The 61620-nt window shown below is 42.7% G+C and overlaps 1 protein-coding gene across 1 annotated transcript; it reads right to left on the bottom strand.

Moving 5' to 3' along the window:
- Positions 1-41968: 41968 nt before the first annotated feature.
- Positions 41969-51984, bottom strand: LOC139381766 (cdc42 effector protein 3-like). Its single transcript, XM_071125516.1, has 2 exons — positions 51369-51984; positions 41969-43822 (listed from the first exon to the last, which is right to left on the bottom strand). Exon 2 carries the CDS (start codon positions 43546-43548, stop codon positions 42535-42537), a length of 1014 nt encoding a protein of 337 aa, XP_070981617.1. The 5' UTR covers positions 43549-43822; positions 51369-51984; the 3' UTR covers positions 41969-42534.
- Between the last annotated feature and the right edge of the window lie 9636 nt (positions 51985-61620).

Raw genomic sequence — 61620 nt, 5'->3', positions numbered from 1 at the left:
ATAGTGAGGAAGTTACTTTTAAAGAATGGCCAGGCATCCTCAATTGACGGGATGAGGTCAATGTCCTTCCAGGATACCCGGGCCAGGTCGATTAGAAAGGCCTGCTCACAGAAGTGTTTTAGGGAGCGTTTGACAGTGATGAGGGGTGGTCGTTTGACTGCGGCTCCGTAGCGGATACAGTCAATGAGGCAATGATCGCTGAGATCCTGGTTGAAGACAGCGGAGGGGTATTTGGAGGGCCAGTTGGTCAGGATGACGTCTATGAGGGTGCCCTTGTTTACAGATATAGGGTTGTACCTGGTGGGTTCCTTGATGATTTGTGTGAGATTGAGGGCATCTAGCTTAGATTGTAGGACTGCCGGGGTGTTAAGCATATCCCAGTTTAGGTCACCTAACAGAACAAACTCCGAAGCTAGGGGGGGCGATCAATTCACAAATGGTGTCCAGGGCACAGCTGGGAGCTGAGGGGGGTCGGTAGCAGGCGGCAACAGTGAGAGACTTATTTCTGGAGAGAATAATTTTTAAAATTAGTAGTTCGAACTGTTTGGGTATGGACCTGGAAAGTATGACATTACTTTGCAGGCTATCTCTGCAGTAGATTGCAACTCCTCCCACTTTGGCAGTTCTATCTTGACAGAAAATGTTATAGTTTGGTATGGAAATCTCAGAATTTTTGGTGGCCTTCCTGAGCCAGGATTCAGACACGGCAAGGACATCAGGGTTAGCAGAGTGTGCTAAAGCAGTGAGTAAAACAAACTTAGGGAGGAGGCTTCTGATGTTGACATGCATGAAACCAAGGCTTTTTCGATCACAGAAGTCAACAAATGAGGGTGCCTGGGGACATGCAGGGCCTGGGTTTACCTCCACATCACCCGCGGAACAGAGGAGGAGTAGTATGAGGGTGCGGCTAAAGGCTATCAAAACTGGTCGCCTAGAGCGATGGGGACATAGAATAAAAGGAGCAGATTTCTGGGCATGGTAGAATATATTCAGGGCATAATGCGCAGACGGGTATGGTGGGGTGCGGGTACAGCGGAGGTAAGCCCAGGCACTGGGTGATGATGAGAGAGGTTGTATCTCTGGACATGCTGGTTGTAATGGGTGAGGTCACCGCATGCGTGGGAGGTGGGACAAAGGAGGTATCAGGGGTATGAAGAGTGGAACTAGGGGCTCCATTGTAAACTAAAACAATGATAACTAACCTGAACAACAGTATACAAGGCATATTGACATTTGAGAGAGACATACAGCGAGGTATACAGTAATCACAGGTGTTGAATTGGGAGAGCTAGCTAAAACAGTAGGTGAGACAACAACAGCTAATCAGCTAGCACAACAACAGCAGGTAAAATGGCGTTGACTAGGCAGGGAGGGTCGGATTAACTACACACAGAGCCTGAGTGCGGCTGGGGTCGACAGATAAAACATAAACAAGCAGAATGGAGTACCGTGATTAATGGACAGTCCAGCATGCATCAGCTATGTAGCCAAGTGATTAGTGTCCAGGGGGCAGCGGTGGATGGGGCAGGGAAGCTAGACTGGCGAGTATTATCCAGGTTAAACAAAACTGGCTGGCTGTGCAGAAGGTAAAAACCGCTAGCAGTGGCTAACAATGACTAAATAGCTTGTAGCTAGTTAGCTGGTTAGCTTCTGGAGGTTCTTGAATGTGTTTTAAAAAATAATAGCGATTCCGTATCACATTGGGTGAGGCAGGTTACCGGAAGGTATAATCAAATTAAAAATCGAAAAGAGATTGAAAGTAAATATGGATAAAAAAATAATAGATCCGTTATGCTCTGGTTAGAGTCGCGTTGTTCGAACTGGCGAGAGCTTTTCCGAGCTAAAGGTTAGCTGATGACCGGTTAGCCGATGACCGCTAGCAATGGTTTGCTGACTGAATAGCTGGTAGTTAGCTGGCTAGCTTCAGTTGAGGGTTTCCGGATCCGAAGTAAATATAAATACTTTAGAAAAAAAGCAGATCCGTGCTACATTGGGTGAGGCGGGTTGCAGGAGAGTATTTAGAAGTAGAGGTTCAGCAAAATGTTTTAAAAGATATGCGAAGAAAAATATGTTAAAAACGATATATACAAGGGACACGACACGACAAGACGTCTGACTGCTACGCCATCTTGGATCAACTTTTTTATAAATATTATGTATGATGTCTGTGACAAAGGTGCCCACTTTGTGTTAGCTGTTGTTCCAACGCATTCACAGATGCTCCCATTCCACCGCTTCTTTTGTAGGCAGACCTTGAACAGGAATGGAGACAAAACAGCTCAGAATTCCATCAAGAGAGGAGCACAATAATGCCTGAGCGCCATTGGTAAACACATTTTAATATATAATAATATGCCATTTAGCAGATGCTTTTATCAAAAGCGACTTATAGTCAGTCATGCGTGTGTACGTTTTACGTGAAGGTGGTCTCGGGAATCAAAGCTGCTATCATGGCGTTGCAAGCGGCCATGCTATACCAACAGAGCTACTGAGGACCAGCCAACATTTTGTTAACCCTTTACATTCCTCTTATAAAGTTATTAGGTACATTTATTTACTTTGTGGAATCTGAAGGCCATTGATGTAAGAAACCTTGTGTTACTCGTGTTTGCAATGGAGTATACTTTACCCTTAGATGTTGTTCCATAGAAACAACATGCGTCCGTCCCTATGGCACTCTCTTGACAGACTTGCTGATTGTACAGCTTTTGTGAAGTTGTGTATCAGGTTCCAGGATGTTGTGTATCAGGCTGTGGATTATTTCATGCACAAATGAACCACACATGTCTGAAATCTGGAGGATAACATGTAAAATTCTCTGAATGCGGGCACCTTGGTAGGGGTCCTCGCTCAAAGGTGCAGGAACCCTATTATTTTTGTTAGTGTTCTTTTTTTTTTTACTTCCCCTTCCTTTTGATCAATATGCCAACAAGTGATCCGTAAAAAGTTGTACAATTTGACAGGATGGTAGAAACCTTCAAGAGTAACTATGGTGCCAAACATGGCACTTATTGGTCCCTAGGTGGGGCCACAGTTAATGAAAAACCATGCACACATAAAAAAAAACATTATCCCAAGCGTCTCGTGGTACTTGGGTGCCTCTCCCCATAAGGAACAAATGTGACAAATCTTATCAGCACAGAATGTACTGGCCATAACTCATTACCTCATTACTCATTACCTTTTTGAGGTAGAATCTTGAGAAACATGAAACACATTTCATTGCAATGGTGTCCAACAGGTGACTAAGTAGGACTGCTTGCTAGGACCCTGTCAATGTTGCTTGCAGCTATATTTATCATCCTTACTGCAATACTGTATAGCTTACAGTACACTCAACTATTTCATAAGCTGTGAACTCTGACCGATATCTCCCACTGATGCATGTGAAGGGACAAGGGCCTGGCCAAATAGCGTCCCCCTCTACGTCACAATGGGATTAGATAAACACTTAGCGTCCGTTTGCTATATCAACGGTGTGATGACCTAATAATTAGAATTTTAGAGATCCTTACAGCCTAAATTACGTTCTTTTCATCATCGCTATGCCAACAAGGCTGATTTCCGCGACAATTTTACTGTTTAAACAAGTTTTGTTTAGCTAATAAAATGAAAACGTTAATTCAAATAACTTTTTGGTACTTTGTTAACATTACAACATGAAATCCATGTCTTAAATGTTGCTATGTTTCGGAAATGGCGAAAAAAAACGTGTAATCTGCTTGACACATTAAAGTTACTTACCTTGCAGATCAGGAAGTCAGCTAACTTCCACTCCATTCATATGCAAATCCGTTTGATTCATACACTGGGTTGTCTGGCTGCCATGTCTTTATTTTAACCTGCCTTTCCCTTGTCTACACTGAAATTTCAGTAGTCCTCTTTGATTAACTTTTTTCTATCTCGCATAGCCCATTGGTACACCTTTGCGGTTTAATATATATGTATCTATTGTAGGATACAACAAGGATCCTAGGATACAACAAGAACAAATGTGGAACAAAATTATACCATCAAAGGATACCTTACAACTTACAATAATAACACCTTATGAAACGGCTGTGAAAACCAACCTGGCAATATTTAAGATTTTAATACATTAAACGTTTTTTTTTGGTACAGTTGTGTCATTCATTTATTTTCACAGATACTTTTTTGTACACTCACATGGCAATCAGACTGAAATACTTAATTCTGGTGTGTGGAATAAAGAGGTGGGTGCTGTGTGATTGGGAGGTTCTGCCTGTCACTTGTTCTTAACAGGCAGTCTTGGAAGGGGGACTTGAAGAGGGAGACTGTGAAGTCCAGGCACTGCTGCTTCTTTGTTTGCAGTGCTAGTGGTTTTTAGTTCATCTGCGTATCTCACATATTATATGCCCAGTATGATACGGCTAGCAAACTGTATTAGCAGATAATGACAACATAACAATAACAGTAGCTTTAGATTATGTAATGAGATGGAGGAGGGGATGGATGCAGAATTTCATCTGGAGAGAGAGGAGAGAAAGAGTTAAAGGATGAGGAGAGAGAAAAGAGGCTGAATCAAGAGATGCTTGATCAGGTGCTGCCGGACAGTTGCCGGTCCTAAAGTAATTTGGAGAGGTAAATTGAAGAAGTACATTTTTATGAGCTCAGCATTACTACCATTTCTTGCTTTCTCAAATGTCGACCAAAGCTTAACATACTTTGTCTCATGGGCTTCACCGAGGTGTAAGGAGTCAGGGCTTTCAGTGGATTGACCGTCCAACTGCTCCAACTGGAGAAGAATGTTGGCTTCCAACGAGGTAACCCTTATGAAGACATAGAGGAAAATGTCAGTGTTAGGCAAACTAAAACTAGCTTCAGGTTATTTTCAGTGCAAATTCAAATATTTATTATCTGTCCCACTGGTATCTCTCTGGTACCAGTGGGACGGTAGTGTCCCACCTCGACAACAGCCAGTGAAATTGCAGGGTGCCAAATTCAAATCAACAGAAATCCCATAATTAAAATTCCTCAAACATAGAAGTATTATACACCATTTTAAAGATAAACTTCTTGTAAATCCAACCGATTTAAAAAATGCTTTACTGCGAAAGCACACCATGCGATTATGTTAGGTCAGCGCCTAGCCACAGAAAACCATACAGCCATTTTCCTACCAAGGAGAGGTGTTACAAAAGTCAGAAATAGTGTTAAGATTAATCACTTACCTTTGATGATCTTCATCTGATGGCACTCCCAGGTCTCCATGTTAGACAACAAATGTTTGTTTTGTTCGATAAAGTCCATAATTTATGTCCATATACCTCCTTTTTGTTCACGCGTTTAGTCCTGTAATCAAAATGCACAAGGCGCGAGCACAAAGTCTAGATGAAAAGTCCAAAAAGTTATATTACAGTTTGTAGAAACATGTCAAACGATGTATAGAATCAATCTTTAGGATGTTTTTATCATAAATCTTCAATAATATTCCAACCGGACAATTCCTTTGTCTTTAGAAATGAAAAGGAACAGAGCTTGTGCTCACGGCCGCGTGCGTGACTAAACTAATGGCATTCTGCCAGACACCTTGTTCAAAAAGCTCTTCCCCCTTCTTCCCCCTTCATAGTAGAAGCCTGAAACAAAGTTCTAAAGACTGTTGCCATCTAGTGGAAGCCGTAGGAAGTGCAATCTGACCCCATTTACACTGTATATTGGATAGGTAAAGACTTGAAAACCTACAAATCTCAGATTTCCAACTTCCTGGTTGGATTTTTCTCAGGTTTTCGCCTGCCATATGAGTTCTGTTATACTCACAGACATCATTCAAACAGAGTATTTTCTATCCAAATCTACTAATAATATGCATATCCTAGCTTATGGGCCTGAGTAGCAGGCAGTTTAATTTGGGCACGCTTTTCATCCGGAGGTGAAAATAGTGCCCCCTACCCTAGAGAAGTTAACGGATGATGACCCCAGCTAGGAGCAAAAGAGCAGTGAGGTTTCTCAGGTCTCGCCTTCCTTTTTGTCCTTCTTCCAAACCAAGTAATTCGCCTCTGGAGCTCTCCTTTTGTTTCTCCTGCACCTTGTTGATGTTCTTTCTCACCTTGATTGATAACAGAAATAAATTCAAATATATTTCATATTATTACATCTCTTAGATATCTATTGGAGGGCCAGAAAATAAATTAACAGCAGACAATAATTTTTACCTGGTCAAAAACCTCCACGTCCTTCTCAGTCAGTGCCTGAGCGTGGTCCTCGAAGGCATTCTGATCTGGTTCGATAACTTCCACCACATCAGGTGGAGTTTCAGTGGTCAGAAAGTATGTTATTCAAAAATAGCAATAGACAAACAATAACACAATAAGTCAATCACAAATTTAATATAATTGTATACACAATTGCATTATTCACCTCAGTCAACAGCTGCGGCTCCCGTCCGTACAGCAGGTTGTAAGGCGAGTACTTGGTGGAGGCCTGGACACTGCTGTTGTGTGCAAAGAGAATTACCTTCAGGTGGTCCTGGTCATCCAAACCTGGAGGAGGGGGAAGGAAAGGGATATATATTGATGATATAAGATATTGAAATCTGTCTGATTATGTACCATGGAAAACGATAAAAACTAATAGTAAAAAAACAAAACAAATCGTTGGTCTGTGGATGATATGCAGAGGAGACCCGGTGCTTCACCCCCCAGTCCTCGAACAAGGCTTTGTTGGTCTAAAGAAAATCGCACATCAGTAAATAAACTTTGTTGTTTTTATAGTTGGTGACAGAATATAGCCTATAATGTTATTACCTTGTTCCAGAGTTCACAACCTCGATCACTCAAGGTTACCTCAGGAGCACAATGAGTGTTAAAGATGTCCATCATCGCTTTGGAGGTTGTCCTTGATGGGTATCAACATGAAAATCGTTTTACTGACCTTAACCTTTACTGACCTTAAAAGGTATTGCCTCCACCCACATCAGACACTGTGTGCACTCTGAAATGACATTCATCAAAATCATAATGATTTCTGATATAATAGCGATTGATAAACAAAAGGTTATTTCAATTGCCCAGCTGTCCACATCCTTGACAATCCCATGCCAGAAGAAGCGTAGGATGATTTTGGCAATCATTCGCTTCACTCCGAAATGTCCAGCATGCATCTCTGTCAGCACGGTCTCCTTTTCCTCCTTAGTGAAAATCACCCTCCTGTTTGTCTGGCCATCCTTCCCCCGCAGGCACATGTGATTGCCTAACAAGTTGGAAGAGTTGTTGAAATACTAAAGTCTAAGTCAATTTGCACGGATGTCTTTCTCTTTCTGTTTCACTCACTCTTCATCTCTATCTCTGTCTTTCACTCTTTTCCCACCTGTCACTTTATTTCTCACTTTCTTCCACTCTCTTTCTGTATGGGTCTCTGTGTCTAACGAAGACACCTAGTTAAGGGCAGTTGGAGTTACCATAATTGTTTACACCTATTCCTTTGATTGATCAGGGTTAACTTACACAGTAGCTAGATACCTCAATGTGACAGACATATAACTAAATGTATAGCTAGTAACATGTAGATGACCAATTTACGTTAGCTAGATTAATTTTTTGTTGTTAAATGGTTGTACATGAATCCTTCCAGTTATCAAACAGTGACAGTAATAGAAATTACCCGCTTAACGTTACCCTGAATTGTGAATTTCTCTGCACCCCTATCAAAGTTGCACCCCTTGTCGAGATCAGTGGTGCTTTCATAAGTAGCGAGCAATGTCACCATAAAATACAGCTTAAAGGTAACCAAGCAACCAGCATTGCAACGGAGGCTTTGGTTCATTACGTAATCCGGTCAGAATGTTGCAAGTTCTAGCAACAGCCCTAGCAACAGAAGCTAGAATTCATCGAATCCCATTGTGATGTAGAAGGGGACACTATTTGGCCGGGGGACACTATTTGGCATGGCAGGCCCTTTGGTCCTAATATCAAAGACACTTAGGCTGATGCTGATTCACAGGTCTGCTGGCTGCAGCTACTGTACTCATCAAGTGTGTGATGAACTGTGTGTTTGTGCTGTGCCTGTGTTGGCAGACAAGATTACGTTAAGCCTGCTTTAGAATAATCCATTTCCTGGGGAGACAATCACAGGGACAGGTGAAACAGATCTGGGCTTGACAGACATAACGTCTAATCATTTCATGGAAAGGCCTGGAGTTTTTCCTGAAACATGGTCAGGTAAAACTCTGCGTCCTATTCGTAGTCTATAACAAAATATTATTATTATTATTATTATTATTATAGATAGCTTCCCTTTTCATCTGTACTATAACTATAGGCCTGGGGGTTTTCTTGTCGGGTCATGTGAATTGGAAATACTACTGCTTAAGGTGAATCAAACCCTTTCAAACTAGCACAAACCTTGTGATTATTCATTCTGAATATGATATGTTTTATGTGTAATTCATAAAACCACTAACCATGTGTTGTTGTCCTGGGCTCCATCTGGCCTACCAGAGGTTGGTTCCCTGGCGCTCTCTGTAGGAACTGATTGCAAGTCAAATAAATAAATTCAATAAATAAATAAACTACTTTTAAAATTGTAATTGAAAATAATATCCCCCTTTTCATGAAGTAGATTTGATTGACTGTCACTCATTCTATTGCACTCTATTCCCTTGAGAAAGGCACAGTGATGCCGAAACGTTGGTAAATACCCATTAAATTGCTGGGAGTATATACATGGAGTGTGCTACTTTCTTTATTTTGATAGTTTATACTTTATTCGCCATTAGTCAGCAACTCCACACAAACTATTTTTCCCGGGTGTGCGCCAGCTCATGTTTTTTGAACTATATTCTAACCAAACATACATGACCAATTCATACAGTAGAAGTAGGTGTCACTTTGCAGTAGCGTGTCGAAAAAAAAAACTGATGCCATGATGGCTGCCTGTCTATGTATTTCTGTAAGCTATGGTGGTGCCAGAATCCATCACTGCTCTTTTTCTGCATTAGCCATTCATCTGTTATGGTTGGACAAATGTGTTCAAATTGTCTATGACCTGCTCTGACAGTGACATTTGTGCCACAAACATTTGTGAATAATCAGCAGTGGAAATAGAAATAACATACCAACATTACTGGACTAACAAACTGGAAGACTAACATTTTCAGGATCTTCAATGACCCTTGGCCTTGGCAGCAGCAGATCATTTCATCCTCTTTGTCCTGTGCCAATCACATTTATTCAGTGTGTCTAAATTATTATCATTACTGTAGCTGCTGGCTACATGGTTGCTTTAACCTAGCTAGCATGTTAGCTAGCTAGCTAGCTAGGCTACTAAAGCTATCATTAGTAGTTTTGTTAGGTATTGATTGGATCATTCTAACTATCTAGTTTTAGAGTAAACCTTAATTGCTTTTATTAACTGCTTTTATTAACACATACTTTGTTTTCCACAAAAATGTGTGTTCGCTATGAGCATGGCTCAGTACGGGATTCAATGTAAGGTGCCTTACAGGGCAGCGCTGCTCTAGAACACACATTGGATTACATGCCGGATTTAGTGAGTAGTTTCTCTGTTATTCAACGAGAGGTGGCTGCTGAATGTTCAACCTGTCTTAGCCAAGCTATCCCCAACCAACTACTCTCGTTTGCTTCCAAACAAACAGCAAATTGACCCAAGGTCCTCAGACTACACTCTAAGAACCTTAAAGAGTTATTTGGCTGTCCCCATAGGATACACCTTTGAAGAATCCTTTTTGATGGCAGGTAAAAACCCTTTTGGGTTCCATGTAGAATCCTTTCTACAGAGGGTTCTACATGGAGCCCAAAATGGGTTCTACCTGCTGGAACCAAAAAAGGGTCCTCCTATGGGTCCAGCCAAATCACCTTTTTTTCTAAGAGTGTACTCAATTCAAAACACTTAATAACAAGCATCTAAATCCCCCTTATATTGAATCATTGATACCTCCCAGATCCACTGAGATGAGCCCTAGAGGTTTTATTGAGTAAAACTGTATGAGGGAATCAGTCATGTTAACTCATTGCAGGAGTCGGCAGTCAGAGCTGTCAGTGGAGTCCAATTACCATTTCAAACCTTTACTCACATTGTTTCTAAAATCCTGTATTTTTTTATTTATTTATTTTATCCTGTGAGTACCTCCCATCTGTCTGATCTGAGTCTAAACCAAAGGTTGTGCAGTACACAGGGAGACAGTTGTTTGATTAAAAGCTTCAGTTGTTTCAGTTTTCTGTTTCCCGGGAAGGCTTTTAGTGGAAAAGATTTGTGCCTGACTTTCCCATCCTTGCTTCGTCTATGTGAAACTCTTATCCACATTCATGTCACATTCTGTTTGTCCACATTTATATCTGGTCTGGATCCTTGTAGCATTGCCTTCTGAAAATCTGGTCTGCCTTGCTCGCTCTCTGTGTCCAGACCAGTGGCGGTCGGTGCCTTTTAAGATGAGGGAATATGATTTTTTTCCCTTCTCATGAGCATGGCCTTATTTCTATTACAGCATATTGGATGACTGTCATTCATATTCCATTCACCCAGTTTAATGTAACAGCAGTAGGTTTAGGCTACTTCATGATACTCACATTTTCCCTATACCCATCATGAGGTTGCTACAACCTAGCCGATGAATGAATGAAAGTTTACACAACGTAGGTGCATAACAGGTCGAGAGAAAAATTTGACCTGACAGCCAGTGACACATTTAATTCCGCCGTTCACATTCTTGCCTGCATCTAGCTGATCTAGGGTGTAATGTTTAGTCCAACTGTTGCAAATGAGAGTTTCTATTGGACAAATGCAGGTACATTGGCAAGAAAAAGTATGTGAACCCTTATTGATTGGACTCCAGGTTAGCTGACTCCTGACTCCAATAAGCTTTTGGGGAAGTCATTAGCCTAGGGGTTCACATACTTTTTCCAACCTACACTGTGAATGTTTGAATGATGTATTCAATATAGACAAAATACAATCATTTGTGCGTTATTAGTTTAAGCACACTATGTTTATCTATTGTTGTGACTTAGATGAAGATCAGATCAAATTTGATGACCAATTTATGCAAAACTCCAGGTCATTCCAGAGATGAGATTCGAGATGTTGGTTAGAGCTGCCTTGCCCTATTAAAAACACAAAATTTGAGTTTGCTATTTACAAGAACCATTTCCTGATGTGAACCATGCCTCGAACAAAAGAGATCTCAGAAGACCTAAGATTAAGAATTGTTGACTTGCATAAAGCTGAAAATGGTTACAAAAGTATCTCTAAAAGCCTTGATGTTCATCAGTCCACGGTAAGACAAATTGTCTATAAATGGAGAAAATTCAGCACTGTTGCTACTCTCCCTAGGAGTGGCCATCCTGCAAAGATGACTGCAAGAGCACAGCGCAGAATGCTCAATGAGGTTAAGAGGAATCCTAGAGTGTCAGCTTAAGACATACAGAAATCTCTGGAACATGCTAACATCTCTGTTGACGAGTCTACGATACGTAAAACACTAAACAAGAATGGTGTTCATGGGAGGACACCACGGAAGAAGCCACTGCTGTCTGAAGTTTGAAAAAGCGCACCTAGATGTTCCACAGCACCACTGGGTTGTGTGGAGAGAAAAAAGGCACAGCACACCAACATCAAAATGTAATCCCAACTGTAAAGTATGTTGGAGGGACATCATGGCTTGGGGTTGCTTTGCTGCCTCAGGGCCTGGATAGGCTTCAGGGCCTGGATAGGCCTCAGGGCCTGGACAGCTTGAATTCCCAAGTTATATTCAATCCCCTTACTTTTTTTCCCACATTTTGTTGTGTTACAGCCGGAATAAAAAATTGATTAAATTTAGTTTTTTTCTCACCCATCGACACACAATACCATAATGACAAAGTGAAAACATGTTTTTAGAAATTGTTGCAAATGCGTTGAAAATGAAATACAGATCTGCCCCATTTACATATGTATTGACTCAAGTATTCACACGCCTGAGTCAAACATGTTTCAGGTCTTGCCATAGATTTTCAAGCAGATTTAAGTAAAAACTGTAACTCGTCCACTCAGGAACATTCACTGTCTTCTTGGTAAGCAACTCCAGTGTAGATTTGGCCTTGTGTTTAATAAGGTTATTTGAAAGGTGAATTCATACCCCAGTGTCTGGTGGTAAGTAGACTGAACCAGGTGTTCCGCTAGGATTTTGCCTCTGCTTAGCTACATTCCACTTAGTTTGAAGTGTACAGTATAAGTACAGTAGTATCAACATGTTTTTTCCCCTCACGTACCATGACCAGTGCCAGTCTGGAAGTTTTAATGTAGTTTTTGGTGTTGGTAGCTTTTACTGTTTTGCCGCTACAAGTGGCGGAGTAAAACAAATAATAAAAAGGCTTTTAGCGAGCACACTAATAAGTAGAAGTAGGTAGGTAAAACATTTTCCATAGATCATACAAATCCTCATTTTTATGAAATGACATTTTTTTCCTGAACATCTCTAAAACTTGTATTTGGTACAGATCATTCCTTAAGTTTTAGACCTCAGCTGAATCTGGTAATGAATGGTGTTGCTGTTGAATAAATTGTGGAGACTATGTTACTTGGCGTTACTTTAGATTGTAAATGTCATGGTCAAAACATATAGATTCAATGGTTGTAAAGATGGGGAGAGGTCTGGCCGTAATAAAGAGATGCTCTGTTTTTTTGACACCACACTCCACCACACTTTAGTACTTGCTTCCTTGGTTCCTAGTTAGTATGTTCAAGACTAAATGGTTACTACGAATTTCGTTTTAGTTACTATGTCTTTACCTAGTAATTACATACTAATTAACGGGCTGTAAAATGAATGGTTACCCAATTTTTATACCATGTGTAGACGCATTTCTGAAAATGTGGGCGCAATCAGAATGTGGACAAGATCAAGAAAAGGACGCATGTTAGCACCAGGTATAAACTAAACTTATGAATTTAGTTACATTTCTCCAGGCCAATTTCTCAGCAAAAATTAAATAAAACATTTAACAGTGGCAGTGTGATCGCTTTGTTGTTGTTTCAACTGCAGATGAAATGGCTGCATGGCCTGTATAAGGCCCGTTTTTAATTTGAATCATCATTACAGTCATCTGAGACGACTGACATCTTCTTGGAACATCTATAAAGGGGAAATCCGCAGTTGAAACAATAACAAAGTTCAGTCGCCACCAGTGTTTCAGAAAAAAAGCTAAGGGATGGGCGGGAGAAATGCAAATAGTCCGGGTAGCCATTTGATTACCTGTTCAGGAGTTTTACGGCTTGGGGGTAGAAGCTGTTGAGAAGCCTTCTGGCCCTAGACTTGGATCTCCGGTACCGCTTGCCATGCGGTAGCAGAGAGAACAGTCTATGACTGGGGTGGTTGGGGTCTTTGACAATTTTGGGGGCCTTTTTTTAACCTTTATTTAACTAGGAAAGTCAGTTAAGAAAAAATATTACTAGTCCAATGCATATATGAGGAGACATATGTTTACCATACAAAAGCCTTGTGTCTCCTTTGAGTCTGCAATTTAATTGGGTATGAATAACTTGTACAGAATACAGTAGATCTTGTACAATATGAATTAGCTCGCTTTTGGCTTTTAAACAAAAAAGAATCAGTTAGATAACATCAAAACGTTTGAACTTTGGATCAAGTAAGAGGAACTTCTTCCGTTAACAAGCGTTTCATGTTGAAATGAGGGTCTGTCTGCCAAAGATTCGAGTCAACTTTTTTTTGTGCAGTGAAAACGTTTCATAACTCATCCAAACGGCACCTCATTATCTCTCCACATTTGCCCCTCTCTCTGTCTGTGCTGAACAGAAGATGAAAAGAAGCTGCGTGCCAAGCCTTGGTGCTCTGCACACATGGCCCCTTTTTTGATGACTATCTCCTGGGAGAGGGCAGGAATTGTAGATGTGTCTGAGAATTAGTGCTGCGGAGAGATGGTGTTGAGCTGTCACTAACAAAGGCACCGCCCACGTTGTCACACGGTCTAGTCTTCTGATTGTTGTGTGGGGTCGTGGGGTGCTGGAACACAGCTTGGTGGGCCCAGTTTGCATGGTAAATAGAAACAATGCCAGTTAAACTTACTCAAAGCTGCATCAAGACAACACATTCTTCAAGTGACAAAAACCAGAGGGAACTACAGCATCATAAATGTATTAAAGGCCCAGTAGAGCCATATCAAATCATTTCTGGGAAACAATTCAGTCATTTATGTTAATAGTTTTCAGTTCAAATGGTAAAAAAAAGTGTTTTTGCAAAACACAATTCCAGGCACAAAAAGCAAGCATTTTGCCAGGTCTGTGTAGCTGTCCACAATGGTCAGAGAATTATACATGGAATAGAAAAGAATGTGACCTTTTAACCTGGTCTGCAGCAATAACTCTTCAGTGCTCATGTTGCTGAGGACAAATAAATTATGTTATGGGAGGTTCATTGTGACCTTTCCTGATTCATCATGACTACCTTTTAAAAACCATTATAGGTATTTAGCCAATTAATGAATGACATTCTCCCACCCCACAGCGAAATGGCATCCATTATTACCAATCATGTTCTCTGAAGGTGCTGACAGGGTCTTAGAACCATAGCCCATGGATGACATGCAACACGTCACCTCGAAAAAGACTGCCGCTGGCCCATCACTAATATTAATAGATACTAACACCTCCAGTCCAGTAATGCTTCGTGTTCAGACTTCAGTGTTGTTATTACTGGGTAATTAATCTTGTATGTACAGTGTAACAAATATTGTGATTACTCATTGTTACACTATGCTACTTACCAAACACTGTAACCGTTGTTTATTTAGCTTGCCTAATATTAGTATATTCACACATATTATTGTCTTCTGCTTAGCAACACAATTACCTTAATAGAAAACCTCATGCAGATGTTTCATTTTGTGTTTCTTTGCCCAATTAGGAAGCAATTCTGAGAACATAATTATATTGTTGCAACAAAGCAGGGATGAGAGGGTAACCCACATCCCACAATCACTTAAACATACAGTATGTTTACTGCACAAACATACTGCAATGAATACACACACCTGTACATGCTATTAGAGCTTTCGCTTGTGTCACGCCCTGATCTGTTTCACCTGTCTTTGTGATTGTCTCCACCCACCTTCAGGTGTCACCCGTTTTCCCCATTAGTCCCTGGGTATTTATTCCAGTGTTCTCTGTTTGTCTGTTGCCAGTTCGTCTTGTCTTGTCAAGTCAACCAGCGTGTTTTTCCGTGCTTCTTGCTTTTTCTTATCTCTCTTTTGATAGCCCTCCCGGTTTTGACCCTTGCCTGACTTGACTCTGAACCCGCCTGCCTGACCATACTGCCTGCCCTGACCTCGAGCCTGCCTGCCACACTGTACCTCCTGGACTCTGACCTTGTTTATGATCTTATGCCTGTTCACGACCATTCTCTTGCCTGCTTTTTGGATTATAATAAATATCAGAGACTCAAACCATCTGCATCTGGGTCTCGCCCTGTGCCCGTATAGCTTGTTACAGTGGCACAGACCTCGAGAAATACTTATCTGGGGAGAATATAAAATATTTTAATGCATTGTCATAGTTTGCTGAACTAAAGGAATTTCTGTACGGCTTATATCTGATCAATGTCCGAGCATCAAACACAGCACTTTGTGGAACTTTTCTCCTGTTCAATCTTCACACTCTCATAATTGATCTGGAAGGGAATTTGTATGCAAGCCAACGGTAGAGGTTCAGACACCAAACTCATGAGTATAGTACCAATCAGTGGGGTGAAGTTGTAAGCTGTTGTTATCATGGACAGTCATCAAGGACAATGGGAACATTTGTTTACACATGCTGACAAAACCAATGAGCTACTGCCCTGAACAACATGCACGTTCACCCTCCCTTGGAGCAAGAGGCCATGTTGTTGAGAGAAAAGGTCTAGTCTGTTACTGTATGTCATGTTTGTAGTTGTATAAGGGATCATGTATGGTGAAGTCTGGGATACAACAGTGTAAGGAACTTTATCAAGGACCGCATAACATGTTTATGAGTACTACATAAACATAGTAATGTTAGCCAATGTCAAAAACATCCAGGTTGACATAAAGGATGCAGGGATATACTCCTCCATACGCACTTTTTCTTAAGGGTGTAAAGTTACTCGGAAACTTTAAATAAAATGTTATCTGTCATATGCGCCGAATACAACAGGTGTATACTTTACAATGAAATGCTTATTTATGAGCCCTTCCCAAAGATACAGAGTTAAAATGAATAATAATGATAACACATGCACTACAGCTGCAGGCAAGGGCATTGATGGCTGCATCCTTTACAGGGGCAGCAGAGAAAGTCTTAGGTGCTGGATGGTAACCACAATGACCATAGCGCGGAATTCTCCCTCTGCATGCTTCCACCAACTTGACCGATTCCATCCACTTAGACATCTGGGAAATGTCTGTGCCAGCTGAGCTTTTTTTATTTATTTTTAATTTTACCCCTTTTTCTCCCCAATTTCGTGGTATCCAATTGTTGTAGTAGCTAGTATCTTGTCTCATCGCTACAACTCCCGTACGGGCTCGGGAGAGGCGAAGGTTGAAAGTCATGCGTCCTCCGATACACAACCCAACCAAGCCGCACTGCTTCTTAACACAGCGCGCATCCAACCCGGAAGCCAGCCGCACCAAGGCCAAATATTCTACGACAAAAGTTTTGGGTAATGTAAAACACACGGTACTACTTTACTTGAAGAGGAATTTTTCCTCTTTTATTTTGAAAAAAAATGTTATGAAGGATTTTGAATGAATGTGTTACTAAGGTTGTTATGAATGATATTGCAACACTCAATATTGGGTGTTATAACTTGTTTCATTAAGGTCTTCTACATGTCTAATGTATGCCCACTTTAAGTAAAGTGTTACGCCAGCTTCTGTACATCTTTGATAGTGCTATTCAACATAGGAAGGCATTGAAGTCAACACATCAACAGCATTGAGCAAGAGATGTGTCAATCATCATATGTACTGTAGGGAGTGGATATACAATTGAAGTCGGAAGTTTAAGTACACCTTAGCCAAATACGTTTTTAACTCAGTTTTTCACAATTCCTGACATTTAATCCTAGTAAAAATTCCCTGTCTTAGGTCAGTTAGGATCACCACTGTATTGTGATATTGTGAAATGTCAGAATAATAGTAGAGAGAATTATTTCTTTCAGCATTTCTTTCTTTCATCACATTCCCAGTGGGTTAGATGTTTACATACACTCATATAGTAGTTGAGTGTATTGGAGTAGGTGGAGAGCTTCAAGTTTCTTGGTGTCCATATTGACAACACACTAGAATGGTCCAAACACACCAAGACAGTCGTGAAGAGGGCACAGCAAAGCCTATTCCCCCTCAGGAAACTAAAAAGATTTGGCATGGGTCCTGAGATCCTCAAAAGGTTCTACAGCTACAACATCGAGAGCATCCTGGTTGCATCACTGGTTGCATCACTGCCTGGTACGGCAATTGCTCGGCCTCTGACCGCAAGGCACTACAGAGGGTAGTGCGTACGGCCCAGTACATCACTGGGGCTAAGCTGCCTGCCATCCAGGACCTCTACACCAGGCGGTGTCTGAGGAAGGCCCCAAAAATTGTCAAAGACCCCAGCCACCCCAGTCATAGACTGTTCTCTCTACTACCGCACGGCAAGCTGTACCGGAGTGCCATGTCCAGGACAAAAAGGCTTCTCAACAGTTTTTCCCGCCAAGCCATAAGACTCCTGAACAGGTAATCAAATGGCTACCCCCCCCCACCCCTCTTTTACACTACTTCTACTCTCTGTTCATCATATATGCATAGTCACTTTAACCATATCTACATGTACATACTACCTCAATCAGCCTGACTGGTGGCTGTATGTAGCCTCGCTACTTTTATAGCCTCGCTACTGTATATAGCCTGTCTTTTTACTGTTGTTTTATTTCTTTACTTTCATATTGTTCACCTAATACCTTTTTTGCACTATTGGTTAGAGCCTGTAAGTAAGCATTTCACTGGAAAGTCGGCGCAGGTGACAAATAAACTTTGATTTGAGCTGACAAATTCTTTTGCAATGATCACAAGTTCATTACTGCTTCGATTATACAGTTGCGTCAAAATAAATTTGTATTTTTCTTCCATAATTCCCTATTACTAAGTTGAAATTCAACATTGCAGAACCAATTTTATTTTTGTGAACTTAAGTTTACAATTTTGCCAATTTGGGCCCACTATTCAGCAGCAAACTACCCTCCACCAACTGATGCTTTCTGCTCTCGCCATAGGGTATGGATGGATTCAGATTTAGACGTTTCACTGGCCACTCCAGTGTTTATTCTTGAACCATTACAGGGTGTTTTTTTTTATGTGCGTTAGGGGTTGTTGTCCTACTGGAAGACCCACAACCTTCAACAGAGACAGTATTTGGAAACTGGTTTGAACATTGCACTCCAAAACACCTTGATTATCTGCTGATTTCATTATGTCTTGCATACATTCAAAACCTCCAATACCAGAGGCAACAAAGCAACCCAACAGCAATATTAAACCTCCCCCATAATTGATTGTAGGGAGGGTGTTCTATTCTTTGAATGCTTCATTTGGTCGTTGGTAAACATAGGAAGACCCCACTGCTGAAGGAGACACACGAAAGCCTTATTGAAACTCTCAAAAACCAAATCTTGGGGGAAATGTTCTGTGGGTCAATTAAACAAAATTGGAGCTCTTTAGCAATGTAGATCCGACCAAATAAGGCATTCAATGAAAAGAACACCCTCCCTACAGTCAAAGATGGGTCTTTCAGCAGGACAACGACCCAAACACACAATAAAAAGCACCCAGGAAGGGTTAAGAGATGCTTGGACTGTTCTGGAGTGGCCAGCAAAGACTCTAGATCTGAATCACATCCAAACCTATGGTGGGATCTGAAAACAGCAATTGGTAGAGGGCAGCCCTCAAATATGGAAGAATTATAGCAGATTGCTGCTGAAAGGTGGGCCAAATTGTCAGTAGAAAGCTGCAGCGAGAAGCTTTCTGCAGTTATCTTAGCCAAGGGCTGTGTAAACAAGTAATAGCTCGTAGTGCCAATAATGTTGTCCATGCCATTTGTCTTTATTTTCTCAATTAAAACAGCAAACTCAAATTGACAAAATGTAATTGGTTTCTGCAATGTTGAAAATTCAAACCTTTTTATTCAATTTCATCTTATTTAATTAAGAAGGAATAGGGAATTACTTAAGAAAAGTGCCAATATTTTTGGCCGCAACTGTATATCTTCACGTTTATGTTTTCGTTAACATTTCATTTGTGGGGATTTCAAATCAAATCAAATCTAATGTATTTATAAAGCCCTTCGTACATCAGCTGATATCTCAAAGTGTTGTACAGAAACCCAGCCTAAAACCGCAAACAGCAAGCAATGCAGGTGTAGAAGCACGATGGCTAGGAAAAACTCCCTAGAAAGGCCAAAACCTAGGAAGAAACCTAGAGAGGAACCAGGCTATGTGGGGTGGCCAGTCCTCTTCTGGCTGTGCCGGGTGGAGATTATAACAGAACATGGCCAAGATGTTCAAATGTTCATAAATGACCAGCATGGCCCAATAATAATAAGGCAGAACAGTTGAAACTGGATCAGCAGCACGGCCAGGTGGACTGGGGACAGCAAGGATTCATCATGTCAGGTAGTCCTGAGGCATGGTCCTAAGAAAGAGAGAAAGAGAGAATTAGAGAAAGAGAGAAATAGAGAATTAGAGAGAGCACACTTAAATTCACACAGGACACCGAATAGAACAGGAGAAATACTCCAGATATAACAAACTGACCCTAGCCCCCGACACATAAACTACTGCAGCATAAATACTGGAGGCTGAGACAGGAGGGGTCATTTTTTGCTGATTTGCTGATACAGACCTGAAATGAAATGACAGAATCATGTAAGTGTCTTTTACTGCATCGGGTTCATGAGTTGTGAAGCAAGGCTTCGCCTTAGTGGATTCCTGGAGTAGCTGCTCCTTCACCTGAACACTTGGAGAACTTAGCCAGACCAGTCAATTTACACTTTGTTAGCTACTGTACATCTAGTCAATAAATCATACAAACATAGCTGATTCAATATTTATTTCAAAACGCACACACTAATTATACATTTATTCAATGTAATGCTTAGAGTATTAATTATTATGTATATCCTATTGAAGGCAATAGGATATACATAATAATTAATACTCTAAGCATTATGTTGAATAAATGTATAATTAGTGTGTGCGTTTTGAAATAAATATTGAATCAGTAGCCTACGAATTAGCAATAAAAGAAGCGCCACTGGTAGTCTTTGTAAATTAAACTAAATGAATTGTCATAGTCTGTGGAACACAAGCCTACAAAATACAATACCACATAGCTCCTGAGTGGCGCAGTGGTCTAAGGCACTGCATTGCAGTGCTAGAGGCGTCACTACAGACCCTGGTTTGATTCCAGGGTCTGTAGTGAGATTTATTTTGGGTTATAATCATTTACACAGTATGCTGAATAATGTTCACACCATTGTCACCAAACAACTGTATTACACTCAAAATCATTTGAATTCAGATGCTAATCTGGGTGATGACACTAGCTTGCTAAATTAGCTAACCAAACCCATTATGATGGTTAGCTAGCATGGTAGCAATCTCTACTGCTACATCTGTTGAGTGGTGTGGGGGCTGTGCTTTGGCAAAGTGGGTGGGTTTATATCCTGCCTGGTTGGCCCTGTCTGGGGGTATCATCAGACGGGGCCACAGTGTCCCCCCAACCAAATCAAATATATTTTATATTTGAGATTCTTCAAAGTAGCCACCCTTTACCTTGATGACAGCTTGGCACACTCTTGGCATTCTCTCAACCAGCTTTATGATGTAGTCACCTGGAATGCATTTCAATTAACAGGTGTGCCTTGTTAAAAGTTAATTTGGGGAATTTATTTCCTTGTAAATGTGCTTGAGCCAATCAGTTGTGTTGTGACAAGATAGGGGTGGAATACAGAAGATAGCCCTATTTGGTAAAAGACCAAGTCCATATTATGGCAAGAAAAGCTCCAGTAAGAAAAAAGAGACGACAGTCCATCATTACTTCATAACACATGAAGGTCAGTCAATGTGGAAAATGTCAAGAACTTTGAAAGTTTATTCAAGTGCAGTCGCAAAAACCATCAAGCGCTATGATGAAACTGGCTGTCATGACGACCGCCAGAGGAAAGGAAGTCCCAGAGTTACCTCTACTGCATAGGATACATTTATTAGAGTTATGCAGTTCAAATAAATGCTTCACATAGTTTAAGTAACAGACACATCTCAACATCAACTGTTCAGAGGAGACTGCGTGAATCAAGCCTTCATTGTCAAAATGCTGCAAAGAAACCACTAATAAAGGACACTAATAAGAAGAAGACTTGCTTGGGCCAAGAAACACGAGCAATGGACATTAGAATGGTGGAAATCTGTCCTTTGCTCTGATGAGTCCAAATTTGAGATTTTTGGTTCCAACCACCGTGTCTTTGTGAGACGCAGAGTAGGTGAACAGATGATCTCCGCATGTGTGGTTCCCACAGTGAAGCATGGAGGAGGAGGTGTGTGTTGTGGGGGTGCTTTGCTGGTGTCAGTGTTTTATTTAGAATTGAAGGCACACTTAACCAGCATGGCTACCACAGCATTCTGCAGTGATACGCAATCCCATCTGCTTTGCGCTTAGTGGGACTATTATTTGTTTTTCGACAGGACAATGACCCAACACACCTCCAGGCTGTGTAAGGGATATTTGACCAAGAAGGAGAGCGATGGAGTGCTGCAACAGATGACCTGGCCTCCACAATCCCCCGACCTCAATCCAATTGAGTTGGTTTGGGATGAGTTGAACTGCAGAGTGAAGGAAAATCAGCCAACAAGTGCTCAGCATATGTGGGAACTCCTTCGAGAGTGTTGGAAAAGTATTCCAGGTGAAGCTGGTTGAAAGAATGCCAAGAGTGTGCAAACCTGTCATCAAGGCAAATGGTGGCTACTTTGAAGAATCTAAAATATGTTTTGATTTGCTTAACACTTTTTGGCTACTACATGATTCCATATGTGTTATTTAATAGTTAGGATGTCTTCGCTATTATTCTACAATATAGAAAGTAGTAAAAAATAAAGAAAAACCCTTGAGTATATTCTAAGTATATTAAATAAAGAGCAAAACAAATATGCTTTGAATACACCTTACGTACATTTTATGTATATTTGTCAAACTTTACAAGTATACTAATATGGTATTTGAATTAGAACTCCTGCATTTTCTTTACAAATAAAGTCTATTTATAATGTGTTTCAAGTATACTTTTACAAACAGACTTCTACTCATTAACCACATTAGCTATTGTAATTAGCCATGTAAAGGTTACCTTGATTGACCACAGCAACTTCTCAGCCAATGTTACAACACACTATTTACAAAGCAGTTGTGGCTAGATCAGCAATTTACAAGTAACATGTTTGATAACTGTGCACCAGTGGCATTTCGCTACACTTGCAATAACATCTGCTAACCATGTGTGTGATCAATAAAATGTGATTTGATTTTAAATGTTTTTGCACATGCTTTTTTGATAGTATACTTAAATATATTTTGTGGACATGTAAGTTGAATATACCTCTTTGAGAGTATACCTAAGTACATTTCTTGAGATATGAAAAGGTATTCTCCCAGGAAGCATGCTACTCTGCACTCTTCTGAACAGGAATTCAGAAGGTACTTCAAAACACATTATTGGCATTGAAACTATACTTATAGTGTACTTGATTACTCCCAAGCAAAAACAATCAATGCTTCAAACATCTTCAACTGTGTTTTGAATGAATATACTAAAGTACACTTTTAAAACTATGTGTTTAAAGTACAGTTTTAATAAGTGTGTTGAAGTGTAATGATAGTACATTTACAGTACACTTAAGATATACTCAAAGTAGATCTCAATATTTTAAGTGTATTATTTGAATTTGCAGTATATTTAAGTATACTTTTGCATACTTGTAATATATTTAAAAAAAATAAAAAAATCACTGATCTATTAACATAAACAGATCTGCAAATCTGTGTACTTGACCAATAAGCCTTGATTTGATCTGCTGGTATATCCTTGTGGGTTTTATTTGCAATCAAGTATAGTTTTAGCACACATGGGGCATGTAATCCCGCGGTAATAGCATTTTAAGAAATCCAGCAGTAATGTGCAAGCATTGGTTGCAATTGGCTCAGATCATGTAGGTAAGCATATCAAGTCAAACAATTGTTTGTATGATAGGTCACTTTACTCATTTGAACACTAGATGGCAGGTGAAGTCAATAATCAACCGGTCACCAAAATGCCCCCTTGTTTACTACGTAGTAAATTCAAACAAAATGCCTTATTAAAAAGTTGTTCATTAAATATTTTACACTCTATCACGCTACTATTATTCTGCAGTCTTTTTGAAAAGGTGGTCCACCCATGATGATGGGCATCTTTAATCGACTTTAATCAATGATTTTCACACGTATTAATGATTAACTCTATTCCTCAGCCGGGCAGATATGCATGAATGAAAGACATAACAAATAAGGATAATTATTTTGGGGGTTTGCCTTGATGCCTTAAAAGAGGGTCTGAGGGTTGGCTTTATGGACAAAAGGAAAGGGGACGTGAGGGCTGGATGTGGTACAGGCTATATATTTGCTGTGCCTCCCCTTGTTCAGATGGAAACAACTCTGTTTATATACAGTGCCTTGCGAAAGTATTCGGCCCCCTTGAACTTTGCGACCTTTTGCCACATTTCAGGCTTCAAACATAAAGATATAAAACTGTATTTTTTTGTGAAGAATCAACAACAAGTGGGACACAATCATGAAGTGGAACGGCATTTATTGGATATTTCAAACTTTTTTAACAAATCAAAAACTGAAAAATTGTCCGTGCAAAATTATTCAGCCCCCTTAAGTTAATACTTTGTATCATAGAATAAATCACAATAGGATATAACATTACAATTTAAAAAGAGGCTTTAAAATCAATAGCACACACACACACACACACACACACACACACACACACAGGAGTCAGCGCAAATTATATTTTCAGAAATGTTTAGTTAGAACTGTTCTTAGGTTTTCAACAGGTTTGCACTTGAAAACGTATGTTAAAGCAGTGGATTAATTACAGTAATCTTAGAGAATTGTGACCACATAAAACCAAACAAAAACATCCCACATATTAAGACTATGGCAGTGAAGACAGTTTGATACACATTTCAATGATAACATATTATTAAAATTCATTACAGCTATTGAAAATACTAGCATATTTTTCTTACAATTAATCTTACAATCAAAGTTTCACTCAACCTTTTCGTGTGAAGAACAAAAAAAACACCTTTAGCGTGCTTTATAATATTTCAAAACATTTACTTGAAAATCCAAAGTTCATCATCAATTTAAATGACAACACTAACAATTGTGAATTTAGAAAACATGAATACTAAGTGTGCGTGTGTACTAAGTTAACAAAGTGTGCGTGTGTGATGTTTACTTATGCTGAATTACATGCTGACCAAACCGCTGGCGTCGCGTGCAAAGTAATTTTACTCATACATGTTATTCAATCACTGCACCCACACTGCTCACGCGAGCCAACGAGTGTCTGTGTTGCCAGGCGCTAAAATAGAAGTTGCTTCTATTTGTGGCGCAGAACACGCTGCAAGTCCTGCTTCTCCCATCTCCTCATTGGATTTTAGAAGCATATGCCCACGTGTCATCTCCTCATTGGTTGTACCCACATGTGTGATTGAAAGATGAACTTGAAGGTTGGTTGTGGTAATACACCTTATGAAAGTTAGTTGCTAATCACCATTTAAAGTCCAAAGTAGAAAAAGCCTGGAAGACGGAGAGATGACTAGAAACGATTCGGTTGACCCTTCTATGTGTGGATTAATTGTCGGAGTAGAGGACCTTGTGCATTTCAGGTAAAATAACAACTCAATATGTATATCCCAGGACAAATTAGCTAACAGCAGCAAGCTAAATTGCCATAAATGTTTAATGCTTTTCGATTTGTCCCCAAATTAATATAATTGCTTCAGAGTTTGTTTTGATATTTCAACCTGTGTGTCATGATCGAGTTTGGTGAGGAGGGACAAAATCTATTTGCGCACGATGGCGCACGCGGATGCACGGGCGCGTCGGGTTTGGGCATGGTGTTAGTCCATGCATTTGTTACAAACCACAAGCATGTGACTGTGCTCTTTGCAGAAGGGTGTGTTGCACTGAGAACACCAGCTGCTGACTTTTCTATCCTTTGCACTTGGGCAGAGCTGGCACCTCTTCCTCTTCTGGCCCTGGCTGCTCTGAGTGGTGGTGGCATGGCTCTCTTTCATCACCCAACGTCTTTCAATTGCCTCAGTTCTTCTGTGGAGATAGGATAACCTTCCAGAAGGACTACCATCTCTGCAGCACTCCAACAATCAGGCCTTTATGGTAGAGTGGCCAGACGGAAGCCACTCCTCAGTAAAAGGCACATGACAGCTCGCTTGGAGTTAGCCAAAAGGCACCGAAAGGACTCAAGAAACAAGAGTCTCTGGTCTGATGAAACCAAGCTTGAACTCTTTGGATGGAATGCCAAGCGTCACGTCTGGAGGAAGCTGCTCATCCACTGTGACGCAGTCGCTGGTGATGAACCTTCCTCTACAGTTTGTTAAAAGGTCCCACACATACCGGAAGTCTGCCAGGTGGTCCGTTGCCTCTCTGAACCCTCTGGTCCTTTTGTCATCAAGCCTCAGGTAGCGACGGATATCCTCATATCTTCCGAACCGACATGGTGGCCGTATACATTGGAGACTGTAGTGGATCCAAAAATAGCTCCCGTGTGGAGACATCCCACCTTTTATCCATGCCAATAAAGGCCTTTAGTTCCTCTTTGTTGACCTCTCTCCACTCTGTCCCTTTTGCTGTCCTATTCTCCTTCCTTTTACATTTGCACACTTTAGGACCTCCTCAATGATGTTGTCAATAATGAACAGCTCCCAGGCAACTTTTGTTGACACAACTGTTGACCCCGGCACAGGCCCTGGGGCAGCTCCTCAGGATGTTATGGCTTCTGGTCCTGGCTTTAGTGGGGGGGTTCACTCCAGTAAAACCCTTTTTACTCAGTCTATTTGACTGGTTTTCATCTGTAGAATCATCTAGGACAGCTGGACTGACAGGTGCATCCACAACTCCAACTTGACCAACAGGCACATAGTCTGTGTCATCTGAATTGGATACCTCAGATTCTGAGTCAGAGGCACCAATGGCTTCCTCGTACAACATCTGTAAAACCATTTTGGTTGTATATCTGGCAACATTCTTATGAGCCTCCTTATGAAACTGTCACACCCTGATCTGTTTCACCTGTTCCTGTTATTGTCTCCACCCCCTCAAGGTGTCGCTTATTTTCCCCGGTGTATTTATCCCTGTGTTTCTGGTCTCTCTCTGCCAGTTCGTCTTGTATGTTAGTCAAGTCAACCAGCGTGTTTGTCCCGTACTCCTTTTGCTGTTTTCTTTTTGATAGTCCTCCCTGTTTTGACCACTGCCTGACTTTGGACTACTTTCCCGCCTGCCTGATCATCCTGCCTGCCCTGACCTTGATTCTGCCTGCCCTTCGGTACCTTTTGGACTCTGAATTGCCTGTCCGAGACCATTCTCTTGCCTTCCCCTATTGGATTAATAAATATTGTAAGACTCCAACCATCTGGGTCTAGCCTTGTGTCGTGATAAACTCCTTTTACTCAGTGAGTTAAAAAAAGAGAAATGAAAACGTTGATTTAATGAACGTTCAAAACAAGTTCCATAATACATATTTTATGAATTACTTTGATTTTATTGTTGTAGCAAAAAGGAAGGTCAGTTTGACGAGTACAATGCAGTGAATTCCATTGGAAATATATACGGGTCATATTTGACCCACATATGAAAACTTAGGGTAGTGACGCAAAAACTATTTTACTGAAATAAGACATTTAAAAAAAACTGGGATGTTAGAACATTAAAGACAAAAATTCCTGGAATATACTTTCCCCCAGAGCATCGAGCATGTCTCAGAGAATTTTCTTGGGCAAGTGGATTGGGTTTTTAGGACCATCTGAGTGCATGATCTAGACCTCCAGATTACAGATTCCATTGTTTGGTTCCTTTTTTATTTCTCTCTCTCTCTCTCTCTCTCTCTCTCTTGCTTTAAGGATAAGAGAAAAATCCCATTATTATGTATTTGATTCCCAGAAGTGCTAACCTTCCCAAATGACCTGCTGGATCACCAGATCCCAACAATGTGGGATGGAGCAGCTGTTAGGGCCTAATTGTATTTGACATTCAAAAGTGTGGAATGTTCTGGTTAAGTGCTGAGACAAATCTGGGTGGTCTGGGGATCACCTGGGTGCTAGAGGTGAAGCAGGTCAATAATTCTCTTACTCTGAGTCTAATTGTTAGGGGCATTAATATTTGCTGACTGGGGTCGACTTAGGGTTTCTGTTCATGTCCAGGGATTTATATGCGTTTGATAGTTTGGCGAATACTTTTCGTCAGTTTACTGACAGTTTCCATTTTAATGCAGCAGAGGGTGCTGGCTGCTCACCAGTTACAAGATCCGTAAAGCATCTGTTGAGAGATCAGTGGTGATATTTATTTCACATAATTTCAACATTCAAATTTATATTTGTTTACATCCACCAGCACAAACCATTAACCCTTTTTTTCTACTCGAAATGCAAATTTGATGTGTACATGAAACCGATATGATCGTACTTCGTAACTCTCTTGCACTGTGTTTTTAAAGAAAGGAATACCCAGCCAGCAGTCCCAGTTGATTGGTGTTTATTATGACAGTAGACACAAGAAAGCACATTACATGTGCAGGACAATAGTATGTAGATGGCAGTAGATAAGTGATTTGTTGCTTGCATGTCAACATCAGACTGGGCATTTTGTAATCAGATATAGCAATGACAAAAATAGTACAAAATACAGTACATTAAATGTAAGTACCAGGACAACAGTATGTTGACGGCTGTAGATTCGTGATTCGTATGTTAGCATGGCAATAACTATGAAATAGCACGGTGCTAATGCGATCATTACAATTAGAGCACGCTAGCTAACTCTCTCTTACAGCAATAACATACAAAAGCACATCCCAGGAAGCCCCCAATATCTAACAGTTAAATATATATATATACTGAACAAAAATACACATGCAAAATGCAACAGTTTCATAAATGTTGCTGAGTTACAGTTCATATGAGGAAATCACTCAATTGAAACAAAGAAATTAGGCTCTAATCTATGGATTTCACATGACTGGGCAGGGGCGCAGCCATGGGTGGGTCTGAGAGGGCATAGGCCCACCCACTTGGGAGCCTGGGATGCCAGGCCTAGCCAATCAGAATGGACTTTATTAGTGACAGAAGTACTCCTCCTCACCCCACCCATAGGTGAAGAAGCCGGATGTAAAGGTCCTGGGCTGGGGTACATGGTCTGCGGTTGTGAGGCCGGTTGGACGTACTGCCAAATTCTTTAAAAAGGGGTATGGTAGAGAAATTAACATTTTATTCTCTGGCAACAGCTCTGGTGGACACTCCTGCAGTCAGGATGCCAATTGCACGCTACCTCAAAACTAAAGACATCTGTGGCATTGTGTTGTGTGAAAAAACTGCACATTTTAGAGAGGCCTTTTATTGTCCCCAGCACAAGGTGCACCTGTGTAATGATCATGCTGTTTAATCAGCTTCTTGACATGACACAGCTGTCAGGGGGATGGATTATCTTGACAAAGGATAACATGCTCACTAACAGGGATGTAAACTGATCTGTGCACAACATTTTTGAGAAATAAGCTTTTAGTGCAGATGGAACATTTCTGGGATCTTTTTATTTCAGCCCATGAAACCAGCACTTTACATGTTTTTTTGTTTGTTTGTTCAGTATGTGTGTGTGTGTGTGTGTGTGTATATATATATATATATATATATATATATATATATATATATATATATATATATATAAAACATAAAAAAATCTTGAATGAGTAGGTGTGTCCAAACTTTTGACTGGTACTAATATATGTATGTGTATATATATATATATATATATATATATATATATATATATATATATATATATATATATATATATATATATATAGTACCAGTCAAAAGTTTGGACACACCTACTCATTCAAGATTTTTTTCATCTATTTTTTATTTTACAATTTTCTACATTGTAGAATAATAGTGAAGTCATAACTATGAAATAACAGATATGGAATCATATAGTAACCAAACATGTGTTATATATATAATATATGTTTTAGATTCTTCAAAGTAGCCACCATTTGCCTTGATGAGAGCTTTGCACGCTCTTGGCATTCTCTCAACCAGCTTCATGAGGAATGCTTTTCCAACAGTCTTGATGGAGTTCCCACATATGCTTAACACTTTTTTGGGGTACTACATGATTCCATATATGTTTTTTCATAGTTTTGATGTCTTTCCTATTATTGTACAATGTAGAAAATGGTAAAAATAAAGAAAAAACCTTGAATGAGTAGGTGTGTAAACTTTTGACTGGTACTGTACTGTACCGTTGAAGTCGGAAGTTTACATACACTTAGTTTGGAGTCATTAAAACCCATTTTTCAACCACTCCACAAATTTCTTGTTAACAAACTATAGTTTTGGCAAGTCAGTCTACTAAGTAATTTTTCCAACAATTGTTTACAGACAGATTATTTCACTTATAATTCACTGTATCACAATTCCAGTGGGTCAGAAGTTACATACACTAAGTTGACTGTGCCTTTAAACAGATTGGAAAATTCCAGAAAATGATGTCATGGCTTTAGAAGCTTCTGATAGGCTAATGGACATCATTGGAGTCAATTGGAGGTCTACCTGTGCATGTATTTCAAGGCCTACCTCCAAACTCAGTGCCTCTTTGCTTGACATCATGGGAAAATTAAAAGAAATCATCCAAGACCTCAGAAAATAATTAGAAACGTCCACAAGTCTGGTTCATTCTTGGGAGCAATTTCCAAACGCCTGAAGGTACCACGTTCATCTGTACAAACAATAGTGGCAAGTATAAACACCATGGGACCACGCAGCCGTCATACCGCTCAGGAAGGAGAAGCGTTCTGTCTCCTAGAGATGAACGTACTTTGGTGCGAAAAGTGCAAATCAATCCCAGAACAACAGTAAAGGACCTTGTGAAGATGCTGGAGGAAATGAGTACAAAAGTATCTATATCTACAGTAAAACGAGTCCTATATCGACATAACCTGAAAGGCTGCTCAGCAAGTAGGAAGCCACTGCTCCAAAACCGCCATAAAAAAGCAAGACGACGGTTTGCAACTACACATGGGGACAAAGATCGTACTTTTTGGAGAAATGTCCTCTGGTCTGATGAAACAAAAATAGAACTGTTTGGCCATAATGACCATCATCATGTTTGGACGAAAAAGGGGAGGCTTGCAAGCCGAAGAACACCCTCCCAACCATGAAGCACGGGGGTGGCAGCATCATGTTGTGGGGGTTCTTTGCTGTAGGAGGGACTGGTGCACTTCACAAAATAGATGCCGTCATGAGGAAGGAAAAGTATGTGGATATATTGAAGCAACATCTCAAGACATCAGTCAGAAGTTTAAAGCTTGGTCACAAATGGACAATGACCCCAAGCATACTTCCAAAGATGTGGCAAAATGGCATATTGGAGTGGCCATTACAAAGCCCTGACCTCAATCCTATAGACAATTTGTGGGCAGAACTGAACAAGCATGTGAGAGCAAGGAGGCCTACAAACCTGACTCAGTTACACCAGCTCTGTCAGGAGAAATGGACCAAAATTCTCCCAACTTATTATGGGTAGGTTGTGAAAGGCTACCCAAAACGTTTGACCCGAGTTAAACAATTTAAAGGCAATGCTACCAAATACACCTTAAGTGTATGTAAACTACTGACCCACTGGGAATGTGATGAAAGAAATAAAAGCTGAAATAAATCATTCTCTCTACTATTATTCTGACATTTCACATTCTTAAAATAAAGTGGTGATCCTAACTGATCTAAGACAGGGAATTTTTACTAGGATTAAATGTCAGGAATAGTGAAAAACTGAGTTTAAAATGTATTTGGATGAGGTGTTTGTAAACCTCTGACTTCAACTATATGTACACGTGTGTGTGTATATATATATATATCAGGAAACGTACATAGTGAATTTGTACACATTGTAAATAAAAAAATAGCATACGATATTTCAGAAATGTAACTACCTCTTGCATAGAATTATCGGACTCCCCCTATCTGACCAATGGCATAATACCTTGTTGATAAGTATGTTCAACCAACCAATAGGAATACATAAACATTGAATATATATTTCTTCAGTGGCAAGTGGAACCACAACCAACCCTGTTACATACACATGTCAACACTCTGTTATTGTACCTCAGACATGAAAATACAATCTAGTATTCATTTGAGTATTTTAACATTTCCTGAATATTTTGTAGTAAGATTTCAAGATTTATTGAAACTTTGCAAATTATGTTTTGATTTGAAATTTCACTTTTAAGTAAAATGATGTTGAACAATCCTGACAACGTCAACATTACCCCAGACAAGTAATTTCCTCACTGATGACTGGGAGGGAGGACCATCGACTCTAAGAGATGAAGAACCATGTTGGAGGAGGTCGAAAATGTATACCTCTGTGAAGTATTCACTGATCATTCAACTTGACATTGGTGATGTACTATCTTTGGATGAGTTCATGTTCCTCACAGTGGTGTAAAGTACTTAAGTAGTACTTTAAAGTATTTTTACTTAAGTAGTTTACATGGGTATCTGTTCTGTACTTTACTATACAGAAGCTCAGATGAGTTGCAGAAAAAACAGATGTGGAGACTGAGGTTGGAGTTAGCTGAGGTGAACAGGTTAAGCAGGTCCTGAGGGGAATGGAAGGTAGTGGTGGTGAGTAAAATCCAGAGCAAGGTAGTTGGGTGGTGAGATGTGGAATAGGAGCCAGAGACAGAGCGGTAACTGCAATGAGAGGATAAAGGGTGTCTGGCAGGGAAACAGGCATAGGCTCTTCAATAATCATAAATGGCTAGAATCATGAACTGACTGCGCAGAGATTACAATCTGGCAGAGTGGAAGTGGCAGGACTGAGTATTTGTAGAGGCCTTGATTATGGAACGAGTTGCAGCTGGTAGGGATCTGCTCTGACTCCAGCACACCTGTCTCCAACCACACAATCACACAGAGAGGGAGAGGGAAAGAGAGTGTTCAGGGGGATTAACTGCAGGTCAAGAAGACACTGGATGAACACCAGAGGGCGTAGCAGGAGCAGATGTGACAATTTTAGCAATTACATTTACTTTTGATATTTAAAACCAAATACTTTTAGACTTTTACTCAAGTAGGATTTTACTGGGTGACTTTCACTTTTACTTCAGTCATTTTCTATTAAGGTATCTTTACTTTTATGACAATTGGGTACAAAACAACAAAAATACATAGATCTGAGAAATTTCACCGCTGCTATTGACTGAAAACCTTTCGACTTTTGATATTTTGGAAAAATGTGTTAAATAAGAGTTTTACATCTGCCTTATGGATGTCAGTGTGTGTACACAAGAGGAACTGGGAAATATGTTAAAAGAGTCACACAACCGGCAAAAATACATTTACAGATGCAAGGTATTAAGACAAAACAGATTAACATGATTTTTTGAGACATACAGCAGGGCTTACATTGCATCTCACACAATCTGATTCTTCGCACTTTTTTAATAGAAGACTCCGGACTCTGGTCAGACTCTGGTCAGATAACCCAACAAGATAGAACATCTGGTTGTCCATTGGAGGAACAGTTTTTCTCTTTGTTAGATTAACAATATACAGCACAGTTTCAAACCTATGCTGACACATTCTGAAAATATTACCCATAACGTTGTTGGTGTCGGCTTCTGACTTACACTTATACGGACTCTGTCAAATTCAATCTGGTCCACTATCAGGAAGGAAGTAGCTCTTATTTTAAAATGGTCTAATGCTCAATCAGACAGTGATTGAGGTCTGGAGTAGAAATGTCACATGGATTCTGGCTCAGGGTGTACTGTGGGTTTGTCGCAGATTTACCCCATGCTGACTGGGATTGACAGTCCAAAGGGAAAAGGTTCAAACAGACTAAACGTGAAGTGAGTAGTGCCCAGCTACTGCCTGATTATTCAAGAGTTTAGACTATAGAGGAACCAGTCTTGCAGATGTGATCACATGACAGCTCACATGACAGCTCCAGTGACAACAACAAACGTTTTTTTAGGTGATAAAAGAGAATCTGAGTCACTGATAGAGCTCCTTGGAAATGGAGGGATCAAGAGGAGGATAGGGAAAACAGAGAGTAGGGTCTTACCTTAAAAGGGCAGAATACGAGGGTGGCTGGGCTATAACGGAAGGAATGTAAACCGTTGACCTGTGAACACTCCTCCATTTAAAAATGGGGGGAAAAATCCATCTGTGTATGTGACTTTGTTTGTAAGTGTGTAGTACAGTAGGTTAAACTTGGTTAATGCAGGAAGTTAATGTTAGAGGTAGATAAAAGCAATATTGCTTTCTTTGAGTTAGTCACTGGCTAGAATGTACAAAAATGTTTCATGCATTTCTAATACTTTTCAAATTCACTATAGAAACTCACAATATATCTATTTTGTAGTGTTATGATATTGGTTAGGGAGTTTAGGTCTTAGGAGCATAAGTAGACACTACCACTTCCACACTCCATCCCCAGGGGGCAGCAGCAACCGGGTCAGAGGCTCTCTCAGAAAGCCTTGTGAAGCCTTGATAATCACACAGGTGTGGGCAATTAGGGATGATTGTCAACCCGTGAGAGAGAGGCGTTAAGAAGCCTCCTATCACCAGCCTTTGTTTTCGTGTTGTCTATTTAGTTTGGGCATTCTTTTTGTACATATTTACTTTAGTCACCATTTCGAACTAATAATCTGCTTGGACTGTCTGGCCCTTTGCGATTCAAGACAGGGGTGGCCCTGGACCCCGGGAAGTTTACTGTCTCCAGGGCACATGCATGCACCACAGTCTGCGTACTCTGACTTCTCACATATATGCACACAACAAATCAGGGTATCGACCATGTAGCTAGGCCTTGGACCCCTAGACATAGCGAGGGCAACAATATCAGTAGGCTAGCTAGCTGGTTTCGTAACAGTAGGCCTACTGCACTTCTAACAGTAACTGTCCATGCATGCTCATTGAGTACACTACGTACAGTAAGTACACTGGGTGCAAATGCCCACTTTAGGATTCTGAGGTGACACTGTGAATTTCTGAACAGTAGTGCCACGACACTGACAGAAGTGTCCTAGAGCTGTATGATAAGGACAGAGAGAGAGAAGGATGAGAGAAAAAGGGGCAAATGATGTCACCCCGGCTGGATTTCCCCCATATCTATAAGAGGAAATGTCCTCCCAGTCCCCCCCGAAGGAATTCTCATAGGGTTGTTTTGAGGAAACGCTGCAAAGAGCAAATATATAACTATCACATACGTTAATTCCACACGTGTGGATATAGACAGTTGAGTAGGGCACCCTATTGGAGATACTCTTAATGTGCACTTGTTGCCGTAGAGATGAGTAGAGCCGTTCAAAACACAGCCGAACTTAGCAGAGGAGACGCCACTGGAAAGGGATGCTTTGATCTCACCCCCTCCTACTCACACTGCCTTTTGAGGACAGTTCAGCGTCTCTAAAGCGTCTCAGTAGGAGTACTGATATAGATTCCCTCTCTTATTCATTATGATTTAACCCTCTAGAGTCTCAGCTGGGGTGGGGGTGAGGGTGAAGAAGGGGGGGGGGGGGTTCTACTAAGCTAATGGAATTGTTTTAAGATGGTCATACCAGGGATCATTTAGCTATTTGATTTTTAATTTAATTAAGCTATTAAGGTATAAAAAAAAAGGAATAAAGGTATAAAAAAATATACAGTTTATAAAACAATTATTTGATGAAACATAGAATTTGGCCTTACTGCTATTAGCCCATAGAAACGCATTGAATAACAGCTTCATTTGTGGATATACAGATAGTCAAAAATATTTTTTATGGAAGTTTGTTCTGAGGTGTCTGTCCTATATCGGAGAGATATAAGAAAGATCAGGAAACTATTTTAAACCCTTATTTTATGTACTAAACTATTTCCACATTTACTCCATTCACCCAGAAGGCGAGATCAGTACAGGTGCATCAAAGCTGGGACCGAGAGACTGAAAAACAGCTTCTATCTCAAGGCCATCAGACTGCTAAACAGCAATTACTAACTCAGAGAGGCTGCTGCCTACATTGAGACCCAATCCCTGGCCACTTTAATAAATGGATCACTAGTCACTTGATACAATGCCTCTCTAAATAATGCCACTTTAAGGTTTACATATCTTACATTACTCATATCACATGTACAGTGCCTTGCGAAAGTATTCGGCCCCCTTGAACTTTGCGACCTTTTGCCACATTTCAGGCTTCAAACATAAAGATATAAAACTGTATTTTTTTGTGAAGAATCAACAACAAGTGGGACACAATCATGAAGTGGAACGACATTTATTGGATATTTCAAACTCTTTTAACAAATCAAAAATTGAAAAATTGGGCGTGCAAAATTATTCAGCCCCCTTAAATTAATACTTTGTAGCGCCACCTTTTGCTGCGATTACAGCTGTAAGTCGCTTGGGGTATTGTCTCTATCAGTTTTGCACATCGAGAGACTGACATTTTTTCCCATTCCTCCTTGCAAAACAGCTCGAGCTCAGTGAGGTTGGATGGAGAGCATTTGTGAACAGCAGTTTTCAGTTCTTTCCACAGATTCTTGATTGGATTCAGGTCTGGACTTTGACTTGGCCATTCTAACACCTGGATATGTTTATTTTTGAACCATTCCATTGTAGATTTTGCTTTATGTTTTTGGATCATTGTCTTGTTGGAAGACAATTCTCCGTCCCAGTCTCAGGTCTTTTGCAGACTCCATCAGGTTTTCTTCCAGAATGGTCCTGTATTTGGCTCCATCCATCTTCCCATCAATTTTAACCATCTTCCCTGTCCCTGCTGAAGAAAAGCAGGCCCAAACCATGATGCTGCCACCACCATGTTTGACAGTGGGGATGGTGTGTTCAGCTGTGTTGCTTTTACGCCAAACATAACGTTTTGCATTGTTGCCAAAAAGTTCAATTTTGGTTTCATCTGACCAGAGCACCTTCTTCCACATGTTTGGTGTGTCTCCCAGGTGGCTTGTGGCAAACTTTAAACAACACTTTTTATGGATATCTTTAAGAAATGGCTTTCTTCTTGCCACTCTTCCATAAAGGCCAGATTTGTGCAATATACGACTGATTGTTGTCCTATGGACAGAGTCTCCCACCTCAGCTGTAGATCTCTGCAGTTCATCCAGAGTGATCATGGGCCTCTTGGCTGCATCTCTGATCAGTCTTCTCCTTGTATGAGCTGAAAGTTTAGAGGGACGGCCAGGTCTTGGTAGATTTGCAGTGGTCTGATACTCCTTCCATTTCAATATTATCGCTTGCACAGTGCTCCTTGGGATGTTTAAAGCTTGGGAAATCTTTTTGTATCCAAATCCGGCTTTAAACTTCTTCACAACAGTATCTCGGACCTGCCTGGTGTGTTCCTTGTTCTTCATGATGCTCTCTGCGCTTTTAACGGACCTCTGAGACTATCACAGTGTAGGTGCATTTATACGGAGACTTGATTACACACAGGTGGATTGTATTTATCATCATTAGTCATTTAGGTCAACATTGGATCATTCAGAGATCCTCACTGAACTTCTGGAGAGAGTTTGCTGCACTGAAAGTAAAGGGGCTGAATAATTTTGCACGCCCAATTTTTCAGTTTTTGATTTGTTAAAAAAGTTTGAAATATCCAATAAATGTCGTTCCACTTCATGATTGTGTCCCACTTGTTGTGGATTCTTCACAAAAAAATACAGTTTTATATCTTTATGTTTGAAGCCTGAAATGTGGCAAAAGGTCGCAAAGTTCAAGGGGGCCGAATACTTTCGCAAGGCACTGTATATACAGGATTTTATACCATCTATTGCACCTTGCCTATGCCGCTCGGCCATCGCTCATCCATATACTTACATGTACATATTCTCATTCACCGCTTTAGATTTGTGTGTTTTTAGGCAGTTTTTGGGGAATTGTTAGATTACTTGTTAGATATTACTGCATCTGCTAACCATGTGTATGTAACAAATACAATTTGATTTGAACCTGGTACCGGCTACCTTCAGACTAGTCTTGTGAGGCTTGTGGACCTCCTAGAGCAAAACAACCGACATGTACATGTTCGTGAGATAATCACCTTTACATATGTAGTGATTGGTCCAAACTTTTCAGACGAAACAGACAGAAGTTGGCAGATCAAGGCAAAACTGAGCCTAGATCAGAAGTCCTACTGTGAGATGCTTAATAAATATGAGTCCTGTGCTAACATTTTATATGACAAGATTCTGTCACTATTGCACGCATTCTGTCGGGAGTGGGATGACTGAATAATTCATGATGTTTTCAGTGTGAGGGATGTCATAAATTAAGGAGATTAACTGGCAAGCTCTGCAGACTTTTGGTTTCGGGCCCCTGCTTGTGTCCTGTCTCATGAAGGCTTTTCTGTATTAATCGCTAAGCTGACAGTACAGCAGAATACTGTACAGTACTGTGTCTGTCTGTCTCTGAATGCAGGCTGAACTCTGGGGCATAGAAACATGTATCTGAAGCCAATAAAGTACCAGTCACTCCTCTTAACTGTACATGAATGTACATCATGCCTCTTTTACTGTACTGTACATTAATGTATTACTCTACATTACCTACGATTTATGTTGTCCACCAAGTTCAAACTTCACAAATGCAGTGGTAGCACGTTAATTAACAAACTCTCCCTCTCAAAATAAGACACCAACATAGACCTTTAGGGTTAACCACATGCAAGCTAACAGTTATAAACGTCTTTACGGGTTGTGAGGACTGAGGGCTGAACACACAGTGAGGTACTACAGTCTCGTCTTGTTCCCATCATTCTCCCAACAATCTGACACCGTCCTGCGCTTCAATCCTTGACCTTTGCCCTCTGCCTCCTCCTCAGCTTCCGTCTCCACGTGCTGCAGACACAAACCTCCCTCGCCATGGAAACGGTAGCAAACAACTGTTAACACGGGCAGACCTGAAGTATGCAGGCCCCTGAGACCAAACTGCGTGTGAGCCTGCTTGTAGTCTGCTCTGCGTCACTCTCTCCTCCTGTAATGTTTGTGCCCCTCAGGCAAAGAAAGTTTTCCACGGCCTCACGTTTTCTACCCTTCTGTCTAAGGTGAGCTGGTTTCCATTCCAAGCGGCAGATTCAGCAGGTTTGGGGAGAACACTTGATCCCTGCCTCTGTGCACAGCATCCCAAAGTAAATGTTCCCATAAAGCTCCACTTATTGCCCTCGACAAGAAATCATATCTCCTTCTTATGCAACAACAATAACACTCGTATTTATTTTTAAGATAAGCCTAGCAGAACATTTACTCTTGCCTTCCTTTCTGGGTGTACGGAAAGCGGTCATGTTTTGCTCGATGTTGTGGAAGAGCAGTGAGGGGAAGACAAGAATATCTTTATCCTCCTGACCGCGCCTCTACTTTCTCCTCGGCGGGCCAGAGAGCAGGGAAATGTCCCTCTATTTGCCTAGTGCGAATACCACTATGAGGGGCTCCATAAGTAACACTTCTATGTGAAAGACACTGCATACATTATTCCGGGCTCTGTCTGAGCGGGGGTGGAAAAATTTGCCTGGGTTTGAGTTATGCTTTCTTTGGCACTCCTGGCCCACGGGCCAAAGCTTATTCATCCTGAAACCTGACAGCTTCACCTTAGTCCAGGAAATAGAAACATGCGAGAGCTGGACTCCCATGATCTCAAATGTTCTGTTGGGGTATTTGAAGCGAGAGACAGTTTCTTGAGAAACACCTGAACGATTTATCAACTGTCGTGATGAACGAGAACATTCTTTGCGAAAACAAGCTCAGTAGTATATTTATAGTTTAGCCACTTCAACTTAGGGTGGACTGTTTATGGTACCTTACTGATCCATGATCTTGGCTGCCCATGGCTAATACCTCCCTGTAGGGAGTGTGTAATATGTTCGAAAATATGGCTATGAACTACTTTATTTGTTTGTGTTTCCATGCTTAGTCTAGTTGAATTCCATGTAACAGGAAAGTGAATAAACATATTTTTTTCCAGTTAAAGTCCTCCTTTTACGTCAGGCTTCTTACCACTTTGCCAACCCACACCACCAAAGTCATAGAAAATAGAATTGAGTAATTAAGTATTTGCTGATTTTGTCAAGCGACTGACCGACACACCAACGGGGGGGGGGGGGGGGGGGGGGATTACAGGGCACAAGGAAGTACAGAATCTGCAGACGCCCGCGTCACCTCTCTCTCCTTCTGGTGTGTCACTAATAAGGCTAAACCAATTAGAACCCTCCCTTTTTCCCAGCACTAATGACTGCGAAAACATGGCAAATAACAAAGTTTGGGCCAAACCTTTGTAGTAATTGAATTTCAAAGGCATTTAGTCTGAGCTGGAAAACAGGCAGTGAATTCAAGATGGAGCCAGAGAAGCAAGTGAGAAACAAGTAGGGACGGTGTTATATTTTGTAATATGTCTGTGGGCGTATCACATGCTAGATGTTTCCATTTGGTGTGTGATAGAAGCCTGACATACATAGGCGTTGAGGAATAGCAGCTGTAGCAGTAGAGAATTGAACCCTGGGTTGATCCAGGTCAACAGGAACTGACCTTGGCCCTGGACCCCCCTGGTCATAAAAACACAGCCCAACAAGGCTATTTTCCATCTTCTATACAAAGAAGTACAATCCCTTGCATTCTCTATTCTTATTGTATGATTATTGTATGATTTTTGGGTAGACCAGCTAAGAGAGGCAATTTGGGGATTGAGACAGGCAGTACAGGTTATCTGAGGCTCATAGTCGAGATGCAGATGCAGTGCCCTAGACTGCTGTGCCACTCGGGAGCCCAGATGAAGGGGAGGAGACAGGTTAAAGAAGGATTTTAAGCCTTGAGACAATTGAAACATGGATTGTGTATGTGTGCCATTCAGAGGGTGAATGGGCAAGATAAAAGCTTTAAGTGCCTTTGAACAGTGTATGGTAGTAGATGCCAGGCGCACCGGTTTGAGTGTGTCAAGAACCACAACGCTCTGGGTTTTTCCATGCTCAAAAAGTTTCCTGTGTGTGTCAAGAATGGTCCACCACCCAAAGGACATCCAGCCAACTTGACACAACTGTGGGAAGCATTGGCATCAACATCGGCCAGCATCCCTACGGAACACTTTTGACACCTTATAGAGTCCACGCCCCAATGAATTGAGGCTGTTCTGAGGGCAAAAGGGTGTGCAACTCAATACGAGGAAGGTGATACTAATGTTGTGTACATGCAGTGTGTTTACACAACATACTACAGCCACACATGTATGGTTACACGACTGTCCTCTGAAGACTGTCATCAACTCAATGACGTACCATTACAGATATGAACAGAGTCATTACCTCTTCCTCAGCAGCACGATTTCCATTACTAGTCAGTGCTCAGAAGTTGTGCTCGAAAACTACGGAGGTGACACATGCAAAACTCTTTACAATTCATCCCAAGGAATTTCCACTGGTCAGGGCATCTGCTAGCTACCACATTCGTTTTGCATGACGGGCGGCGGAAATATGTTCCTCCTCACGTCTGGTTCAGCCAAGCACGAGACGCCGCCCCCCCCCCCCCCCCAACCAGGTTTTACATTGTTGTTTACGGACATATTGAGGTCTCCCAATTATTTGGTGGAGGTTTATCACCTCTAGTTATTCCTCTACAAAAATGGAAGCAAACCGAACTCAGAACTTGCATGCCAAATGAACTTGATAATAATGAACATGTCAAATTAACACAATAATATGGGAATGGGATGAAGCTTGTGAAAATGGTTCCCGCAGTGGTATTATTGTGGCTGGCCTTATCTATGTTTTCTGAAGGGGTCCTATGCCGGTTAAAGAGTGGCACCATAGCTGGTTCTTAAGACATCTAATGGGACACGGTGGGGGGGGCACACTTAGCCTGCATGTGGCCACTCAGAGACCATAAGAGGAGATGGAGGATGGGGATGAGGATTGTATATAAGGGGGAGAGGGCGGTGGTTAAGAGGGTACAGGCTTTGGTAATTACAGCTGCCTTACCCTTTCAGATTGTTGCCTCAACACTGCTATGCCAACACCTCCTTTATTGTAGCCAGACAGAGGTGAGTGGCCATCCATCTCTTTGTACTGAACATAGTTTGCCTGTGGGTAGGCGGCAAGATTTTTACAATCCCAACGCCACTATACACTGATTGATGGGTGGGTTTAAAGCCCCTTCTACTCTAAACAGCTGATTTATGCCCGCTCCTAGATGCATGTGCTCCATTGCTGGAATGTAGGGAATTTTAAAGACCCCTCCTCTGCTTGTGCCGTCCGCACGCAAACAAAAGGAGCAGGCGCCTGGTTGAGCAGATCAAGGAGTGCTCTCCCACAAGTGCTCCCACCGCAGGGCAGTGAAGGAGAATGTAAAGAATGCCAGAAGGCGAGAAAGAAAGCCATTCTGTCCCTCTTCTCTCTTTTCCACTGTCTCGGTCTGTTTGAGTTTCGTATCTCTCCCCTCACGCCTTCTTGCTTTTTACCTGTACTGAAGTGTACTGTACTGTGTAGGCCTATCGTCTTCACTTTGTGTTCCTCTATATTTCACTCTCCATCTTATACCTCTGTCTTTTCCTCTGAAAGATCTCATACCACCAAGGATACAACTCTGCTAAATCACAAATTATTTCACTCTTTTGAAAAAACGTAGGGGGGAAAAAGGACACATTTTTATTTATTAACGCTATATAACAAAAACACAAGTACTGTATAGTATGCATAGGATCTTTGTAGTTTTGTTAATAAAATGGTCATGTGACAAACAAAATAGTGCTTTGATAAACACATTAAAAGTCACCAAGATGCATTATATTTAGATATTGAGAAACAGAGCTTTAGATTGTGTATCAAAGCAATAACTTCTTCAGAACACGTATCTTTTTTTATCTACAGCTAAAGCCGGGATAAAAACACAAAAAAAACACTAAAATAGATTGCAAAATAGGCTGGGGTTTAGTTGTAATTCAACAGCGCATGCATCTCTCATGCCTGTAGCACAAAGCACAAACAGAAAAAGCATTGAAACCCTAAGGAAGCTAAGACAGAAACGTATTTCAGAAAATAACGACACAAAGCAGCGCTGCATACCGAAGTGAATTTCCATCACAATAATATCCACATGCCATGGACAATATTTTGACAGGTTTGAGTCTTTTCTCATAGTTCTCTCTTAAGTTCTATATTTCCCTTTCAACTCACTAGCCTGAGCATTGTTCAAGGTCTGCTCATTACCTTGGGGTCACCCATAATGTTGAGTACATCATCAAGAATGGATGGGCCCAAATCGAGTTCAAGTGACAAAAGGGAACCAGTGATGTAGGAGATGGAATCCTGTGACACCCTCTTGTCATTGCAGAATTCAAAGTCAATGTCGCAAATGCGCCCCTCGTCCACCCCGCTGTCCCTGTCCACCCAGTCTCCATTGCAGTCAGAGAGCGCTTTCTCATAGCAGAGGGTAATGTCATTGTTAAAGCTTCCCAAGCCATTGCAGTTGCCGTTGCCATTGAAGCCTTCGTTACCATTGCAGGTGCCATTGATGTTGCCGTTAATGTAGTAGGTTGGTGTAGGCTTTTCATAACCGCTCTCAATATTATCATTTTCATAATTGCTTTTGAAGACTTTCTTTGTCTTTGGCTTCTCTGGTTTCTCTATCAGATCCAGCAGGACGTCTGGTTTGGTTGTGACCTCTGTAGGAGGTTTGGTGTGGTTGCTGCTTAAGACCTCAATGGAACACAACAGGGTTTCCATCTCCAGGATCCCCAGTTTATCAGTCCCATCTGGGCCCCCTAGGGGAGGGGTAGGAACCCGCCCTACCATGCTATCCAGTGGTTCCTTAACGGGCATAGAGAACATATTGGTGGAGAGGAGGGGCAAGGTGAGGGCCTGGCACCCCCCGATAGAAGGAAGCGAGATGGCGTTCTTCAGAACCGGAGAGGGCGTCTCGGTGAACTGGGCATCAGATGCACTGTTGGCCCGCAGGAACTCATTGTGGACGCCGTATTGCGGACGGAACACCTCACCTTTCCCAGGCAGGAGCTCAAACTTCCCCTGGAGGAAGGACATGTCCCCGAAGGCGTCCCTCTCGCCGCCCTTTCCGATGTGAATGGTGTGGCGAAAGTCCCCCAGCGGTGGACTGATCATGTCTGGGGACAGGATGTCCCTCAGACGACACTTCTTGCCTTTCTTGCTGTTGTTGGACTTCAGGTAGATGGGTGCTTTGGCAGGCATGGTGGTCACTGTTGAATAGAGCTCAGAGATAAAGGACAAAGGGAGGAGAAAACTCCTAGAACGTTAGGACTGGTGAAGAACTTCACACTGAACACAAGGTCTCCCTGCGGAGATGGTGGAATTACATTCTCAATGAAACGACTGTGTTGTCTTTGCCTACTCCGAAGATAGGTTCGATCTTTGTGTCATTAATCAGGAAATCCAAGTTGAGCAGGAGTCCAAGTTCTCACCAGTGTTGCCTATGACGTTGCAGAGTGGTCAACAGGCCACTTTCCTGAAGATAGAAAGAAAACAAAAAGGAGATCAGATATTTTATACAGTTTTTTTCCCCCCAAAACACAGTATATTATTAAAATATGGGGTATGTTTTATGCCAAGATGCTTGAGTCAATGTTACATTTTACTTTAAAATTCAATATTCACATAACAAACTGAGTCGCATTGTTGACACATTTATACATTTCTCCAACTTCTTCCTAGAATCCTTACTGATCTGTCAATAATGATCTACACTTCATGTCAATCCCTATTCTGATTACAATATAAAGTTACCATCACAAGACCCAAAATAAATTGTGGACATGCACGGAACATCCTCATCCCCAGTTCCCCTCAACCCCCCTGCGTCTGATTCGAGTGTTAGACCTGCTGAACTGAAGCCCGGGCTCAGGCCCCTCTACTCAGATCCTCACAAGGCCCCCCAAGGCTCCCTCCTTCTACTCTTCTGCATGTGCTAATATGGAACAGCTGGACTGCAGATTGGTTAAAGTGATGTGAAGGGGCTTTAGTAGGATCAGGGCAGGGCAGGCGATGGAGGAGAGAGCTGCTGCCCAGACACGCACCAAGATAGAGGGGGGGGGGGGGGGGGGGGGGGGGGGGGGAAGAAGTGATGCTCAGAAAGAGGGAAAGTAGGAGTTAGGAGAGCAAATTGTCGGAGGAGAGATAGAAGTGTTTTGTTTTTACTTTGATACGCTGGATGTTTTGCTTCAATTGTAATATTAACCCACTGGGCACAGACGTAAGTCAGTTCAACGTCTAGTTTTGATTTATATTTGGTTGAGTTAAAAAACGTGAAATTAACATTAAATCAACAACATATATATATATATATATATATATATATATATATATATATATATATATATACACACAGTGGGGAGAACAAGTATTTGATACACTGCCGATTTTGCAGGTTTTCCTACTTACAAAGCATGTAGAGGTCTGTCATTTTTATCATAGGTACACTTCAACTGTGAGAGACGGAATCGAAAACAAAAATCCAGAAAATCACATTGTATGATTTTTAAGTAATTAATTTGCATTTTATTGCATGACATAAGTATTTGATACATCAGAAAAGCAGAACTTAATATTTGGTACAGAAACCTGATTGCAATTACAGAGATCATACGTTTCCTGTAGTTCTTGACCAGGTTTACACACACTGCAGCAGGGATTTTGGCCAACTCCTGTATACAGACCCTCTCCAGATCATTCAGGTTTCAGGGCTGTCGCTGGGCAATACGGTCTTTCTGCTCCCTCCAAAGATGTTCTATTGTGTTCAGGTCTGGAGACTGGCTAGGCCACTCCAGGACCCTGTGATGCTTGTTACAGAGCCACTCCTTAGTTGCCCTGGCTGTGTGTTTCGGGTCATTGTCATGCTGGAAAACCCAGCCACGACCTATCTTCAATGCTCTTACTGAGGGAAGGAGGTTGTTGGCCAAGATCTCGCGATACATGGCCCCATCCATCTTCCCCTTAATACGGTGCAGTCGTCCTGTCCCCTTTGCAGAAAAGCATCCCCAAATAATGATGTTTCCACCTCCATGCTTCACGGTTGGGATGATGTTCTTGGGGTTGTACTAATCCTTCTTCTTCCTCCAAACACGGCGAGTGGAGTTTAGACCAAAAAGCTCTATTTCTGTCTCATCAGACCACATTACCTTCTCCCATTCCTCCTCTGGATCATCCAGATGGTCATTGGAACACTTCTGACGGGCCTGGACATGCGCTGGCTTGAGCAGGGGGACCTTGCGTGCGCTGCAGGATTTTAATCCATGACGGCGTAGTGTGTTACTAATGGTTCTCTTTGAGACAGTGGTCCCAGCTCTCTTCAGGTCATTGACCAGGTCCTGCCGTGTAGTTCTGGGCTGATCCCTCACCTTCCTCATGATCATTGATGGTCCACGAAGTGAGATCTTGCATCAAGCCCCAGACCGAGGGTGATTGACCGTCATCTTGAACTTCTTCCAGTTTCTAATAACTGCGCCAACAGTTGTTGCCTTCTCACCAAGCTGCTTGCCTATTGTCCTGTAGCCCATCCCAGCCTTGTGCAGGTCTACAATTTTATCCCTGATGTCCTTACACAGCTCTCTGGTCTTGGCCATTGTGGAAAGGTTGGAGTCTGTTTGATTGAGTGTGTAGACAGGTGTCTTTTATACAGGTAACAAGTTCAAACAGGTGAGGTTAATACAGGTAATGAGTAGAGAACAGGAGGGCTTCTTAAAGAAAAACTAACATGTCTGTGAGAGCTGGAATTCTTACTGGTTGGGAGGTGATCAAATACTTGTGTCCTGCAATAAAATGCAAATGAATTACTTAAAAATCAAACAATGTGATTTTCTGGATTTTTGTTTTAGATTCCGTCTCTCACAGTTGAAATGTACCTATGATAAAAAATTACAGACCTCTACATGCTTTCTAAGTAGGAAAACCTGCCAAATCGTCAGTGTATCAAATATTTGTTCTCCCCACTGTATATATACACTACCGTTCAAAAGTTTGGTGTCACTTAGAAATGTTGTTGTTTTTGAAAGAAGAGCACATTTTTTGTCCATTAAAATAACGTCAAATTGATCAGAAATACAGTGTAGACATTGTTAATGTTGTAAATGACTACTGTAGGTGGAAATGGCTGCATACAGAGGCCCATTATATCAGCAACCATCACTTCTGTGCTCCAATGGCACGTTGTGCTAGCTAATCCAAGTTTAACATTTTAAAAGGTTAATTGATCATTAGAAAACCCTTTGCAATTATGTTACCATAGCTGAAAACTGTTGTTCTGATTAAAGAAGCAAAAAAACTGGCCTTCTTTAGACTAGTTGAGCATCTGGAGCATCATCATTTGTGGGTTCGATTACAGGCTCAAAATGGCCATAAATAAATAACTTTCTTCTGACACTCATCAGTCTATTCTTGTTCTGAGAAAAGAAGGCTGTTCCATGTGAGAAATTGCCAAGATACTGAAGATCTCGTACAAAGCTGTGTACTACTTCCTTCAATGTTCGCACATGATTTTGCTGTACTTACAGTAACACATGTTGAGGAGGAATTGATCAAGGGGAAAACTTTGTGGCACTTGACAGAATCTAGCATTCACAAAGAAAGTGAAAAATACACGGAGGAGGAGGAGGAGGAGGAGGGGAAGCGGCTAAGATGAAGGGGGTAGGGAGAAGAGGGAGCAATACAGAGTAGAGAGTAGATAGAGTGAGAGAGTGCTTGCCCATTTATAGACATATTTACTTGTGAGAGGTCTGTCGGCAGTGACCCTCACTGACAGAGTGCACCGCTGCACACAAGTGCCTGGGCGGCCAAGTCCACCCAAGAAATGTTTGACTGAGAAAGCATCCACATTCCCGCTGTGTGCAGCAGACCCCAATGGGACACACTGCATCCAACAGAAAGGCACAATCCTTATCAGAGGCTCACCAAGTAAGCTGGCTACATTTATCCATTGTAGATGTTTAGTGGGGACAGCCGTGGACACCTGGCATGGTGTTTGAATCTGGATTGTAGACCAGATGCCAGTATAACATTGACGACAACAGATACAACAGTCTCTTTCAACAGCAGCCACTTGGTGCACGAGACTAAATAAATGAGGATCCCACCATTGCTCATCTAAGTGATAACATCAATGTGTTTTGTACTAAATGTAGTTTTACTTCCCGTTAATACAACAATGGCCATGCATTACTTACTCAAACAACACAAAAGGGCCCAAAAACTGAACATACAGTATGGTAGGCTATGTGAAGTGGTTCAGAGAATGTTCTCACTGGGGGGGGCATTGCAACACAAATAAACTTGCCACTGTGGCTCTATATTTAGACATGACAAGCAGGGTGGAAGGATGCAGAATATCTGTGAGTGGGTCTGTACGGCAGCACTGCTCTCTTAAGAGCCGTGTGCAAGTGAGTGTTGGAGCGAGTGCCAGTGTTTGCTTGACTAGGCTCAGGAGAGAGCAAGCAGATTTGAAAAAGCTCCATTCGCGAGATGGAGAGTGTGTTTGTTTACTGTGCGTCTGACTGGGAGCGAGTGAGAAAGAAAGACAGACAGAGAAAGATGAATAGCAGACTGTCAGAAAAACACTCCTGCAGTGTTTCTTTGAAGGAACAGAAAAGAAAAAACAAAGATCCCCTGCCTCGCATAGCATCTGACTACCTTTCCCTCCCTCATTTTCCCTCCATCTCTCCATACTGCTCTTTTCCCATTGGACCTTGAAAGCTCACTGCAGCTGGGAATTGGGTTCCAATAGGAAGTCAGAGAAAAGCACAGGCAAACCTCCAAATCCTAAACCCTTCCTCTCATGGGTTCGGTCCAATGTCTGTGCTCTGCGCTGTGATTGCAGCTACCAGCCACGTTATCTGCCTTAAATTAGAGTCCCACACTGCAGAAGAAGGTCACTGGCTGAGGCAACTACAGTCTGCCAATACTTATTGATCATTGGACTGCCCAAAGCTAGACCACCTGCTGGGTCTGTGCAGATGGAATACAGATCTGCTTTTCTCAAGTGTCATGGGAAATGCATTGCTGATGTTTTATGATGGATGATCATGTTGTTTTGGAATCAGTTGTATACCTCTGTAGAAATCCTCCGCAAAGCCACATTTCTCATTGCTGGCCAAGGGGGAATATGTCTTGGCAGTATATTTCTACAGAGTTAGACTATTGACAGTATAGCATAGAGAGACATCCGATATTCATCTAAATGAAGGTGTCAGCTGGTATAGGGAAAGCGGAGGACCTTCAAACTGGTCATCCTCGCGGTGGAGTGGAGTTTGGCTGCATTTGGCAGTCATTATTGGAATGCCAGAGGTCACTAGTAAATTAAAAAGGAAGTGGCATTCAGCTCAGTCAGTTAACTCTGTTTTTCCAGAGAGGATAACCAATCGAGGACTCAAGCTGTATAAAAGCAAAAAATATCTGCTATAAATATTTAAACTAAATTTTCACTGGTTGTGAAATTGTCCTAATTTTACAACAAGGCTGGTACAAACAAACTGAAGGAGATGACAACTCCGCGGGTGGGAAATAAATCTGCAATGCTCTCCTGAATGTGTCAAACTTCTGCGATTCCATTTTGTCAATCAAGCTTTTCAATCAAGCAAGTGAGAACACATTCTCTTGCTTCACTCCCAGTTTTCCCGTGATTAGCCACAGTAGGCTGAGGTCCAGCGGTAGGTAAAGAGGAAATCAGACTACAGGGCCAATGAGCAACCGCTTGGCCCAGGAATACATCTTTGTCTCTGGCGGGGTGTTAGAAGTTGAGCAGGTGCATACTGGTCTAACTCCTAACCCCCAAGAGCCAGATTCACACTCTACTTTTGGAACAGGGCCCAAAAGGGAGCAATGAGTGCGGCACGTGCACGTTGCCAGCCTCGGGCGCCCCGCGACGCCACTGCAGAATGCGGTCATGGGTTTTCATTTACAACTCTGGGGAAGGGGGGGGGTCTGCTGGCGACTTCCTCACAAGTGGTCGCTGAGCACCGGTCCAAATCATCGAGAGTGGCAAATAAAGCTTTGGTGTCATTGGGTCAGCTGTCTGTATCTGTGTAGGCAGGATGGGGAGCTGGAGCAGCTCCAGCCTATTAGAACTGGTTTGGGTTCATTACAGACATGATGGGGAATGCAATGTAAGGCCCAGTTTAGCGGTGTTAGCTATTGTAAGCAGAGAAGGTTGCAGTAGACTAGGGAAGCGCAGAGGGTTCTGGGTAATGGGCAGATGACTTTGGGGGGGTGAGGGCAGTGGGGTCCTGTCTCTCGTCTCCTCACGACAGTCTGTTTCGGAGATGTAGACCGCCAATGAAGTCATGTGACTATCTGGGTCATCTTATTATTAGAGCTTGTGTAAACGTGCTGTAGTCTAGACCAGACCTCGGCAATTCCAATCTTCGTCGGCCTGATTGGTGTCACACTTTCCCCCCCATCCCTAGCAAACACACCTGATTTAAACAAATTGCATTTTTTAACTGAAGATCATGATTAGTTGATTATTGTAGTCAGGTGTGATAGCTGGGGCAAAAGTGTGACACCAATCAGACTGCTGAGGACTGGAGTTGCCCAGGCCTGGTCTAGACAAGTGCCTATCATGACACTGTGCAGTTTGGTCTCACTGTACACAGAAATGCATCACATGGGTGGCGGAGCTAGAGAGGCCTACGGTTAAGCATTGAGGCTGCTCACACTTCGCCTCACATTTTGACCTATTTACGCCACTGCCCTTCTTTAAAAAAATGAAACCATCACCTTCCATCCTTCAAGCAAATGTTTGTCTAATAATAGCATTACTGATTTCAGGGTTACAGGGATGTTGCTTCTTCTTCTTCTACTTCACTGAACATGGAGTTTTGAAAAAATGAGTTGTACATTTTGATGTACAGTATGTATGATGGACTGTTTATTAAATTCTATCCTTTAACCCCTTAAATTCTGACATGACCATGAATAGACAAACAACCATCTCTTTTGGGCCGCGATTACAAAAAGAACCAGGGCAGATGACCAACAGCAGATGGTAATGGTATCCCTTAGAAGACACTCAGAGAGAATTGGTTTGAACTGCTTTGTTACATATAGAAACGTCAATTATAGGCAGTTGTTCCTCTTCGAGCCTGGTGTGGCTGTGGTGGGAGTGTAGTAGAATGCAGAATAGTGTTTGTTCTGTCTGATTCTCCCCTCCTCTGTGCCTCTCCACACCAGCCCTCAGCGATTACCCCGTGCCACCCGCTAGCATGGGTTCTGCTCTCTGCTCAGTTGTACTTGGCAGGGCCTGGCAGGAAACCATATCAAAGCAGAAAAGACATGAAGGGAATGTCAACACAACCACTCACTGGCAATGCGATGAGTGCAGTCTTGTTGGGGCTAGATATTCTGAAATCCCTTTCAAAACCACAGCGGAAACCTCTCCAAATCTGTTCACTCGTGAGATTAACGCAAAGCAAAGCTCTACATATCAGTAGAACATGTCAGAAATGTGTTGCCTGGCTTAAAAATGTCCCCTCCAGGAACAAAAGAGATGGTGTCAGGTTGCCCCTAACTGCTCACCCCTTGTTGTGTAGTGCAATAACATTTTGTGGACATAACTTACCCCTGCACTCTTCATATCCGTAACTGACCACCAATCACAGTTCAAACATTTAGTAGAACCTGACCACTAACCCATCAACTACAAACTCAATGATACATATTCATTTCCATTTGAGTCATTTAGCAGATGCTCTTATCCGGACAGACTTACAGAAGCAATTAGGGTTAAGTGCCTTACTCAATGGCACATCGACAGATTTTTCCGACCTAGTGGTCTCAGGGATTCAAACCAGCAATCTTTCAGATACTGGCCCAACGCTCTTAACTGCTAAACTGAGGCAAGACGTCCAACAGTGAAGGTGAACCAAGTTAACAGCAACATTCTCCCTTTGAATACTTAGTCCCATTGAAGGTTTTACCAGAATGTTCCAAATCACTGTACATGATACAATGCCAGAGATATCCGACACATTACAAACTAAAAAGTCTAAAACCCACTTTTCCCTCACCTTTTGTAATCCCTGTGATGAGCTCCTGGTTCGTGTCAGAAGGAGGTGTCCACTTTCCTCCTGAAGGTCTTCATTCCTAGTGCTGACTGCTGAAGAGGTGTGTGTAGCGTGTGGTTCCCGGACTCACTGGTGCTGGCTGAAGCTCGAGCTAGCTATTCCTCTCTGGAACTGTAGTCTCCTCCTACCCTATGACTGCCGTCTGCAGCACCTGTGCCTGTCTGTCTATCTGTCTGTCTGCTTTCCAAGCCACAGCTCAAGACGTTTTTAGTGCAGGCTGCAGTGGGATGGGACGAGTGGGATCCTCTCCTTCTGCTCCCTGGTGTGTCGAGCCCCCCCCCCCTCTCTTTCTCCTGTCGCTGGACAGCTGTTTGCTGGGGTGGAGAGAGGTCAGGCTGGGGGGCAGGCTGGACAGCTAGGTTACTGTGTGGAGGATCAGTATGCTGCCTCTGCTGCTGCTGGCTGCTGCGCTGGAAGTCTGTCCTTTTCTTTAAACTGTCTGCTCTCTGTCCCCCTCTCTTAAACTACAATATCTTGCTCTGTGTTCTCTCTCTCTCTTTCTCTCTTCTTTCTCCTCCTCTCCACTCTCTCTCTGCCTTGATCTGATAAAAGCTGCTCTGTAAATCGAGTGGGCATACAGCAGACACATGGCTTGCTGTATTCAGGGGGTTGGTCTCTCTCTCTCTCGCTCTGTTACACAAACTATCCCTGTCTATTTTATTAGCACACACATTAAGACACTCATTCTCCCACTATTTCTCTTAAGTACATTCATGCCGGTATATTCATTCACATTCTCGCTGTTTCATACTGCATAGTTTTTATTTAATTTTGTATCTTATCTGTAACTCTGCATTGTTGGAAATGGACCCACTCGTAAGTATTTCACTGTTAGTCTACACCTGTGTAACGGCTGTTGGAAGGAGAAGGTGAGGACCAAGGTGCAGCGTGGTACGTGTTCATCTTTTATTAGTTGAACTGAACACTGAATAGCAAAACAACAAAGAGAACAACCGAAACAGTTCTCTCTGGTGCAGACACAAAAACAGACAGCAACTACCCACAAAACCCAGGTGGGAAAAGGCTGCCTAAGTATGGTTCTCAATCAGAGACAACGATAGACAGCTGCCTCTGATTGAGAACCACACCCGGCCAAACACACATAAATAGAAAACATAGAACACAAAACATAGAATGCCCCCCCCCAAACCTGCTGTCTACGAAGCATGTGACAAATAAAATTTGATTTGATTTTGTACAGTATCTCTTTATGTTCCTCCACACATTTCTCTATTTCCTGTAGGGTTGAGCAGCACTGCAGTGCTCCAGAGGAAAGCTATTCATTGGCTAATAGTCAACACATGACATAATGCTATTACAGTTTTTTTTCAATCGCTTTGGGACAATTTTCACAAGTATGTGGTACATTTTCATAACTCTATGCACAAAAATGTAAACAGATCATCAAAATGGCTCATGTTTCAAAACTCTAATGGCATTTTCTATTGGCTGAGTACAACAAACAAATTCACAAAGTCACATGTCCACTGCACCAAATTACTCCTTCATTTTGGATACAGACAGTAATCAATCAATGTATCTGCTTTTCAAAATGCAACATTCACTTTACTTTTGATATGATCTTTTTGTAATTTGTTATCAATACATTGAACCATCACTTAATCAAACTGCTAAAAACTACTGAAACAAAATTATGTAGTGTCTAGTTAACTTATATAGTTTGATAAAAGGCTGAACACTGTACATGTTTGTATTTTTACCTCATAAATGAACACATTTGATCAATTTATGTCGGAAGGTACAAACCAAATCATATATGAATGTGGCTGTAAATACTACATCATCAGCCAGAGTGCTTCAATAGGACAAAGTGGAAAGAGTCACTCTATGTTCTACCATTTTGAATTATAGTGTAGTGTACTATGCACTGCTGAAATACCTATTAGGAATCAAGGTAAAACACAGATACAGACACGTCGAATTGACAATGGTTTAATGTTCCAAAAGGGGCAGGCAATAGACAGGTCAAGGCAAGCAGTGGTCACTAAAACCAGAGGTGGGGCAAAGGTACCGGACGGCAGGCAGGCTCAGGGTCAGGGTAGGCAGAGGTCAACAATCCAGAGGTGGGGCAATGGTAACGGACGGCAGGCAGGCTCAGGGTCAGGGTAGGCAGAGGTCAACAATCCAGAGGTGGGGCAATGGTAACGGACGGCAGGCAGGCTCAGGGTCAGGGTAGGCAGAGGTTAACAATCCAGAGGTGGGGCAATGGTACCGGACGGCAGGCAGGCTCAGGGTCAGGGTAGGCAGAGGTTAACAATCCAGAGGTGGGAACAGGAGACAAAGGGCATAGGTTTGACTCTGGACACATGAAAGGCGGGATGTGCTGTATATGAAGGGTACAGGGCAACAGAAGACAGACAGCAGAGGGGCTAATAATCTTGGAGATGGGATATGGGCCGATAAACCGGGGGAAGAGTTTGCGGGATTCCACCCGGAGGAGCAGATCCCGGGTGGAAAGCCATATTTTCTGCCCGAGACGATACCGGGAAGCCGGGGTCCGATGGCGATCCGCTTGTCGTAGATACCTGGAGGTGTTCTTGATGAGGACCGGCCGGGCTCTCCTCCAGGTACGACTACAGCCGCAAACAAACATCTGGGCAGAAGGTACACCGACCGACCTCTTCCTCCTGCTCGGGGAAGAGTGGGGACTGATACACCAGGGAACGCTCAAACGGAGATAGGCCCGTGGCAGAGCAGGGAAGGGTGTTGCGGGCATACTCCACCCACACCAGCTGCTGGCTCCAGGAGGTGGGGTTGGAGGGGACCAGGCAGCACAGAGCAGTCTCAAGATCCTGGTTGGCTTGCCTCGACTGGCCATTGGACTGGGGGTGGAACCCAGAGGACAAGCTGGCCGACGACCCAATGAGGGAGCAGAACACCTTTCAGAACCGGGACGAGAACTGAGGCCCCTGATTGATGACCATGTCCATGGGCAGTTCATGGATCCGGAAGACGTGCTGCACCATGATCTGGGCCTTCTCCTTGGCCGAGGGTAGTTTCGGGAGAGGAATGAAGGGAGCAGCCTTGGAAAACCGATCGACCAAAGTCAGGGTGGCAGTGTTGTCCTCAGACGGGGGGAGACCAGTGACGAAATCCAGGGATATGTGGGAACAGGGACGGTGATGGACAGGCAGTGGTTGCAGAAGATCAACCGGAGCTTGTCGAGGAGTCTTATTCTGAGCACATACTGTGCAGGAGGAGACAAACGTGGTGACATAAGGAACAATCGTAGGCCACCAAAAGCATTGTTGCACGAATGCCAGGGTTTGACGGGAGCCTGGGTGGCAGGCAAGCCTGGAGGAATGGGCCCACTCCAGCCAGTGCCTCCATTCCTCCAACGCCATATTCACCACGAGAAGCTCACGATTCCCCACATCATAGTTTCTTTCCATGGCGTTGAGGTGGTGGGAGAAGAAGGCGCACGGATGTAGCTTGAGGTCCAGGGCAGAACACTGGGACAGGACCTCCCCCACTCCAACATCAGAAGCATCGGCCTCCACCACCAACTGACTGGAAGGGTCTGGATGAACCAAGCTGGGAGCTGTGGTGAAGCGTTGCAGCTGCAGGAAGCGTTGCAGCTGCACCAAGGAAGTAGGCTGGGGCCAATCCACCACCGCTTTCACCTTCCCATGATCCATTTGCACACTCCCTGCGGTGATGATGAAACCCAGAAAATGGATGGTGGAACGATGGAACTCGTACTTCTCTGCTTTTACAAACAGCTGGTTCTCCAGGAGGCATTGGGGAACCAGTTGGACGTGGAGCACATGTTCTTGGGTGGAACTGGAGAAGATGAGGATGTGATCTAGGTAGACAAAGACGAACCGGTTCAACATGTCGTGGAGAACATCATTGACCAGAGCTTAAAACACAGCAGGGGTGTTGGTAAGGCCAAATGGCATGACCAGATACTCGTAGTGACCGTTGTCCTTGTTGAAGGTGGTCTTCCACTCATCCCCTTCCCGTACCCGCACCAGGTGGTAGGCGTTCCGTAGATCCAGCTTGGAAAACACGATGGCCCCCTGGAGCGGCTCAAAGGCGGATGAGATGAGTGGTAGCGGGTAGTGGTTCTTCATCATTATGTCGTTGAGACCCCGGTAGTAAATGCACGGGTGCAGGGTCTTGTCCATCTTCTTCTGCACCAGCGGGAGAATGATGGATGAGTCCTGCTGCAAGGGAGACCCAGTGTACGTCGCCATCACCCTGGTCTCTGGTCCCAACAGAGAGTTTAGTCATCCCTGGGGCGGAATCGTGCTAGGGAGAAGGTCAATTCTACAGTTATAAGGTCGGTGCGGTGGGAGTGAAGTTGCACGGGCCTTGTTGAACACCTCCCGGAGGTCATGGTACTCCGAAGGAATGATGGAGAGGTCCAGGGCACCTTCCGAGCCCCCAGGAAGACGTCCCAGGGCAGGTTGCGCTGACTTCAGGCATTGGGGTGTGGCAGAATGGGCTCCAGCCGATGATGGCACCAGTAAACTAGTTAATGAGGGGATTGTGTCGCTGGAGCCAGGATAATCCCAATACCACGGGAATCTGAGGGGACTTGATGAGCAGGACCTGGAATGCCTCGCTGTGGTTCCCTGACACACGTAGGTTGATGGGAGAGGTGTTGTGGGTGACTCGGCCTATAGAGCGCCCGTCCAGCGCTCTAACGTCCATGGGAATAGAGAGGGGCTGAGTGGGGATGTTCAGCTCGGACGCCAGGGTAGCATCCAAAAAGCTCTCGTCAGCTCCAGAGTCAATGAGAACCCGAAGAGATTTAGACTGGTCTCCCCACAGCAGAAGAGCATGAAAAGGGGTGAGGGAAACCGGAACGTTCTCCATATAGGCCCACCAGATTACTCGCTCCTACCAGTGAGCCAGGTATTTTTTAAGGACAAGAGGAAACGAATTGACCAAGAGTCCCGCAATACAGATTACTCTTCGTGTCGATCCTGTATTGGCGTTCTGCTGGCAACAGCCCAGCTCTGCTTAGAGGCATAGGCTCAGGATGTGTTGACTCAGCTGTCTTCGGCAGCCCTCGGGGCATTTCTGGATGCCTCGGGAACGAGACCGTTGGGAGCTTCCAGGATGACTCAGAGGCAAGGTGGAATCCCTGGGCGTGCGAGAGAAATCCAATTTCCTCTCCTCCCGTAGTTCCCGTAATCGTCCATCGATGATAAAAGTGATGAGTGGGTGGGGTTATATCCTTCCTGTTTGGCCCTGTCCGGGGGTGTCCTCGGATGGGGCCACAGTGTCTCCTGACCCCTCCTGTCTCAGCCTCCAGTATTTATGCTGCAGTAGTTTATGTGTCGGGGGGCTAGGGTCAGTTTGTTATATCTGGAGTACTTCTCCTGTCCTATTCGGTGTCCTGTGTGAATCTAAGTGTGCGTTCTATAATTCTCTCCTTCTCTCTTTCTCTCTCTCGGAGGACCTGAGCCCTAGGACCATGCCCCAGGACTACCTGACATGATGACTCCTTGCTGTCCCCAGTCCACCTGGCTGTGCTGCTGCTCCAGTTTCAACTGTTCTGCCTTATTATTATTCGACCATGCTGGTCATTTATGAACATTTGAACATCTTGGCCATGTTCTGTTATAATCTCCACCCGGCACAGCCAGAAGAGGACTGGCCATCCCACATATGCTCTCTCTAATTCTCTCTTTCTTTCTCTCTCTCGGAGGACCTGAGCCATAGGACCATGCCCCAGGAATACCTGACATGATGACTCCTTGCTGTCCCCAGTCCACCTGACTGTGCTGCTGCTCCAGTTTCAACTATTCTGCCTTATTATTATTCGACCATGCTGGTCATTTATGAACATTTGAACATCTTGACCATGTTTTGTTATAATCTCCACCCGGCACAGCCAGAAGAGGACTGGCCACCCCACATAGCCTGGTTCCTCTCTAGGTTTCTTCCTAGGTTTTGGCCTTTCTAGGGAGTTTTTCCTAGCCACCGTGCTTCTACACCTGCATTGCTTGCTGTTTGGGGTTTTAGGCTGGGTTTCTGTACAGCACTTTGAGATATCAGCTGATGTACGAAGGGCTATATAAATAAATTTGATTTGATTTGATTTGATGATGAGGGAATCGAGCTCCGTAGGTAACTCCCGCGTTGCAAGCTCGTCCTTGACCTCCTCCGAGACGCCGTGCAGGAACATATTGAACAGTGCCTCTTGATTCCAAGCACTCTCCGCTGCCAACGTGTGGAAATCCACCGCATAATGAGCTACACTGGGGAGTCCTGCCGAAGCTGGATTAGCTTCCGGGCGGCCTCTCGCCCAGAGAACGGGGCATCAAAAAGCTTCCTCACTTCTCCCACAAACTCCTCCAGACTAGTGCATATGGCCAGCTGTTCTTCCCACACATCAGTTGCCCAGGTGAGAGCCCTCCCGGACAGCAGCATGATGAGGTAGGCTATCTTGGAGCGATCCGAGGGGAAGGAGGAAGGCTGAAGCTCGAAGACGAGGGCATACTGAGCTAGGAATGCCCAACAGGTGCTCGGCTCTCCATTTAAGCGTTCCCGGAGGAGGTAAGCAGGGCTCCCGAGAAGGTGGAATGACCAATGAGACGGCGCTGCTAGCAGATGAGGAGCTGTGGGGTTACCACCGTGGTAGGCGGCCTCCCAAACAACCCGTGGAATTGCTCCAGCAAACTGTCCCACGCCCGGTCATGGCGTTCAGCCGTCCTCGTGCCTACCGATGGTGGCTCCCTGGGTGTAGATGGTGTTGCTCAGCTGGCCCAGGACTGCTAGGTCAGTCGTGGCCAGTTCGTACTATCAGAAATCAAGGTAAGACCCAGATGCAGACAAGTCAATTTGACAATGGTTTAATGTTCCAACAGTGGAACGAAATAGACAGGTCAAGGAGGCAGGGGTCAGTAAACCAGAGGTGGGGCAACGGTACAGGGCGGCAGGCACGCTCAGGGTCAGGATAGGCAGAGGTTAACAATCCAGAGGTGGGGCAAAGGTACAGGTTGGCAGGCAGGCTCAGGGTCAGGCAGAGTGGTCAGGCAGACGGGCTTAAAGTCAGGACAGGCAAAACCAGGAGGATGAGGAAAGAAGGAGCTGAGAACAAAAACGCTGGTTGACTTGACAAACAATATGAACTGGCAATGGACAAACAGAGAACACAGGTATAAATACACAGGGGATAATGGGGAAGATGGGCGACACCTGGATGGGGGTGGAGAGAATCACAAGGACAGGTGAAGCAGATCAGGGTGTGACAATACCTGGGTTGTATATAACAATATATTCCACTCATTATCTGAGTTTCATTGATACACTAAGCTGATGAACTGTGTTGCTATTTTTGCACAAAAAAACCTGTCACCTTGGTAACCACTGCTGCTTGATAGTGAGTCAGAGAGGGGAGGTGAGGTGTTGAGAGCATAGATTGTATATATAAAGGTAGAGAGAGAGAACAAGCAGAAGGGAGAGAGGGGGGATAGAAAGGAGGTGAAAGCCTTCTCCAGCAAATGCGTTTCCCCATGTGTGTTTTTGCTTTGGGGGAAAGAAGTGAGTGTGTGTCCTCGCACGTCCTAATTGTATGCTAAAAGTAGTCCTGTCATGTTGGATGTAGGACAGAGCACAAAATTCCCACTCCTCCGCTCAAGTAGATTTGACATAGATAACTCACTCTCCCTAATCCATTTCAAGCATACAATGATGTCTTATGTGATAGATTGGGCCAGTAATAACCAGCTGTTGATGATGCATTATACATGCTCTGTTACTGAAATGATTGCAGGGGTAGATTCTGTTGTAGACAGCTTACAGTTGTTGAGCCAACGTCTATTTAAGTTGAAAAGACATCATTTGACACTGTTTAAACAGCACTTGTGAATAGATTGGTGATGTGGCTCAGGGTTAGACTGAATACTATGGCCTCTATGAATCCAAGAGTGGAAGACTCCTCTCTGGTCTCTAACATGTAGGTTCACCTTTTGTGAACAGTCCCATCACAAGTCAGACTGTTGAATAAACTTAATTTGAAAGAACTTTACCTGTTGTCTGCTGATTTTGTCCATATATAGGAGGTACATTGAGACAAAATATCCACAGGGTAGTGGTATAGTACAGTACACTTCCTATCACTTCCTAAAGGACCAAGAGTGCGGGAAACCGGTAAAACACTGTATTCAACATTCTGGCTTGTCGAGACACTTGCATCTTTTTTACAGCACTTCTTTCAGACTGATATCCATGGAGTATCCTTACCATGGTAACCATGGTATCCTAACCACAGTCTGATGTTTAGACAACCTGCATACCAGTCTCTTTAGCTAACATTCCACTCCTTGCCACTCCTTGACAATGCCAAAGAGAGTGGCCTTTCTGCAATCTTCAAATATGAACACTATCATTAATGAGCTTGAGGAGATTAGATGATTTGATTCTCACAGCTATCCTCCAATCACAATGTTTATGCAAATTAGACCATTTGGAAAAAGTTATAACTTGATTGATAAATTTGATTGTAAACATTCTAACATTGGGCATTCTGACATAATACATTTAATTATAAACATAAACATTGGGCGCGGGGAGAACAAGAGGATTTCCGTTTATTACATTTTTACCACCAGCCGATGTGATTATATAGCCTATATATATTTTTTCATTGTTCAAAATATATTGCTACTTCTGGGACACGCATTGGGCTACGCTATAGGTTCAAGAGCTATTGAGATGAATAGAGAGATGATGGAAGAGAGAGAAGCCAGTGGAGATGCCAGTGGAGCAGTGGATGGTCCTCAGCAACGGGTGTGGTTGAAATAGACTAATTTTAAAGGGTGTCCACATACTTTTGTATATATAGTGTACAGAAGACTATATATCCCTCCCAGTTCCTGGGTACTAGCTCGAAAAGCTACCCTATTGTTTCAGTTTTTTAGGGACAAGAATTGTGTCCTACTTTGGCTACAACAACACAATGTAATGAAGAATGTTACTACTGTTTCACAAGTACAAAACTGTAGTCTAGGCTGTGATATGCAGTGAATAGCCTATATCATTTGAATAACCGCTTAAAACCTCTTTGGGATAGGCGGGACGCAAACTGGCCAATTGCCAGGGAAAATGCAGAGCACCAGATTCAAATAAAATACTATAAAATTCAAACTTTCATTAATTCACACATGTAAGATACTCAATTAAAGCTATACTCGTTGTGAATCCAGCCAACATGTCAGATTTTTAAAATGCTTTTCGACGAAAGCATCAGAAGCTATTATCTGATGATAGCACTAGCAGTAAACAAAGGGGTTAGCATATTTCAACCCTGCAGGCGCTACACAAAACACTGAAATAAAATATAAAACATGCAATACCTTTGATGAGCTTCTTTTGTTGGCACTCCAATATGTCCCATAAACATCACAATTGGTCCTTTTGTTCGATTAATTCCATCCATATATATCCAAAATGTCCATTTATAAAGCGCGTTTGATCCAGAAAAAACATCTTACAAAAAACGCAACGTCACTACAAAATATTTCAAAAGTTGCCTATAAACTTTGCCAAAATATTTCAAACTACTTTTGTAATTCAACTTTAGGTATTTTTAAACGTTAATAATTGATCAAATTGTAGACGGGTCTGGCGCAGTGGTTAAGGGCGCTGTACGCAGCGCCAGCTGTGCCATCAGAGTCCTGGGTTCGCGCCCAGGCTCTGTCGTAACCGGCCGCGACCGGGAGGTCCGTGGGGCGACGCACAATTGGCCTAGCGTCGCCCGGGTTAGGGAGGGCTTGGTCGGTAGGGGTGTCCTTGTCTCATCGCGCACCAGCGACTCCTGTGGCGGGCTGGGCGCAGTGTATGCTAGCCAAGGTGGCCAGGTGCACGGTGTTTCCTCCGGCGCATTGGTGCGGCTGGCTTCCGGGTTGGATGTGCGCTGTGTTAAAGAAGCAGCGGCTTGGTTGGTTGTGTATCGGAGGACGCATGACTTTCAACCTTCGTCTCTCCCGAGCCCGTACGGGAGTTGTAGCGATGAGACAAGATAGTAGCTACTACAACAATTGGATACTACGAAATTGGGGAGAAAAAGGGGTAAAATTCAAAAAAAATAATAATAATAATAATAATTGTAGACGGGTCTTTCTGTGTTCAATACAGGAATGAAAACAAACCAGCGATACTTTTTACGTCTTGCACAACTCTCAACAGTGTACCCAGTTCCTAGTTGGCCTACTTC

The sequence above is a fragment of the Oncorhynchus clarkii genome, chromosome 23 (assembly GCF_045791955.1).
Source record: "Oncorhynchus clarkii lewisi isolate Uvic-CL-2024 chromosome 23, UVic_Ocla_1.0, whole genome shotgun sequence".
In the NCBI taxonomy this organism is placed as follows: domain Eukaryota; kingdom Metazoa; phylum Chordata; class Actinopteri; order Salmoniformes; family Salmonidae; genus Oncorhynchus; species Oncorhynchus clarkii.
This window is presented reverse-complemented; position numbering and strand designations above follow the sequence as displayed.

Excerpts from the sequence above, each read along its gene's own strand:
- LOC139381766 (XM_071125516.1), bottom strand. The coding sequence starts at position 43,548 with ATGCCTGCCAAAGCACCCATCTACCTGAAGTCCAACAACAGCAAGAAA.